The sequence below is a fragment of the Pezoporus wallicus genome, unplaced genomic scaffold, assembly GCF_028554395.1.
Source record: "Pezoporus wallicus isolate ANWC-B61680 ecotype Strahan unplaced genomic scaffold, APGP_CSIRO_Pwel_v1 contig_14356, whole genome shotgun sequence".
Lineage (NCBI taxonomy): Eukaryota > Metazoa > Chordata > Aves > Psittaciformes > Psittacidae > Pezoporus > Pezoporus wallicus.
In genome coordinates, this window is record NW_026635511.1 from 22,410 (window position 1) to 83,357 (window position 60,948).

General features: G+C 49.3%; 3 protein-coding genes across 3 annotated transcripts; 1 reads left to right on the forward strand and 2 right to left on the reverse strand.

Annotated features, from left to right (window-relative positions):
• The first annotated feature begins 33,094 nt into the window (after positions 1–33,094).
• LOC130592412 (forkhead box protein E1-like) lies at positions 33,095–34,375 on the forward strand. The gene has a single exon (XM_057396680.1). It carries the CDS (start codon positions 33,095–33,097, stop codon positions 33,983–33,985), a length of 891 nt encoding a protein of 296 aa, XP_057252663.1. The 3' UTR covers positions 33,986–34,375.
• A 13,417-nt stretch (positions 34,376–47,792) lies between these two features.
• LOC130592414 (uncharacterized) lies at positions 47,793–53,004 on the reverse strand. The gene is made up of 4 exons (XM_057396682.1): positions 51,769–53,004; positions 49,671–49,764; positions 48,886–49,232; positions 47,793–48,147 (listed from the first exon to the last, which is right to left on the reverse strand). The coding sequence occupies exons 1-4, from the start codon at positions 51,848–51,850 to the stop codon at positions 48,041–48,043; spliced, it is 630 nt and encodes a 209-aa protein (XP_057252665.1). The 5' UTR covers positions 51,851–53,004; the 3' UTR covers positions 47,793–48,040.
• Positions 53,005–57,899: 4,895 nt separating this feature from the next.
• Positions 57,900–60,723, reverse strand: SPINK4 (serine peptidase inhibitor Kazal type 4). Its single transcript, XM_057396681.1, has 4 exons — positions 60,637–60,723; positions 59,637–59,671; positions 59,234–59,346; positions 57,900–58,060 (listed from the first exon to the last, which is right to left on the reverse strand). The coding sequence occupies exons 1-4, from the start codon at positions 60,704–60,706 to the stop codon at positions 58,006–58,008; spliced, it is 273 nt and encodes a 90-aa protein (XP_057252664.1). The 5' UTR covers positions 60,707–60,723; the 3' UTR covers positions 57,900–58,005.
• Between the last annotated feature and the right edge of the window lie 225 nt (positions 60,724–60,948).

Consider the following 60,948-nt stretch of genomic DNA (forward strand, 5'->3'; position numbering starts at 1 on the left):
ATTTATTAGGCAGAAAAAGCATGGAGGAGTAAAATTCCTACACTCACAGACCATATTAGCATCCTGTCCTGAAGACTGTCCAAGGGAAAACACCATTTCAGCTCAAACTTTGTTCACTTGAAGAATAGGTTTAGTTACTCCAGGGTGGGTTGTTTGTTTTTTAAATGCATATCTAGCATAAATATCTGTTATTTTATGCATCTCTTAATAGAAGTGGGTCACAGGTACACTAGAAAGGCACTAACACATTTTTCATCATTGTTAATCCTGTTACAGAGTAAGATTGGCTACCTGCTGTTCCAGACTCACCAGGAGTGCAGGGCAAGTTGTAAGTGCCTGTCTGCCTAAGTAATCCTCTCTATTCTGGTATTTGATTGTTATGTTCTGGGCTGTTTTGTTTATGAGACATATATAGTATCGTAAATACAAAAGGATGTCAAGAGGGAGTGGTAAAATTGCCATGGAATTACAGTCCTTCAAAATTCTAATAGTTAATGTGACTGCTCAATGCTTTGGAAATGGCTTGGGCATGATAAAACTTTATGTGCACATGTTAAGTGCATATAAAAGGTAGAATCTGGATGAGGGGTAAAGGGTGTAGCTCCCTCATTTTTGGCGTCGGGTGTCCAGGACATGACAGGGCATGTCCTGCTATTTTCTGTTCTGATAGATGTGAACTTGAAACCAAAGCCTTCAAGCTGGGGGGAGGGTGGGCAGGGGGAGGAGGAGGAGGAGAAAGAGGAATGCTTCCAAAGATAAGCAAAAGAGATATTTCCACTACAACAATTAAACCTGGTGAATGTGGTAAGCTTAATGTACCCTTAAAAGTCATCACAGCCCAAGTGCAGGGTCTGGCTGGGATGTGAACTTCTCTGTGATCTCTGACCGCTTTTGTGGCCACAAATTACTTTCCTTATAGAACCTCACACACACAGGATCACTAAAGCCAGTAAGCTTTGCCTTTTATATCTTAAGCTCTTGAATGTCTGAGGTGGGATTCCTTGCTTCTAGTCACCAGGCACATGGGAGAGCCCACACCTCACCTGAAACTAGCAGGAGCTGCAGCCCATTGGTCTGCAAGGGGCCAACAACTGAATGACTTGTCTGTCCTTGGGCAGAGGAGCTGCCTACCTGTTTACCGGCAGCACCAAGCAGCACCACGGCTGCCAAGCACAGGGACAGCAGGTCAGTGCTCTTCCCTGCAATAGGGTTGAGCTTGGGGCCTGGAAGAGAGAAACAAGTCGATGTTGTTAGTTGTTAGTCTGGGATGTTGGCTGGTTCCTGGAAGATGGGGATAACAATCTGCTTTGTAGCCAAAGGGTGTCTGCCTTTGCAGCTGCAGCTCTCTCCACGTGAAGGAGCTAGGTTCCTTGTAGCTCCTGGAGGACTGAGTAGCAGGGAGTCTGGAGGGACTTTCTTCTCCTTCCTGCTGGCCAGCCAGCACATAGTAACCACAGCTTTTAGGTGCTTACATGGCTTTTCATCAACAGTGTGGTTATCACCTGGAGATTCAACATCACAGTCACTCCACATGAGCTCCACCTTAAATCAGCACAGAAGTTTAAGTTGGGACAGGATATGGCAGCTCCTTGCTAAGCTGGGTATTTTCCTTTATGCGCATGACAGCATAGCGTGCTTCTGGTTTCAGGGTGGAGTTGGAAATGTGGCTTCTGATCAGCAAAGCCTTTGCACCCTCCCGTCTCAGATCTATTAAGTAAGTGTTCAACAGAGAGGCAGGTCTTTTTGTTTGGTAGGGGTAAGCTGCGCAAGGTCTGTGTCCTGCAAACAGCTCTTGACTTCACACCTCTCACAGCTCTGGGATCTGAATCAGCAGAGCTCAAATCTGTGACCCCCAAAGCATGATACAGAATTGGGGTTGTGATGGCCCCACTGAAATGTGGGGTTGGCTGTGGAGCAAAGCAAGTCAGGAAGGCCCATCCACTGGCAGGTGCAATGTTCCTGCCGAATCCTTTCACCAAAATGTTTTGCGCTGGGATAGCATATACACTGCATTGATTTGATAGTGAAATGGACTCCATTTAAAACACATGCCTGAGCACTCCAGATTCTGTCCTGTACATGACTGTAAGTGAATGATCCAAGCAATCCAGGTCCTGCCACTCCAGGCAGTGGAAGAAGCAGAGATCCAAAGTTGACTTTGCCCTAGAATTACTTCTTTTCTGAGAGCAATTGCAAGGAAGTTCCCCATTTGCTATCAAGTGGATTTGAAATGTGTTCTACCCAAGCAGTGACTGAGCCAATGGTTTCATTTTATCAGTCTGTGAGCACTTTTTCAAAATTAGAATGTGCTTCTTTTCTGAGCTGCGAGGATGGTATGACAGCACCGTATCTATGGTGACATAACTCGTTAAGTTCCCACAGGCAGGAGCTTACATTTGCCGTTTAGCTTGCAGTGGAGTCATTCTAGGTATGATTAAATGTGTTTGTCTTTTAAAATAGGTGAAATTCACAGCCTTTAGCTACTAGCAGAGATTCCTAGCTATTAATGTAGCTCACACAACGCTAACAGCTTGTTAAGGGAACAGAAGTGAGAAACTGGTAGGAAAAACCCAGCAGAAGGGCCCTCCAGGAGGGATGTGGTGCTGGATATTCTTAAGATCTCTTGCAAAGGATTCTCTGAATGCTGATGGGGAGGGTCCTGTGCCCAGTAGGCACCAGTATGCACCAGTAAGTACCTACAGAAAGAACCAGCTGCAGAGGTAACCTCTTCTCCTAACCTTTATTGTGCTGTAAGAACAATTCTGGGTACATTTCCTTTAAAGCTAAAGTAAAGTTTTCATATATCTCAACTGGAAAAGCATTTCTTGGTCCACATCTAGTAACTTACAGTGCTCACTAGTTATTTGAGGTACAAAGGGATTTGCCAGTATAATGCTTTTTGCTTAGAAAACAGCAAAACACTGAAACCTGAGCTTTTAAAGAAATGTGCACAGAAACAGTGTCTGAATTTCCCCCTTAATACTTCATCAGGGCAAAAAACCCCTCTTAGTAATACGTGGAGGTGTGGGGTCATTCTGAGGAAGATGAGTCAGTTTCTGTTCTGAAACTCCATGGTGGGCAGTGAACTGCAAGTGCCCCGGGAGTTTAAGCATGTTAGTTTCTATATCAGATCTTTAGCTAATCCCAAGCAAAGAGCAGCCACCTCTTTGTCTGCGTGTGTGTGAGCTCCACACCTGTAGTAATAGGGAAGGAAGCACCAACTGCTCCCGACTGTAGCAGCCAGATGCAGCAGGCTGTGTGGTGCCCTAGGGATTAGTGTCCTGCTATTCATTTGGGCCTCTTTGGAGTGACAGGTAGAGTTGTGCTTTGGCTGCAGAGCTTTGGCAGGCATACTCCAGGTATTACTCACCATACGGCTTTGTTAGGATGTCAGATTAAAGCACACCCAGACTAAGCACAAAACCAGGTTTCTTTGCTGCATGTAACTCATTCCAGCAGCTCACTTTTTGTCCCAAGATAAGAGCATCAACGGTCCTTTTTTCTAATTAGTAAGACTATGTTTACAAGACACTGTCAGTCCATTTCCTTCATGCTATCTGTTTTATTGTCTGATCAACAATACATGAACTTTCTAACTCTAGGGGTTTACAAAAGATGGATTTCCCTACTAGTTTTTACATATGACAAAACCTTTTTGCTGGTGCCAGTATGAAATTACAAGTGGATGTTCTTTCTTGCAATAACAGGGTATTCAGAACTACAGGCACAATACCAACATGCTGATTCCCAGGTTGGGCCAACAGCAAAGCACCAAATCGGTAAAAAAGAAAAGTTCCTGTCTGCAAATTGTGATGTTTTAGGAAGGGACATCATTTTGCAAGAGTTATTTTTGTGTTTTCAAGAATTACTTTTGTGGCTAAACTGAAATTATGGATTTCAAAGATGAACTGCAAAGTGGGTGGAGAACTGGATGGACCAACAGGTTCAATGGTAGTGGTCCATCAGCCACAGAGTAGCTGGCCTACAGTTACAATTGCCATTTCTCAGTGGTCAATACCAGGCCATATCAAGGATGTAGAAGATGGGATGTAGAGCACCAAGGATGGTACCACACAGGGGGAGCAGCTGGAGGGGAGCACAGTCCTTCAGAGGGGCCTCAGCAGGTTGCAGAAATGGGCTGCCAGGAGCCTCCCAGAGCACAGCCCAGGCAAATGAGCCCAGCAATGGTGCAGGATGAGACCCCAGTCTGGACAGCAGCTCTGCAGACACAGAGGGACAGCAAGGGGCACAGGCATCAGCTAGAACCCTGTGGCTTCAGTAGCTGACCAGGGCCTGGGTGGTCCTTGGAAGCCAGTGGAGGGAAGGGCTTCCCCACTGCTACATGGCACTCACGAGGCAGCATCCAGAATTAAGACCAATTTTGGGACATCCGGTCCAAGAGAAGCTTTGAGAAAATAGAGACAGAACTTCCCCACAAGCATGATGCAGCCCTGGGACAGACCTTTTACTGTGAGGGTGGTGAGGCACTGGGATGGGTTGCCCAAAGAAGTGGTAAAATGCTCCATCCCTGGCAGTGTTCAGGGGCAGGTTGGACAGAGCCTTGAGTGACATGGTCTAGTGTGAGGTGTCCCTGCCCACGGCAGGGGGGTGGAACTGGATGATCTTAAGGTCCTTTCCAATCCTAACTATTCTATTCTATGATTCTATGACAGAGCCTAGAGAGGGGATAGCATCTCCATCCTTAGAGACAACCCAATACAGCTTTGTGGTAAGCCCTAGGTCGTTGAACAAGGGACCTCCAGAGATGCCTTCCATTCTGCATTTTTCTGAGCTCCTTTAATTACATTTCACAAGACTTTTGTAGCAGAACTGAAGTTGGGATGGAGAATTTGTTTTGACTGAATGCAGCTTCTTATGCCCTACCCAGGAAGCCTGTGCTTATACTAGATGGTGACTTACCAACAAGAGATTGTATGCTCTAAAACCAGAAGGATGGCAACAAGGTCCCACAACACACCTGTGCCTTTCCTCTTTCTGATACATTAAGAATCCCAAACCAAGGAGAAGCGCTGAAGTAAGCAGAGTTCTGAGGCAAAACTATCACCCTGTGTAATCCCCGGATCCCAGAGAGTACACAAGACCTGCCCAGAAACCAGCTTACCATCAGCAATCAAGAGGGGCCCAGGAGGCTCAGTGGGAATTTGGTAGCTCGTGTCCCTCATTCACTGTGTCACCCCAAGTTATCCTCGCCAGCTGACACCTCTCTGTGCCTGTGAGCACATAGGTGTGAGGGGATAGGGGAAATCTGTGAATGAGTAAGAGGAAGTGAAATCAGCTTTGCTTAAAATTAAAATGACTTTCCTGCTCCTTAAGACCTGCACAGATCAACCAGTTGCAGAGATGCTGAGAAGACCCACTCCCAAGAAATTGCAGAGCTGAACTGAGGATTCCATATCTTGATAATACAGGGATCTGCAGGAGGTTCCTGGTGTGAAACTTAATTTCTAGCCCTCCTCTAACCTGGAAGAAGTTAAATGAAACTGAAATACACACTGCAAATAGACCTGAAGACCTTTCTTCCTACAGAAACACATGGATAATTGCCTCCTAATTGAATCATTCTCCTACATAGCTACATGGTGTTGGAGAAAGTGCTGTTTCAGAGCAACATCTGAGAAGGAATGGATGGAAAGCATGCATGCACATCTGCCAGATATTGTTACAATCTGAATAATCCAGCTGGGCTGCTGACTTACTTTAGCTCTTCTGTCATGGGCAAGTCCTACACTTGGTACTCATGTAAGTAAGCCCCAGGGTCACATAAATAATCTTCAGGATTACTCAGAAATTAATTTTTAAGACGCAATTAACACATGACTGGGAGCTGCAGGCTTTGTGCACAGGATCACGGGAACACTCAAGTGGGAAGGCACGTAGAATCATAGAATAGTTAGGGTTGGAAAGGACCTTAAGATCATCAAGTTCCAACCCCCTGCCAGGGGCAGGGACACCTCACACTAAACCATGTCACCCAAGGCTCTGTCCAGCCTGGCCTTGAACACTGTCAAGGAGGGAGCATTCACAACTTCTTTGGGCAGCCCATTCCAGTGCCTCACCACCCTCACAGTAAAGAGCTTCTTCCTTATATCTAACCTGAGCTTCCCCTGTTTAAATTTAAACACAATGCCCCTTGTCCTATCACTATAGTCCTGGATGAAGAGTCCCTCTCTATCTGGAGGTCTTTGCTCGAACACCCCTCTACAGGCAAACCTGACTTCAAAGCAGGATCAGCTTGGGCAGGGCCTTGTTTTGGACAAGTCCAGCAGTGGAGATCCAACCACCTCTCTTGTTCCCGTCCCAGGGCTGCCCTGCTCTCATGGGAAGGAGTTTTTCTCCTTATGTGCAACTGGAATTTCCCATGCTGCCATGTGTCCTTTTTGTCCCTTATGACAAGGGACTAAACAAGACGTTTTAAGACAAGGTGTCTCTGTGCACATCCAAGAGGAGGTTGGTAGCCACCTGTGAGGCAGTGGATATCTGCAATTAGATCTACCCTGAGACATCTCTCCTGCAGGCCAACAAAGCATGGTTCCCTCCATCTCTCCTCAGTACATCAGGTGCTCTAGCCTCACCAGCCATCTCCATGGCTTCACACTGGGCTCTCTCCAATCTGCCAGCAAGTGATGTTTACTTCTACGCCCTGACATACACACAGGAACTGTGGCTGCCCTGAGAAGACAAATGCTCCTCTGATATTTTAACGCTTATATGGCTGTACCACTCTGTTCCCTGCAATGATGCCGCAGCCTGTGTCCTCTCCCATGTGAAATGGAAAGAGGGAACAGCGTGAGACCACATGGGAAAGAGGTGCTGTTTGCCATGCAAGGTGTTAAGCAACACAGTGTTGGCAGTGCAGGACCTTTTGGTCAGCTGGTGATGGCCCTCTGGACTCTGGCTAGGTTAGAGGACGCTTAGAGGCAGGATTTCACCCAGCACTTTGTTATTATCTTTGGCTGAGAGCCAAGGCTTTTTCCACGTCAGTACTGAACAAATGTGTAAATAAAGCATGTTACATTTCTGTTACGCATGTCCTGATATCTCCTTTATTTGGCTTTTTATCTTTTTGCTTTACTTTCTTTTTCCTTACAAAATGTCTTGTCTTTTTCTTTAGTAAGCATTGACTATTGGGGTCATGATACTCTGGCTACAAATACTGCTCAGCCACACAGAGACCTGCCTGGCTCAGACAAGTGGCTATTTGCCTGCAGTGTTGCTGTGTGTCTGGGACTTTCCAGTATAGGTACAAGCTCCAGACAATGACTGTTGAGCAATGCTGCAAAATCCATGGGCCAGATCTCTCCCAGGGCCTACTCCAGCCACGCCAACAGCACAGTCATCGTATCAGAGATGAATCCACATTACCATCTGAGCAAGAGTACACTGTGACACTCTGAAATACGTTAATACCACTTAGTGTCTGAGGGATGAAATACACTGAATTGCTAAGGGAGAAAACCATTTAGCATCAGCCTTTGAAATGCCACATAAACTCTTGACTATTCATGAAGCTCTTTGTGCTCATCACAGCGCATTCACTGCTTGGGGGTTCACTAGCTGGGGGTATGGACAGTGTTAACCCTAACGTGCTGGTTTCAGTTCTCACTCAATATCACAGTTTAAGTTCACCACACTGCAGCTGTGCTCTCCACACAGCACATAACTGCAAGTTATTTACTCCTGCTCAATGCTGCATCTTCAAGCCTTTTTGTTAGGCTCAGGGCATTGTGACTGGAGCTCTGCAGACCACCCTGGGGTTACGTTCTTTGCCCTGAGGCTCTGACAGGAGCAGTCCAGCCTGCAGGGGAAATGATTTGCACTTCACAGCACCGTTGTGACTTCCCACTTAACCCAGTGGCCTCTCGGAGAGGTGCAGCTGAAGTTCTTCGGCCTTAAATACCTGATCTTAAAGACCCGGGAGTCCACACAGACTGATGTGGGGTTACAAACAGGTCTTCGCAGTACTCAGCTGTGCTTTACGTAAAAGGACAAGCCTGAAGCAGGGTGTTAAGGGTAAGGTGAAGTACATGTTAAAAAACACACCAGCATTTCTGATTTCGACGTGAGGTGCTGGGGAGCATGCAGGTGTTGGTGGTTAACCCAGAGTTTACAGGAATCAAACAGAAATGTGCTTCCAAAAACCAGGGCTAGCATGGCTGAACCCTCAGGAATGCTCCGGCATTTGTTTCTCAGCCGTACTTGTTTAGGCAAACCAGACAAAAAGTACCTGGTTTAGTCTGAAGAGGGAAGCTGGAGTCCAAGGTAAACGTGTATGGGCAGCGCTTCTGAGTAGCTTGACTTTCAAGTTTCCTGAGAGCAGTCATGGCCACGGAGTCAGTAATGAGAAGGAATGTTTGCTGAAGGATCTCTGGGGCTCGGTGCTTCTTTTCCAGGTGGGAACAGACAATTCAGACAATTGATGAATGAAGCGTTTTCTGTTTGGGACAGCAAATATTTAACTGGAAAGTTTAGAAAGATCTGTGCTTCTGTGTTTTTAGGCCTCCTATAGAAGGTGTCTTCCCTGCAGTCACAAAACAAAAAATACCAACAGGAGGACAGAGGCTGGGAAATGCAGGGAACTCAGAAAAGCTGTGCCCCTCTGTAGTGCACTGAAGTCCTGCGTCACATTCTCTGCAGCATGTGCAAGAAACCTGCTGCATATGCTCCTCTCAGAAGTCTGCAGCATGCTGCAGAGCATTTCTGACTCCCTATTCGTTTTATTTAAGCACCCCCAAATCCCATTCATCATATTATATCTAATCACTCACTGTTCAGTGCTTTTCTTTCCTTGAACACAAAACGTGACCTGCCTAGAAATCCCAAAGTGATGAGAAAAATTTTTACATGGAAGTGTCTTTCTCAGGTTTTTCCAGTGTCATGTTTGGCAGCTTTTGGACATGAGAGTGGCATCAGCAAGTACTCAGAATTTTTTGGCACGCAACCTTTAGTGGCAATGTAGCCAGGCATCTTAGCATGGACAATGGCAGTCTGTGTGTGGAGGCCTGATCCAGATGACAGCACAGTTCCAATGATTTCAGCAGAAGCTGGAGTTGGTCTCCAACATCAAACCCACCTAAATCTTCCCATTTGTTACCAGGTTAATATTTTGTGGTTCACCCTGGAAATATTGCTCCAGACAAAGGGTTTTGAGGGTTGTTCTGTGACTGACTTCACTGACTCAGAAAGAGCTGGGTCTGCCATTTCATTCTAAGATGTCACAGATGTGAGCTGTGTGCTCTTGAGGCTGTGGCACGTTTGGTAGTCAAGCCCAGCGTAAAAGAGTGATCCCTGAGCTCTGCATGCTCCAGAGCTTCAACCGACTCAAGGGCTTCTCTTCTCCAGCAGGATGCACACAATGTGGCAGGTGAAATGCCTGCCCAGCAGAGCTATGACAAGGAGGCTTGAACCCACACTTAACCACTCCATGGCTCACCCAGGTGGAGCCTGCAAAGAGCGTCTGCTGGGGACAAAGTGTTCTTAGCCTGCAACTCATCCAGCTGCCTTGAGAGCAGCACGTCTCATCAGAGCTAGGCACCGGCAAGAAGAGTGTGGGCAGGGCAGGAATAAAGGAGCAGAGAAGAGTCTAACAGGGAAGTGAAATGGGCTTTCTCTTGCAATTAGCACTTCTCTGGAGCACATCTCTGCCAGTCTTGATGGCAGGATGTTAGCTGGTTCTCTGAGCTGCTTCTGCAAGGTGATACACTTTCTCATTGAAAGTGGTCAGAAGTGATTTTCTTGAGTGGCCCATGGTGGGAGACACGTTTAGGAGAAAGCTGTACAAGGAAGTGGTGGCAAAAAAAGAGAGTACTTTGGTGTAACAGAGGGTATGCCCAACTCAGTAAACAGTAAGGGGCAGAAGAAAAGGATGCTGGGCTTATTCAGCCTGGGGATAAGAAGGTTGAAGGGGCACCTAGCTGCTGTCATCCACTGCCGCACAGAGTTACAGGGGGAGAGTCTCGGACTCTTCTCACATGTCCACAGGGAAAAGACAAGAGGCAATGAGCACAAGTTGCAGTAGGGAAAATTTTGATTGGATCTATGGAAAAATTCCTTCCACAAAAGTGATGCAAGTAATGCACCAGAAAGGTGGTGAGATCTTTGTCCTTGGGGAGTCTCCAGACTGACAGAACAAGGCTCTGAGCAACATGGCCTAGCTTTGGTGAGCCTTGCTTTGAGTAAGGAATTGGGCTGAAGACCATCAGATGTAAATCTTTCCGTGATTCATGGAATCACAGAATCATAGAACAGTTAGGGTTGGAAAGGACCTTAAGATCATCTAGTTCCAACCCCCCTGCCGTGGGCAGGGACACCTCACACTAAATCATGTCACCCAAGGCTCTGTCCAGCCTGGCCTTGAACACCACCAGAGATGGAGCATTCACAGCTTCCCTGGGCAACCCATTCCAGTGCCTCACCACCCTTACTGTAAAGAACTTCTTCCTTATATCCAGTCTAAACTTCCCCTGTTTAAGGTTAAACCCATTACCCCTTGTCTTATCACTACAGTCCCTAATGAAGAGTCCCTCCCCAGCATCCCTATAGCCCCCCTTCAGATACTGGAAGGCTGCTATGAGGTCTCCACACAACCTTCTCTTCTCCAGGCTGAACAGCCCCAACTTTCTCAGCCTGTCTTCATACGGGAGGTGCTCCAGGCCCCTTTCTTCAGGAAGCTCCACAGTCATCCTTCTGACACAAAATTGTGTCATGTATGCTAATGGTGTTTGATTTCTGTAGGGTGAAGCCTGTCACATCTCTGATCTTTGGAGGAACAGCCATGTCATTGCTAAAGTAGCCCTAGATCTGAGCTGCTGGCAATTTCCCCATGCCCTGCAGCGGGTGGGAAGAGGCATGAAGGACACAGGTAAAGCAGGCACAGACAGGGGCTCAGCAGAGTGGGAAAGGCAGTAATGAAGTTGGAGAGTATGGAGTGGCTGGAGGTGCCCACAGACTTGGGAAGTATCTGCTGAGCTATCAGTGGGATGCTGCACTAAGAGCTGCATGGAGATGACAATGGAAAAGCTCAGGAAGCCTAGGCAGGTTTTGGCTCTACTCGAAGACCCCGGGGGGAAGTTCTTCTCTGAGCTAACTGGCTAAATGGGAAACCTGGTGGTAGGCATGTGCTTGTGGCCCTCCACTCTCTGAAAAGGCCTTGAGTCCACAGACTGCTTCTGAGCAGAGGTGAGCCCCTCCTGGGCTCATGTGGTGTGAGAGGAGCCGGTGGAGGGGCCAAGCTTGTCCCTCCTCAAGAGGGAACTGTGTGAAGTGCTCTTTCCTGGAAGGACCCTTGGGGACCAGATGTTTAAGGGATGGGGCTTTAGTAGCAGACGGGGCAGCAGGGCCTGGAAGGATGGAGGCAAGCAGAGAAGTGGAAGTAAGAGATCTCAAGCATGGCTGGGAGCACAGGTGAGCTCTGGAGGCCTAAGAAGATGGTCTGGAGGAGAAAGGGGCTACCAACGGCAGAGTATTCCTCAATACTTCTGCCCCTGTGGCTGTGAGTCACCAGTAACCTGGAGAAACAGCTCCTGCAGGAATCCCCCCAAGCAGCAGTGTGCGAGCAGTCCCTGTGCAGCGCAGAGCGCAGCTCCATCAGGATGTCATTGGCAGTACCTGGTTGCAGCTAGCTCTGCCCACCGGGAAGCAGCTCTCTGTGGGTGTGTGAGCCTGCATCCAAGTTCCATGTTTTTCAGTAGAAAATTGCTTCCTTTTTTCTTAGTCTTTATACATTTGTCTTTCAGCCATAAATGGCTTTAACAAATCCTTCACAAAATATCTCCATTATTTTTCAACAAAAAAAAACAACCCATGTCTCCAAATTTTCTCACCTTTTAACAAAGGATTTGCTGGTTTTGAAAGGAGCTCCCCTCCTACCAAAGTGACAGGTTTTTCTCCCTCCCCCTGAGCTTTTCCTAGACCTATCTGAATCTCTGTTCCTCCCCTTTCCTAATGAGGGAAGCCAGGCAAAGCTGTAGGATGTTAATCTGAAACATGTTATGATCTCAGCCTTATGAGACAAAAAGGGAAAGCAGTTTTGGGGGTCATTTTGTGGTGTCCTGATACAGCAGAAAAATGGGATACAGCACCACTAGTAATGGAGAATGGGATACGTGGAGACCTTGCCAGGGAGGCCCAGCATGTACAGCAGAGCCTGTGCCTTGCCCAAGTGAGCTAGTACCCCCATCCGTTATGCATGGAGGACTCTGCACTTACTTTCGGTGCGCTGCAGTGATGCCAGCAAAGGTCAGATTTTAGGACTGGTGATGTATGCTGGCTTCAGTATCCACTCAGAGGCTCAGGGGAATCAAACTCAAAAGTTTTTATGGCACCGTGTCCCAGAAAGCACAAAGGAATAGGACAGCAGAGAGACAAGGCAAAATGTGTAACCGCTAGTCCTGGGATCAGCTGTAACAGTTACTTTTCTCCTTCCTAGTATCTGGCACATTACTGTGTTTTTGCTTCAGTGTGAAAATATTGCTGATTACACACGGATGTTTTGGTTGTTGCTGAGTGATGTTTACTCTGACCAAGGACCTTTCAGTCTCTCATGCTTTGCCAGTGGGGAGGAGCACAAGAAGCCGGGAGGGAGCAGAGATAGGATCCCTGACCCAAACTAGCCAAAGGGGTATTCCATCATGCCCAGTATATAAACTGGGGGGAGTTACCTGGAAGGCCCAGATCATTGCTTGGGTCAGCCTGGGTGTCTGGTGGCAGGTGGTGAGCAACTGTATTGTGCAGAACTGCTGTTTATTGTTTGCTTTTCCTTTTCCCCTTTAGGTTTATATTCTCTCCCCTTGTAATTTCTCTTATCACCATAATTATTATTATTATTAGTAGTAGCAGCAGTAGTCTTGTGTTATATTTTAGTTACTGAACTGTTGTTACCTCAACTTGAGGTTTCTACATTTTTTTGATTCTCCTCCATGTCCCACTGGGAGCTGGGGAGGGGAAGGAGAAGGTGAGCGAGTGGCTGCATGATGTTGAGTTACTGGCTGCACTTCAACCACGACACCAATCCTCTCCTGAAGTTTAATAACTCCAAGTTCTCCTCACCTGCTTCTCCCGACTCCTTGGGGCAGGGTGCTGTTGCATCCCCAGTTGCTGCTCTGGCTGGTCATTGCAGATTTGCTGCTGGTTTCTTTTCTGCAGCTCTCTGGCACAGGGCACACGCAGTAGTCAGTACCACTACAAAGGGTGCATTGAATAGATTATTTCGCTTATTTTATTTTTTAAATGTAGGGAGTTTGCACCCAAGGCAAAGGTTAGGGGGGTGACCCACCGAGAAGGGCTTCAGTATATCTAGGAGGCTTTCTCTTCTACATGTTATCACAAGCACAAGCTGCCTTCTGCTTCCCAAGATATCCCCCCTCGTAACAGAAATGCCCCAGAAATTACGATCGGAAGCTAAATATACTGCATGTGTTTGAGGCCTGCCCACCAGCTCCTTTCTCTTCATCTTCAACGTCTGAGCTTTTGAGCCTCTCTCTTTTTAAAGCCTAGAGAGCTTTTGCCAACAGTCCTTATGTAAATGGAAAATTTATGCACACACCCCCATGCATGTGCAGTCAGTCCTTCTGCTTGCTCACATACCCTCGCCCTCTCAAAAAGGCTGTCAGGCATCTCAGTTTTTCCAGTCAAGGCCTCTCTTTCCAGATGCAGACTTTACTGGGCAAATTCTGAGGACTCAAACATCTATCTGCTAAATCCACCTCTAACAAGGCCCAGGTGGAGCTTGGCACCAGTCTTGTGCTGTTCTTATCCCTGCTGTATGTTCACTCATTTTAAGAACTGACTCCCAGACTATATCCCATTGCTGTGCACCCAAACAGTACCCTTAGGATGGTAGAATGGGGACTACATCCATGCACACCAACCCCATCTCCTTTTAAGCTGAATTATGTCTTAGTATAAAAGATTTTGGAAGCTCAGTGTACTATTTTCCATCTTGTCACCCTGTCATATCATCTGACGTCTTTGTTAGAGTGGGCTGACTCTGAAGAAAATTGTATTCGATATCTCTTATACCATGATGAGTGATGTTTTACTCGTGTAGATTGAGCCAAGCAAGTGCTACTTGAGGTTATTCCCATAGCACACTCCTCAGTGGGGTATGAGATCCCCATCCTTTGAAAAGAAACTGCAGCTTTCATACTGCAGTGAAGGCAGCCAGCAGGTCACATTTGAAGACTGGCAACAACCTCAATGACATTATAAGCTGCCCCGAAAGTGCTGAAACGTCTTGTCTATATAAGAGATGCTGGGTTGGAGGAAGCAGTGCTAAGATTCCTCCCCTTTCTGCCTGGCTTCCATGTGAGACCTGCAGCAGCCATACAGGAAACCAGGGAAATACGACTAACCCTAATTTACACCTGTGAGTGATCCTGGATTCTCACCAGTCCTGCCCAAACTCCAGCTAAAGGCACAGTGTAAACAGGAGAATGGTAATTATAGCAGTCAGATGGCTTTGCCAGCATCTTCCGCTTAATCTCAGTTTAGGTGCCTAATTAGTATCCCTTGAAGATCTGTGATGTACTTGTCACGTGGATTAAACAGCAAGCAACTGATAAAAAATAGCTCTCTGTGGAAAAGTCCTATTTCTGACTATTCCTGACACGGATCCAGCAGGCATCTGTTCTCATCACATCACTCCGAAGCAAAGCAGAATCACAGAATCAAGTAGGTTGGAAAAGACCTTTAAGATGATTAAGTCCAACCTGATGGATAACCCAGGATTGCCAAGACCATCACTAAATCATATCACTAAGGGCCTCATATACATGTTTTTTAAACACTTTGAGGGATGGTGACTCCACCACTTCCCTGGGCAGCCTGTTCCAATGCCTGAGCACTCTCTCTGTGAAGAAATTGTTCCTAATATCTAATCTAAACCTCCCCTGGTGGAGCTTGAGGCCATTACCTCTTGTCCTATCACTTGTTACCTGTGAGAAGAGACGCACCATACCTCACTATAACCTCGTTTCAGGTAGCTGTAGAGCAATAAGTAGCCGAAGATCTAGAAGATGTCCCAAAGATCTACAAGATGCCATTTCTTGTGAGGTTTACAGCCAATAGAGGCACAAGTGAAGCGGTACCTCTCCAAGCACACAGTGCTGTGCCACATCTCCTGCCTGCACATGGGGCATGCATGGCTGCCAGCAATTTTTGGAGACTGGAGACTCACTGAAATGCATAAGAAAGACTCAGTGAAATTACCTGAGCACCCCACAGGGGATCAGTGCCTGGGAGAGTTAATCACCACAGGCAGCCATGGGAATGGGTGATCCTCTCTGTGCAGCTGCAGTTAAGAAAGCATCATAGTTTTCCTCTTTAGTGCAGATAGGCCAGCCCACTTGTAACAAGAAGGGATTGCAACCAGAAACTGCATCCCTCCACGCCTTAAAGAAATTAGCAGTTAAATGGGTTTTAAAGAACCATTTCTACAAGCCCCTGCCTGAGAGGTGGTGTGCCCATCACCCTGCTTCTCTGGAGCTCCATCCTCACTGTGAAGACCCGTTCACAGTATGCAAATACCCAGCGAGGCCCATTTTATGGTCATGCATAGTAGCTGACAAGCCAGAGCATTCGTTCCACTTCAGGTGGGCCAGAGGGAAACCACCTTCTTTCTTCTTTTTAGAGAGTTTTCACCCAAACTGAAAGCTCCTCATGAAACAAGAAAGCAAAGGAATTTACTTGGAAAATGTGAAAACACGTTGTTTCTGCTTTCAGGAACTTCTGCTACCCTCTTGTCAATTAAAGCTACTTGTCAGTTTGGATCAAATTAAAGAAATAATTTAGTTTGCTACCAAAGCAGACCTTTACTGGCCAAAGTGTGCATCTGGGAACTCCAGCCACAGTACTAACCCTGTTTGTCTGCCACCATGGTGTTCCTGTGTGCTGCAAAGGGGTTTGTGTAGGAGCATCACTGTATGTGAAACTGTACGGTACAGTACTACCTCTACCAAACCCATCCACTTCATCTAGAGCAGACCTTTCAGAAGAATCTTAAGGCTGCATAATGACATTACTGATGAACTAGTAACCAAGTCATCCATGGCATGATTTGTTGCTGACAGGCTTCTGTCTCAAAAATGCAAGAAATCCCCAACTAAACAGTGCAGAGCTGTCATGAAATTTGGAGATGTGTAACTTTGAAAGTTACAAGGAATTCTTTTGCTTGTGTGCAAAGGCTGTAACAAGTCACTTAAGCCTCCAGTGTGAAAGCCAAATCTGGATAGCACTTACCAGCAAAGCAGAGGTCCCACCAACACTGGTATTCGTGTTTATCACCAACTGGGCTTAGTGTGGGTGCATGAATTCAAAAATCCTGGGGTCCTTTATGCAGTCTGTTGAGCTGAGAGCATGGATCCCACCCACTGGGCCTCCCCTGCATGCATCCTTTCCCCTGTGGCTGGGGATCCTGAGAGGTGCCCTGCTCCATATAAGGTTGGTTTAGTGCAGTACCAGATTCATCACTATTATCTTCTCCATCCCCAGAAAAATAAACTGGTTTCTTGGCAGAGTCATATCATATAAACATCAGCCTGTTTTTTACTTTCTGCTTTTATAATGCTCTCAGTGTTTGCCTTCTCAAGAGATAGCTGACTGCCAGCACAGGCAGCAGGTATTTTGTATTCATTCCAATCAAATCACAACAGATGTGTTTTGCCCTTCTGGGTAGGAAGGAGAAGCCCTGAATGGTGTCAGCGCTCAGGTACAAGTGCTGCACTTGCTGGTGAGCCCTCCCAGGCTGTTTCTGGGGACACCCTTCTGCGATAAGTGTTCCTGCTGGAATTATGTGCATGCAAAACCAAGGTAACTAGAAAGGACATGGCAGTCAGTAGCTTTCTGGATGGAAGTGGGGAAAAGGAACAGCCCTGCTTCCCTTCTAAGGCACTGTTTCACTTTTGTTTGCTGTGTTCAGCTCCTGTATAGAGATGTTGACAATACTGATGAGACCTGTGATTAATTATTAATACAACACTTACGAGGCAGAGCTGAGAGGTCTGTCCAGGGAACAGACACAGAAGAGAAAGGTGGAACAAGCACTGAGCACAAGGAGAAAGCAGCCAGAGAGCTTTGCTGAATTGATAACTCTCAACTATTGTTTATGGATTTTCACAGGTACTTCACACAGCAAAGCTCTAAAGAGAAATCAGGAGGAGAATGATAACCTGTGAATAAAGCATTGAAAAGGGAGAATGACGCTTAGCCAGTAGAACAGAGGGAGATGTGGAAAATGTGTGTTTCCTTTTCTCAAGTGTATCTCCTAAAAGGAAATTCAGCTTGATAGAGTCAGACATTTTAGAGTTTGTATAGGAAAACTACCTCTGCAGCCCTGGACATGTCTGCAGAAAGATCCTGCAAAGTTGGCTGGGCTGCTTTTAAAAGTTTGGTCTTTAATGTTGTACTTTGTGGAAATCATGAAGTTGAGTGAAGCCAAAATTCACAGACGGGACTGAAAATGACAGCAGTCTGTTCTTCAGGGAGGATTACTCTCATGCAGGACACAATAGAGACCTCTTCTTTTACTACTTTTAACAAGTTTTGCTTCATGCTGGCATTCCTGCTTCAGAAAGGCACTGCCATGGGAAATGGATTCTGGCCAGAGACCAGACATTGTTCAGGATATCCCTTCCACCTCCGTGTGCTATTCAGTGTTAAAAACCCTGAGACTATTGAAATTTCTTTCTTCATCCGCCCCTTTCTCTTTGACAAATGTGTGACAAGGATGCAATTGTTTGAGAGCCCACTGATGGAGAAAACAGAGCGTGAAGCCTTCAGACGGTAATTTAGAATCCTGCCCCCAAGACTTGTGAAAAAGGTCACCAGAGGTCTTCCACAGGGTTCAGCTTCCCAGCAGGTCTCTGGATACCAATGTAAAGGCACTGAAATGCCTCTAACAGCTGACCCTTTTGTGGATGTTTCCACCTAGGATTATCCTGGCTCTTGGGCTTAAGAATAGCCCTTAGCCAACTAATGGATCACAGGCTCTTCTCTTTGAATATCTGTAGCTTGTGTTGGGCAATTGCACATCCAGCCAGCAGGAAGTTGTTTCTTCGTTAAAATTGCTAAAGCTTTTGAAACATGAAGATAAGGGCTCTTCTGATGAATCACTGCAGGGCCACGTTTGGGGAACAGTATTTCTTGTTACCCAGAAGTTACTCAGCAGCTGGCTGGTAATGGAGCATGAAGACAGCGATGACGCTCAGGCGTTGATCGGTGAATACATTCCCCTGTCAGAGTGCAGCCTAGCCCCAAAGACAGGCCTTTTTTCCTGCAGCTGCTAGGTCACATTGTGCTCAATGTGCATGCTGGACCTTTGGCCCTTCTTGGTGTGAGCAGACATGCGTGGATCCAGCCTCTGGGGAGCACTGGGAGCATATCCCAAGTGGAAACATGCATTACCCTGCCACATGGACACCATGCCCCTCTATCCTGAGGGCACTTTTGCTCTGCCTCCCAAACACAGAGCACTCTGGCTCCTGATGTCAGCTCTCAGTGAACTGGGCTGGCCATGCCAACCCCTTCTCTGTCTGAGGTGTCACTCCTCCTCCCTCTACTGAGTCACTCCTGCTCCTCTAGGCTACATGCTTGCCCCGTGATTGGGAGGATATGGGGAGAAGGTGTCTGAGTCCATTCTGCTGTTATTTAAAGATCAGTAGGGCAGAAAGAGGCATCGAGGGTCAGCATCTCTTGTGCTCCGGCTCAGGGGAGTTTTAATATGTTCACATATTTTACGCACTGGCTGTTCCATGTAACAGCCCTCCAGAAGCCCATGGAGCAGGACAGGCACAAAGGACTCCTTCCATCAGGTGATCTTCTCGGAGTCCTGTCCTCTTTTGGCTGGCACCTGGAGCTCCTCCAGGCCTGGAGCCACAGGCAGCACAGCACATGATGGGGTGGCCTGGCTCTTGCGCCTCTGCGAACACTTGCACCACTCAGGAAGATGCTGCTGGCCCATCCAGGAGAGTCACGGGTGTACCCCACCAGCCCTGCAAGGGACCTAGCACCTCCCAGCAGTGCCACCATGGTCAATGAGTGCACAGAGCAGTGCTGCCTGCTGTCCTCATGCCTGCTTAATGCCAACAGCTGAACGTGTTGCTGGGCTCATCTTTATGCATATGTCTTTCTGCTGCCTCTCTCCCTAAGTGACCCCTCCTGAAAGCTTTCCAGGCTTCCAGAACAAACAAACAAACAGACAAACAATATCGAAGAAGTGGAGTAAGATGAGAACCAAAAAAAAAATTAAGAACCTCAGGCATCACTTGGGAAATGCACACTGTCTTGCGCCATCTATGCTCAGTGCCTAGGAGGCTGGGAAAGGTTCTGGGAGAGAAGTCCACTGCACTGGAACACTTTAAGGGCCTGGGTGGTAAGGAGTCAGTGCTAAGGCTTGGATTCAAGTGTTTCCCACCTAGTACTTGCCAATGTGCCTCACCTTGCTGGGGAAGGATACAGAATACCATTATCCCTGGTTCGCAGAGAGGAAACAGGAGGTGAACAGAGGGATAATCCCAGGAATCAACTGAGGGTCTGGGATGAAAACCATATGGGTTTGGGGCTCCCTGGGGCATAAGATGCAGGAGATAGAAGACAATTCATCTCAACCCCATAGCTGTTGCTGTTCTGTTGGTTTGCAGAGAGGCAAGGTAGGGTGAAGAAGGGAAGGTGACAGCATGCTTCTGATGCAGAACCATTTCCTAATGGTGAAGGAATGAGGTCAGGGCAAAAGAGCAATGCTGGGCCCCTGAGGTCAGTCCACACCCCTGGGGACCATCGTTGTCCCTCGCCCAGGCTCTCTGTGCCTTTGCCCTAGCCCTACCAGGCTTTCTTCTGCGCGTCAGTATGAATCAGCCTGTCTTTGGCAGTGCTTGTCAGGCTCGAGAGCCACGGACTTCAGGGGGCAGTTCAGTCCAACCGCTTCTGTCACCAACAGGTCTCACAGACACCTCTGATGGTGGGTGCTTCAAATTAGGGCAACAGCAGTTGTCCTGTGTTACCAGGAAGGGAGAAGGACTGCACAGTGTTCCTCCTATCAACATACAATGGGAATGGCAGTCCCTGGTCTGCTGTGGCTTTTCTGTGGTGCCTTCAGACTATCCTTCCTTCTTTTCCCAGCTCCTTCTCAACAGTTTCCCCTGCCCCAAATGAACTCTTTGTGGTGAGCAAAGAGCTGGTGATGGTCTCAGCCAGATCATGAGCCACATGTGTGGGTTTCCATCTCACAGGGTCTCCAGGCTATTAGCTGAGACTCTGCTTTGGTGTTCAGCCACCCAGACAGGAGCTGGGCAACTGAGCCAGATCTCATCTGGCCCCATCAAGCAGAAGGACAAGTAAGCTGAAAGCCTCTGGTTTCCAGAACATTTAATGCTGGACTAACTCCTGTGTCTCTGCTTTATATAAGCTGCAGGTCAAGCTATAAACTGGGTTAGCCCCATGCAAAGCTGGGTGCTGCCAGGAATACACCTGCTGAATGGCCAGCAATAAGGGGAGAGCATCTCTGGTCATTGTAGTTTTGTCTGGCTGCCCTTCCAGACAAGGAGCAGGAGCAAACCCCAAAGAGCTGCTGATCGAGAAAGCATTGTCTGGTAGCTGGACTGGGACAAACACCTTCACCTGCCACTACAAGGAGGCTGCCCCTACAAGGAGGTTGAGCAATAATCCAACAGGAATTTGATCAGAAGCTAAATCCCAGTTACTGCATATGGGTTGCATCGGGCCAGCGTGTGGGCGCAAACCTTTTTTTACGCTCCGTTTGCCCTTGTTCTGGCGCTGACCCCACCGTGAGCTCATCGGAAAACAGCTTTGTGCACGGCAGCCCCACGGGATGCGCTTCCCTCCACACCCAGGCACAAACCTGGAGGCTCACGCAGTGCCGAAACACCCGTCACTCAGCGGGGAGGTGAGGCAGCACCTCTGACTGTCATGCGAGCTGCACGGTGCCTGCGGCTAGCCAAAGGTTTGGGATCAGAAAGTTGGCTGTGGTCACTCCCCTGAGCCAGCACCATGGGAAGAGAATGAACTCTGTGATGGAAGAAGTAAGGACAAGCACCAGAGCTTGACCGAGTTTTACTCTGGACTCCCTAGCAGTGACATGAACTAACATTGCTTTCCTGGCCATGGTGATGGCCCTGTTTGCACAAGGGGTATCGTAGGAAAGGGCACACGGCAGACACACCTTTTGATGCCACACGCTGGTGGCTTCAGAGCTTGGTCTGCATCTACAGTGACAGCTGTGCCAAGCAGCTGGATGTAAGAGGGAGTGAGAAGGGCCCTCAAGCACAGGATGCCGGAATGAAAACCCATTTCCCCATAACCAACTCTCCAGCTCACTCTGCAGAGGCAGTGAGCCTTGGTGACACAGACATACCAGGAGATGAACCCAAGCCTGCCAGCAGTGCCCTCACTTGGGATCCCTCACCACTGGGGGATGTTCCCTCCAGCCCAGCCACACAGCAGTGCAAGGCCACCACTATGGTCCTGGTCCCTTGGAGTCTGGACACCCAGACAGCATCCCCCTGTGACACAGCCCCATCCCACAGCACCAAGGGGTCATGGTGCTGCTGGAGCTGTCACCATGACACACCCAGTTTTTCAGGCTGCAGCAGACCATAGGTTTCAGGCTGTGCTGGATGGACATTCACCTGGCACCATGCTCCTTGCACAGCTAATCTGCTGGGGAATGTGCCAGCACGCACGGCAGCCCTATGCTGTGCCAGTCTGGATGGAGGTGGCAGCAGCTGCAGCCCACACCAGCCTCACCTGGACTGGGTCACATAAGGGACCGGATGAGGTGCCCACTAAATTTCCTCTTGTCAAGTCTTGTCCTGTTTGGTGCTGCTGGAGACCCTTTTGCAGGTCAAATCTGCCCATAGTGAAGTCTAAAGAGTGGTGAGACACCAATTGTGTCTGCCGAAGCCCTGCTGCCCTGCTGCAGGGACTCCAGCATTCCACTGCCTGTCACGTGTATGCACCAAGAGATGTATGAGGTCTCAGCTCATCCATAAAGGCTGGCTGGTTTTCACTTTCCTGGCTTACAGAACACAACCTGCATCTACTGAAAGGCTGCAGCGCTTCTGCTATTGTTCTGGTCATTTAGAATCACAGAACTGTTTGGGTTGGAAAGGACCTTAAGATCATCAAGTTCCAGCCCCCTGCCATGGACAGGGACACCTCACACTAAACCATCTCACCCAAGGCTCTCTCCAACCTGGCCTTGAACACCATCAGAGATGGAGCATTCACAACTTCCTTGGGCAACCCGTTCCAGTGCCTCACCACCTTTACTGTAAAGAACTTCTTCCTTATATCCAGTCTAAACTTCCCCTATTTAAGTTTGAACCTGTTACCCCTTGTCCTGTTGCTACAGTCCCTAATGAATAGTCCCTCCCCAGCATCCTTATAGGCCCCCTTCAGATACTGGAAGGCTCTTATGAGGTCTCCACGCAGCCTTCTCTTCTCCAGGCTGAACAGCCCCAACTTCCTCAGCCTGTCTTCATATGGGAAGTGCTCCAGTCCCCTGATCATCCTCATGGCCCTCCTCTGGACTTGTTATTTGGAAATAACTTACTTTAAAACTTCTTAATGTTTTATGCCTCATAGCATATGACCTTTTTTAAGTGATCACTTCATCTGAGCACAACTTCTCAGCGAGTGCCACATCTCTTTTAACAAACAGGTGTGGGAAAGGCTGGGATGGAGAAGTGTCCTCTTCTCCGTGACTCCATGATGCTTTTGCTTTTTGCTGTTACCACACCAATGTCCTTATCTTACAATGTGAAATGTTTTAAATCATAATAACATAATGACCTTTAATCCACACTCTGGAGGCGAGCTCTCTTTAGCTACTCTGCAGCCAGCTGTGTGTCTTTGCAAACATTTCAGGTGAAGAAAGCAAGATAATTGGTTAAAAGATCTCCCAAAAGATGCAGAGAAAAATTGTTTTTAAGTCTTCAACAGCTGCCACAAATCCAGCCTCCCTTTCCCCAGCCCAGATATTCAGGCTGGGCTTGTGCTTTCCCCCAACTACCAGGTTGTCACCACTGGTTGCAAATAGCCTTAAACCCTTGTGAGAGCTCCAGTGCTGCTCTGTTTAGACTTGGTCAGTGTAATCCCTGCTAAAAAATGCAGTGAATATATTTCAAAGTCAAAATTTAAAGGGACAGCCATTGTTTTATTTCTGTTTAATTAAAAATAATAATAATTGTTTTCCAGTCCCATGGTAATTAGCAACCCAATCTGCAGCTCCCATGGGAAAGAGCCTCTGCTTCTGGAGCCAGTATGCTCGAACATTGACTTGCTGGAGACATTGCCAAGGTTTTGAGTACAGCAATTTTTTGGGAGGGGGTTTCCAACTTTGACTCCATAGCAGTTAAACTGTCATTCTCCAAACCACAGAGTTTTACTATGGCCTCCATTTCCCTTTGTTTTACCTGAACTTCTCATCCCGCTCTGCAAATCCTATGCCAGAATGAGTCATTCCTGCAGGATTAGCTCTCATTTTTCAACTCCTGTGTCAGTGTTGCCCGGACTAGTTCTGAAGAAAAAAAATTGACACTCCCCATTCAATAAAGCTGTGTAACAAGTGACTGAAAGAAATTACTTCCAGTGCTCAGCTATTTACACTGAACTGGCAAGGACCACCCCATCTTACTGGGGTAACCAAGCCCTCTACACAGCACAGTGTTGCTGGCAGTGAAGGGGATGCACCAGCACCCCACTTCTGTGAGCCATCCCTCTTGCTGCTAATGGTCCATGCAGGGATTGTTGGCTTGCTTCTCACCCCAGAGGGAGGATCACCTGCAAGGACCACCAAGGAGGATCAGGGCTATCACGTTGGCTGGGCTGAGCCCATCTCTGGTCCTCCTGCCTTTGGGGTAGACATACCTCCTGGAGGCACCCTCTCTCTAGTGATTGCCAAGGTCGGTCCTGTGCCTCTTGTATTATCATGTACCTCAGGCCAGAGTGTCTTCTGCTCTGTGACTTACTTGCTGGAAGCAGATCTTGGCCTGTCCATGTCCTATGGACCTTTTCTTGTGTTCACATCCAAATAAACACTTGTTACAGGAAAAAGCAACCTTTTTTTTTTAAAAAAAAAAATATTATTTTTACAGCTCATTTTCCACCTTTCCCTTGTTCTCTATTTTTAAAGCAATAAAGACACTCTCTGCCATGGTTTAACTCCAGCCAGCAACTGAGAACCTCACTGAGCCACTTGCTCACTCCCCTTGCAGTGGGATGGGGGGAGAGAACTGGAAGAGTATAAGTGAGAAAACTCACGGGTTAAGACAAAGACAGTTCAAAGGGCAGAGCAAAAGCCATGTGCACAAGCACAGCAGAACAAGGAATTCATTCACCACTTCCCATGGCCAGGCAGGTGTCCAGCTATCTCCAGGACAGCAGGGATCTATCACACTTACTGGTGACTTGGGAAGACAAATGCCATCACTCCCTATGTCCCCCTTCCTTCCTCTTCCCCAGCTTCTTATTCTGAGCATGATGCTGTATGCTGTGAGATATCCTTTGGTCAGTTGGGGTCAGCTGTCCTGTCTGTGTCTCCCCCAACATCTTGTGCACTCCCAGCCTGCTCGCTGGTGGGGTGAGGAGCAGAACAGACCCTGGCTCTGTGTAAGCACTGCTCAGCAATAAGGAAAACACGCCTGTACCATCAGCACTGTTTCCAGCACAAATCCAGAACCCCATACTAGCTACTGTGAAGAAAATTAACTTAATCCCAGTCAAAACCAGCACACTTTCATACAGCTAAATTGCATTCTCTTGCAGCAGAATAAAGAGGAGGGACACTTGAAGGTCTCAAAAAGATGCCTCTCTCCTTCCCTTTTCCTGTCCAAAACATGTTCCCAGAAGTGATTGTTTAAATAACCTCCAGAAGATCTGTTTTCTGGTAATGGCCCAGCATGGTGGCAAATCTCTGATTTGCATATGAAGACCCGAACTGCATAAGCAAAACTATCAGATCCAGCTGGGATAAACAAGATCTGAGCACCTGGCATTTTGAGAAGGCATTTTGCTTGTTGTCCATGGGTCATTTTCCTATAGTTATCAACAGGACTTGAGCTGACTTGACAGAAACTCCTGGAAATCATGTTTCCCACACAATACCAGAGAAAAGTGCAGAAATTACAAGGTTTCTGGCCCAGCAAAAGCTCAAAGCAGGGTGCTGTCACAAGTTAGATCAGCTCGCTCAGGACAACAAGCAGCCCAGTTTTAAAACGCCCAAAGGAAAGAGACCCCACTATCCCTTTGGGAAACCTGTCCCATAGCACAGATTCGCACTTGAAATGCACACTGGTCACAGCACAATTAAAACCAGTCCAAAATGAAAAGAGATTACTGAAACTTTCTGCTGCCCCTAGAAATACAAACAGCACCTTGTGTAGTTTTAATAGCACTGTGGAACTTAAAACCAGTTCTTTCTATCCAGACTACCATGAGCTACATGCTTCTGGGAACATGTATGACCTCAGGTAAACACTGGGCAGATGCTTGCCTAGTGTAAATCCCCACAAGTCTGTTAACTTCAGCAGGACTCCAGCTATTCACAGCCTTTGCAGTCTTGTTAAAGAAAAGTTCTGAATTTAGAGAAATAACCTTTTCTTCATGTGGGCCTAGACATTTTGCTATGGGATGTCAAGCAAAACTCCAATAGATTTCTGTATGCACTTCTAAATAGGGCACTATGTGGTAATTATCATGGTGATTGCTAAAGGATCTGAGAGAACAATGAGCAATGAGAACAAAAAGGCCAAGGGAAAAAAATGGGAGCTTTCTGTGAAAGCATTCAGATTTTATCTGCCAGTGTAAATAAGCTTAAACTACCCTCACCTTTCATTTTGTTTTTAAATAAAGGCTATTTACACCCTTCACACATGGTGTTAACAGCAGCTGGTTGCGCTGGGTATCACCAGTCCCTCATCAGTGTCCACCCAACAGCTGAATTCACCGGCAACAGTGGTGCTCTCAATCCACCCTATGCCCCTCCTCACAACCCCTGCTGTGGACCCTGATCTGCTTCATCACTGAGGACTTCCCCAGGAAACCTCAAAGCATCAGAAATTACACAAAAGTGCTGGGTGCCTGGACCTACCTGCTATAAGAAACACCTTATTTTTGTTAATCAAGTTGTGCAAAGTGTTCTGAAAGCTACAGATTCCAGGGAAGGAAAGGCAACATCAGCTGTGTTTAATAATGCCTAGTAATGCAGCCTAATCAGTGATTTTCCTTGGTTTAAAGAAAAAAAACAAAACAACAAAAAGAACCCAGCAGAGCAGCTCACAGCACTAAACTGCTTTCATGACATCCCTTCAAGATCTCCTGCACAAAGCAAACCTCCCAACCAGCCTTCCAGAAAGCCTCTTCATCTCCTTCCAGCTCCAGCCCCAATCCTTCCTCTCCACATTCCCTGCTTTTCTGTGGTGCTTTTCCTCCTCTTTCTTCTCCTGCTTCACATGTTCCCAATCTCCCTCTGCTGCTCCCATCTACTTGCTTCCATAACCTTTTCTTTCCTTGGCCTCCCTCCTTGGCTGACCTACTCTCCGTAACCATGGGGAAAGTCCTCTGCACGAGCTACAGTGCAGAGCATGTAATGGGACAGGAAATTGGTTAATAAATTATAGGACAACTCCACTGCAATTTGTTGAAGGACTTTGCAATATCCATATTTGTGTGTAGCAACATGAAGAACATTACCAACATGAACACCACCGAGAAATTTCTGTGGCTGTGTTGAGAAATTAGTCTCCTAACACTAAGGTTTGGCCAAAATGACCTGTCACCTCTCCCTTCCATGCTGAAGTGCTGGTTAGAAAAAGCCAGCATCTAGGACAATGTGGTTGTGTCTGCAACAAAGGAAAAAGAAAACAAACAACATTTCTTTCAAATAACTTACTGAATTAAAGCAGGATATTTGCAAAGGCATTTTGTTCACAGTAAGGCAATTAATTAACTTAAATAATTCTTCTTGGATTGAATTCCCAGCTTCCAAAGCAAGCAAGAAACAATTCTCCCTAAACTTAATGCTGCACCGTTCTGTTTTCCATCAAGCCTCAATTTCACCACTAGCTGCAGAGGGATAAACTAGTGCTGCAGCAAGCAAAATCTGGCTTCAGATGACAAATGCTCCCCTTCCAGAAGCCTCAGGGTCTTTATGGCCCCGTGGGCTCCTGTCAGACACCAGTGACATCAGTTGTGAGCCAGCAGAATAGACAGATCCTAGCAGGGCACCTGAGAGGCACTGAGTAGATGATGCTTATCCTGCAAGTCCTGAGCCACCACTATCTCCTGCATGCTTGTCTTTCACCTGCTCTACCAAAGTTAGGGCATGGACCCACACTGATGACAGTGGCCCTGCTTGCGGAAGTTCTTGCAGCTGGCTGGCTTCCCTACCCCTGCCTTCTGAAACAGCCTTGCTTCTGCTACCAACCAGGACACAAATATTGGAAACTAGACCCAAAGCTGCCTGCTGCAACCACGGGAGGCTGTGAGTGGCAGGGAAGACTCAGAGGGGAAAAGCGAACCTCACTACAGGGAATGTGAACACCAAAGACCTAGGCCACCCCTACAGGGGATTAAACCTCTTGAAACTGTTGACTGAGTGGCCAAATAGGGCATTTGATAGGCAAAACAGAAAGAACTTATTTCCATGCCAACAGAGCCTGATGGCTATTCAAAGATACCCATCCGGAAGATTTTCACAAGCTCCTGAAATGCACAGGCTTTGGGGGAACAAGAGCTATGCAAACCTCGCAACACCTGCAAAAGAAAAAAAGGCATAGGAAGTGATTTTTGGCTTACAGAAGACAGCCTGACTCTGCTTTGCATGTTCCCAGAAAAAGCCAGCTCCTCCTTTTACAGCATCTGACAGATCTGCTCAACTCCCAGTGATTTCTTGGCAGTGCAAAGGCAAGCATGAGCAGCTTATTCTCTTGCAAACCACCTCTAAAAACTGCCTGAGCAGGAGGACAAATTAATGTGTCATGGCCCATCCAGCTCAGGCTGGATCCGCTCCACTTCCACTGCGGAGGTGTCTGCTCCTTGCTGCCTACATCACATGCAGTGTTTTCTACTGCTTTGGCTTGTGGCGCTGTATCTTAGTTAAATGAGTCTCCCATTGCCAGTTTGCACAGCAAGGTTGCATGTCTAACCTGCTGTTTAGGCAGTGCTGGCACAGACCTAGGTGTGCATGACAAGCTGTGCTCCTCCTCATGAAACACAGGACAGAGCGTGCCTTACCCACAGCAAGAGTCACTCCTGGCACATGTTCAGTCTCATGCACACTGTGCCCCAGCTCCACTGCAGCAAGGCCCTGGCTCTGCTGGTTTCTTCCCAGATGGGACCAATCATATGGTTATCCTGCCCCATGTCCTGCCCCACCAACACATTTGCTGGGCTTTGTGAGCTTCCTGCAGTCCAGTGCTCCCATTTCTGGGGTCCCTCCAGGCTGGGGCTCTGCCTCTTCTTATGTGAGCTACTCCCTCAGTTCATCACCCTACGCACCAAAACTACATCTACAATACCTACATCCCCCATCCTGTATGCCAGTCCCTCTGCTACTGCCCTCATACCAAATTCCCCGCCATGGGGCAGGGGATCCCAAGAGAGCAGGCAGAGGTGATGCCCTGCTCCGAGAAAGCCTGTCACAGAATGCCCTTTGCAGATGCTGCTCACCCTCCATCAGTCAGGGGACACGCTGGGCTGTCAGACAAGCATGCTGTGTGGCCTCTCTTGCTGCCCTCCAGACAAGCCCACATGAAGCCATGCTGGATGGAGAATGAGGCTCCCAAACCTTACTCCCCAGTTACATTTTGCCTCCCAAAGCCCGTGGTCATGGCCTATTTTAAAACCACCATGGGTTTTCTTTTGATCTACAGAAGAATGACCACAACAGCTAACTCAAACCTCTCTCATGAACCTGGCTATATCCTGGCAATTCTTTCTGTCTTGCACCCCAAGTTCCCATAGAAAACTCAACCAGGGGATGAAAAGCAGCATCAATTTGGAAAACCAGGATGGATGATAAACAACCATCCTGTTGATTAGGTGAAACGTTGCTCTCACAAGACAAGGCATGTGAACATCTGATGCAAATATGCAATGGACACATCCACTAGTCTGTTGCTTTCCAGCTCCTCTTCTGCCACATGACAGGACTCCATGTGGCAGCAGCACACCATTTCTCCCTCAGAAGTTTCATCTGGGTCCCCATGCCACACTCTGGGTATAAAGTGTTTCCAAAATCCATGCAATCACCTCTCTGCTTTTGCCTCCCAGTAACTCCAGTCAGGTGTGAGTTGTCTTAAGTTAAGTGACTTGGGATATTTTTTTTGCAGACACATGATGTGAAAGTGAATAAAGGATGTTCTCATCATCTGTTTTGTTCCAAGACTCAGGCTTGTGGTCCCCTCCCAGATCTCAATCATGAGCTGCAGGTAGGGCTCCTTTGTCACAAAGCAGCATGATGGTGTGGAGACCATCTGACACATGAACAGCAAGCTCCTTGCACTAAACACAGAGCCAATAAAAATAGTAAACAAACAAACAAAATAAACAAAGCCCCAAACAAACAAAAAAAACCCCTTTCTATCCCACTGCAGGGGCAATGAGCCTGCAGTGAAGGCTATGCTATGGGTGTGTGCTCTCACTTCATTTGCATTCACCCAATCTCATTTGGGATTTTGGCTCTACTTAGCCCTTGCCTTGGAGCACATTAAAGGCAGCTCTGTTCTTCCTGGGACACAGAGGTAAAGCAAAATGTTTCCTCTGCTCAGAGAGGAGAGGAGTCCTGCTGGTGGAACCAAAACTATGAGTGTGCTACAGTTACTGTGCAGTGTGATGTGTCCACACATTTAATGTCTGCTTCCCTCTGCTTGACGTGGGAGAAGCAACTCGGGTCACAGGGCCAAAGGAGAAAAGAGCTTTCGAGTAGTTTACTCTCAAGGAATCTCAATGGTGCAGTTTGTAATATGGGAACAACTGTGCAGGGGATGAAGCCTAAAGGACTGGATTTTTTTCCATGAGTGGAAATTGCTCTTGGAGATCCAAGCAGATGGGATTTTGGCTGGGCTAACTCTCTAGCATCTACTGGTGCTCACTCCAGTCTTGAGAGGCCAAGGGTTAATGCCCTTATGCAGGGTACATTCTGCAGTGCCTGGTCTCAGAATCAGTGACCATTCTGGTCAGCTGAAGGCTGCAGAGCTCAGTGAAGGCAGCATCTGAGCTGTGAAATTTACACAGGAAAAAATGCTGCCTCTGGACTTCATCCCAGAGACCAAAAGAAAGTCCAGCTATAAAAGAAGTAGCTTTTACATTTTTAACACTCCTGTAGATACCATACATTTTCTATTGCATTATGACCTCAAAATATTTAGTCAATGCATGGCATTTTCTGTTTTACATACCTTTGCTCCCCCTCCACTGTAACTGAATCAAAAGAGAAAACAAAATGTTCACAAACATTAAAAGCACCAACTCTTCTGCTCCAGCAGCAGGCAACGCTTTGATTTACAAGTGGAAGAGATGTGCAGTCTAAGATTCACCTGGATGAGTCTGAGTTTCACATTTCCCATAGTGTTTTCCCCATAGGAGATGGTATTCAAGAGAAACATGAGTGCTTAAAAAGGGACGTATTCCTGCTCCCAGAGTGCAGAGCTGAGAATGTTTTTAAACAGGCTGATGATAATGTCAGTTTGAGGACTGTCTCCAGGCCACCACAGTATACAACTCCCACTTCACTCGCAAACACTGGCATTACAGTTTTACAGTTTAACCTGTCTGATGAGGAAATGAGAAGGCACAAGAGCCAGCACATGCTGTTTGGGTATCCGCTTCACTCTGCTTACACGCTGGGGTCTGCCAAGGAAAGCGTTTTCCGGGAAAAGGATTCTCATCCCCAGCAGGGAGGGCAAATGCAGCTTCTCGGCACACCGTCCCGCTCCAGCGCGCACCTCGCTCGTTCTCATCCTTCTGCAAGCGCGAAGTGAAGCACGATCTGACTTTGCCCTCTGGAGGCACGGAACTGGCATGGCGCAGGCACACACAGCGCCGGAGGCGACTGAACCACCGCGCTGCCTCTTGGAAAATCTGATAGGAAAACCCATCTCCGGCTGCCGCGTCCCGGGAGCCAGAGGACAGAGCACCGCCTCCGAGGCAGCTCCGCTGCTCACCTTTCCCGCTGAAGGAGTCGGTTTCTTAGTTCCTCCAGGGTAACGCTATCCTAGTGTTGTGTATACTTCAGGAGCAGCAGCGTCAGAACAGAAGGCTGATTCTCCTTTCGGTACAAACTGTGCAGCGTGGGATCTGAAATCTGCATCCAGCTACTGGGACTGCAAGCACGGGTCCTCAAGAGTGCTGTTTCATGGCTTGTTCTACTAGCTCCACGGTTTGCTGGGTCGCTGGGAAGTTGCACAAATAAGCAAGTGGCAAAAACAGTTCTGCAGCCCTTATTTAGGTAGAAACCGGGGCTGGGGGTTGTTTGCTGCATACAAATAGATCCTCACCCCACACCCCCCAATTTTTCTCCAAGCAGAGAGAAAACTTTGTTGGGAACCCTAAGGGAGCCCTTCACTTGGAGAAACATTTCCCGCTTCCCTTTACTCCCTTAAACACCCTTTGTGCGATGGGCAAGGGGGCTTTGGGAAAGCTTTGCCCACAGAGAGACTCAGACCGAAGCTCTGGGAGAACTGACAGAAGGCACTAAGACAGTGGCAGGACTGGCTGTACAGCCACGCACAGAAGCTGCACACGTATGCACATCCACCTTGCGCACACAGCTGCCCACAGCCGTTCCTGCATACCTGTGGACACTCATGCCGTGGATCCAGCACACTGGCACATGTTTGACCGCACACTCACGTGTCAATGCACAGCCACAAGCTCTAATGCACATCCTCAACCCCACACTGCCCTTGCACACACATGTACCTGTGCGTGCTCACCCTGCCTGCATGCTCACCCTGCCATGCCCACGCATCCCTGTGCACACCTGCACGCACTGACCGTTTTCATCCCACTTCTAGGACCTCCTGCCGTTCCCTTTATCCCGGGGCTCCCAAGGATGACCATGACAGCAAGCAAGGAGGCTGTGCTGCCTCCAGCCCCGCGGGTGGGTGCTGCAGGGGTACAAACCCTGGCCAAGCGTTCCTCACCAACTGTGTGCACTTACAGCACTTGTTCTAACCCACAGACCGAGGATCTGAACCTCAGCCCCAACTATCTGAGCAAGCAGGAGAAAGCTGACAGGCAGGTAATATCTCAGACACAGCCGGTGGAAAGACCCTTCCTAGTTGGAAGGACCATGTACCTGGAAATCCTGCGACACAAGGATCAAGGACAAGCAGGTCTGACCAGGGTAAAACAAGGCACGAGAGTCCAGCTCTCGTGTGCCGAATTGCTGTAGGGGACCGCAGGTGAGAGCCCCATTCTGACCGTATCTTACATAGCAACTCGGCACTCCAATTGTGCTGTGTAAGCCCACACTTACTATCTCTCCCCACACACATCTGTCACCGGGTTGAGGGGGTAGCAACGTTTATTTCGTTTCTGCCTCTTCACTACTGTGAAGAAGCGTAGGGCTGAGAGGGCGACCCTTCCCAGTGCCGCGGACAGCTAGCATCCCCGCGGACAGCGGCGGCCGCGCACCGCACCGCACCTCGCCTCTCCTCAGTCGCCGGCAGAACCGTCTCGGAGCCGCTCAGGAGGGAATCTGGGAAAGTCCATGCCGGGACACCGCACCGTAACACCGGAGACCCTCCCGCTGCCTGCCGCTCCGCCAGAGCTGAGCGCTCCTAACGACAGCGAGAGGGATAGCGGCGCCCCGATGGCGCTGGGGTTGGGGACCGCGGGAGGGGAACGGGGACCGCGGGAGGGGGGCTGGCGCTGCCCCTGCCCGTGCCCGCGGCGGCGCGGCACGCCCGGCCCTGCCTGCGCCTCCCGGGCTGCGGGGCGTTGCAGGGGGAGTGCCGGCCGTCCGGGCGCGGAGCAGCCGGACACCGCCGCATAAAAGCCGCAGCGGCGCAGAGCTGCGCCTCTTCGGCTCGGCCTAGCGCGGGGCCGCCCCGACGGCCGCATGACCGCCGAGAGCCGGCTGCCGCCTGGCCCCCCGCCGCTGCCGCCGCTGCCCCCGCCGCTGAAGGCGGACGCTGCGCCGCCGGGGCAGGAGGCGGCGGCGGAGTTAGGGGCGCGGGGCGGCCGACGGCGGCGCAAGCGCCCTGCGGAGCGGGGCAAACCGCCCTACAGCTACATCGCCCTCATCGCTATGGCCATCGGGCAAGCGCCCGAGCGGCGACTGACGCTGGGAGGCATCTACCGCTTCATCACCGAGCGCTTCCCTTTCTACCGCGACAGCCCCCGCAAGTGGCAGAACAGCATCCGTCACAACCTCACCCTCAACGACTGCTTCGTCAAGGTGCCACGGGAGCCCGGCCGCCCTGGCAAGGGCAACTACTGGACGCTGGACCCTCACGCCCGCGACATGTTCGAGAGCGGCTCCTTCCTCCGTCGCAGGAAGCGCTTCAAGCGCAGCGATCTCTCCACCTACCCGGCCTTCCTCGCCGAGCGCCCCGACGAGCCCTGCCGCCTCTTCCCTCTGCCCGCCCCGCCGCCCACCGCCGACCTGCCGCCGGCACCCGCCGCTGCCTCCTGTTCCTTCGCCGCCGCCGCCTTTGCATTCCCCGCGCAGAGCTGCGCCTCCGCCCTGCCGCACGGATACGCACCGCTGCCCCCCGGCCCCGCGCCCTATGCGCCGGGAGGCCCCGGCCAGGTGTACGCGCCGTCGGGGCGCATCGTGCTGCCCGCCTCGCCGCCAGCCCCCGCTGGGCTCTACGGCCGCCGCTCTCCCGTGCCGTACCCGCCGCTGCCACACGTCTACGGAACAGGCGGACAGCTGGGCGCCGCCGATCCCGGGCCGCTGCACGGAGCCTACCCCGGCGGCCACGACAGGTTCGTCCCGCCGCTCTGACGCAGCGCCGGAGAGGCCGGGCGGCCCGACAGCGGGGACCGGAGCCCAGCAGAGAGCCGGTTGCGGGGTTCGCCCGGCGCTGCTGGACCGCGGCCGTCCGGGAAGATGCTGGAGGACTTTGTTCTGCGGCTCTGCGTCATGCCACCTGCCCCAGACTCCCGGCGAGGAGCGCTACCGCCAGCTGTGCGGACCTGCGGGACCCTGCTCAGCCCTGTCTGCTCTCTCTAGAGAAGCCCTAGGGGCTCCCAAGTGCCTGGATGGGGCAAACAGCCCTTTCCTTTTCTACTGCCTTTTCTGGGACAGGTGCCCACTGCTTCCTGACAGGTGCTCATCCTTCCAGCCCACTCAGCTGGGCTCCCTAGTCTGTCCAAGAAGATCTCACTTCTAACAATCTCCTCGCTGTTAATGATTTTATTTACAGAACTAAATGTCTGCTGTGGTGGGGGACGAGGGGGGCAGAAGGAAGCATTTTGCAGCCTCGCATAGCCAGAGTTGTAAAAGCGGGACGTGTGACACTAACGTGGTGGTTTGTCCCTGATGGTGCGCAGGGCTATTGTGGTAATGCCGGGCTTTGCACCAACAACCAACAGGACCAGGGCTGGGAAAGATTTGGGTGCTGGGATTGCAGCCAAACACAGGAAGTAAAATCCTGACGGGAGTCATGCTCTGTGCTGCAGTGGTGGGACAATGTGGGATTGGAAGTATAAACACTTTTACCATGAGCACATTCAGCCGCTGGAAAAGGGACCCAGTGAGGTCCTGGGCTCTCTGTCCTTCAGGGTCTTCCCAACTTGATTGCACAGAGCCTGAGCGACCTGACCTGTCTTTGGGTTGGATCCAGCATTGAACTTGGAACTGCTTTGAGTGGAGACCTGGTCCAGAGATCTGTGGAGGTCCATATATCCCAAATTACTTTGATCTTAAGGTCAGCCTAGCTCTGTCTGTAACCTAGAGAAATCAGCACCCGGGGGAAACTCCTGAAATGAGTGAGAGGCAGGACGTGGTGACTTTTTATCTTTGATTGCTCCCTTGTCAAGGGATAGCTGGAAAAAAGGCTAGAGGAAAACACAGAGAGGGGACAACTGATAGCAACAGCCGTTAAGGGCTTGAAAATAGATCCATGGGGAAACTCGTGAAAATCCCTCTCAACAGATCCTGCCACCCCTGAAAGGTTCCCGGTGAGATGGTGGATGCCGCGGGGCTCTGTCAGGGGCTGTGAGCGGAGAGGGGCAGATATAGTGCTGCTACCGTCCAAATCTCTTTAGACAGCTACTTTTTACTGTGGAGGTGGGACCATGTGTGATCGGAGCGAGGAGGAGGTTGGTGAGGGGTGCTGCAGAGTGGTGGGAGCAGGAATGAAGAGAGGTAGGTGGAAAGTGCAGTCAGAGCCTCAGCAGGGGCTTTGGAAGAGCAGTGGGGGTGTACATACACCAGGGTCTCTTCCCACCACAAAAGGGTACAGATCATACTATAACTCAGGTTGGGAGAGGTGTGTTGGGTATTTTCTGCTCCACAGTTGTGTTCAAAGGACAGTCAGCTATAACCTGTACAGTTTGCTCAAGCCTACCAAGGTGCGTCCTGAAAACCTCCAGGGATGGAGACAGTGCTGTTTCTTCAGGCAACCTGTCTGCCCTCATGGGGGAGAAGTTTTATCCACTCAGCACCTCTCTAGTCTCTTTTCATGTCCACTGTCTCTTGTCCTGCTGCTATGCACTGCTACAAAGAGCTCCGATCCCATGAAGACACCTGTACTTTCTGCTCCATGGAGAATTTTTCACGTGAGCTCATCAGCAGGATGAAATCTGTGTAGACACAGGTTCTTCTCTGCATGCGATACTCCAGGTATCCAAGCAGGACATGAGAGGGAGGAAACGGAGTGGGGTGGGAAGGTGCTTGGGTTGTCCCCGCAGAACAGTTTGGGGTGGGGGAGGCTAAAGCTCTCTGCAGTAGGTGCACAGGAAGAGTTGTCTCTCTGCCTTCCCTGGGGTTCTGAAGTAGGAAATGAGTTTTGGATTCAGGGCACCTACCCCTCTCTCAGAGAGATAGGGACGGCACATTCTGGGTGAGCTACCTCATGGGCTGGGAGGCTGGGGCTGGGCTGGTGCTGCTGACCCTGGTCCATCTGGACCTCTTCTGTAGTACTGCAGGAAACTGCCGCCTGTACACAGAGCTGGGGAGGTTACATTGCATTACATTGCTGCCGCGGGGGGCACAAAGCAGCAAGTGCAGGCATCATTCCCATCTTCGGTGAGGTGAATCAGATGTTTTCCATCCTTGCTTTCCCTCCTGAAGAGCTGTATTGTCTCTTTCAATGTCCTTCCTGGTCTTAACATGTCTATAAGCTGCTTCCATCCTGGGTACAGCAGAGTCCCACCTCTGCAGCTTGGCTACCTCAGCGTGGGGCAGGTCTCCTCGGCTGCTGTGCCAGCTCCTCTCCCAGCTTCCCCTTTCACCAGCTGGAAGAGAAGCGGCTCTGCCAGCTCTTAGTTTTGTGACAGCTGCCTGCTGGCTCTCTGCCTGTATCTCCTGCAAGGATTGCACTGCATCCCTTTGTTGGCAGGTTTGCTAGCTGCTTTGGGGGGTAGCTGGGAGAGGGATTGTCCTGCCTTAATGCCTTCCGTTCTTCCTTCCTGTCAGAGCAATTGTCAGTGTGGACTGAATCGTTTCCCTGAGTCTAGAGGTCTTCTGGCCCTTGTTCCCCGTTACTTCAACCTGGTTTTACTCTTTGCACCAGCCCTGGTGCCAGTCTAAGTTTCAGTTTAAAAAAAAGGCACCACTGGTGATACAGGTCTTGTGCAAGCTGCTCCTGAACTTAGCATCTGCAGCAACTTCAGGGAGCAAAACTCAGTGTCTGGAGGACATGCATGATAGAACTTGATGACTCAGAAGGCACAAATTGGGTAGGTTTGGTTGTGTATTGTTTGTGGATAAGGTTTAGATGCTTGTTATTTCTCTTCAGACCTTTTATTACCTACAAGCTAGGGAAACCAGACATACACAGAAAGCATGCTTTCTGCAGCAGGTACAGTGGTGAGCCTGTTGCACAAGGACCTGAGACACATGGCCACAGACGGCTTAAACTTGATCCACAATCAGCTGGAGACCATGGATAAGAGCTTTGTGCTTAGTAATGAGCTATATGGACCCTTTGAGGGACTCTACATCCTAGCGAGGTCTCCCCTTTGGGGTTTTCGATGCAAAAATTGACCGTGCTATACCTGCCCTGTGCTAGTGCTGGCAATGCTCCAATCTCCTGCTTGCAGCAAGCGTGGAGGCTCCAGAGATCCATTCCCACCAGCGCCGCTGTGGTTTTGTGCCTACTGCAACCTCCCCAGGCTGCCGTGCAGGCTCAGGCGCAGCGGGTGCATTGAACATCACGTGTCTGTCCAGGCTCTACCCTGTGTCAGCAGGGTTCGCTGACCCTGTGCTGGTGCATGTGGCTGTGTGTCTCCTGCGTGACCACTGACAGAGGAAGATACAAGTTGTTGTGTCCTTGGGGAGCCATGGGGCTGAGCCTGCCTGTGAGGCTATGGGGATATGCCGTGGGGGATATGTTAGACAATTACATCTCAATGTATGCTTGTGCCATGGGGATATGTTCAACATTTGGATCTCTTTTTTTTTTTTATTTTGCCTGGCACTTTGCTTGTAATTTTCAGGCACTGTCCAAAATTAGGAAAATTGTGATTTCTGGAAGCCTTATTATAAATATCTGAGGGCCTTCCTTTTAGCACAGTTAGTCTAAGTTTCAAACTAATCTTTTGATTTTTGGAGTAAGGGTCTAGTAGGTTTGGGTTATAACCCTGTAGGAAACACTAAGTGTAAGCACTGATGAGAAGAGAGAAGGTCCTTGAAAGTGCTCCGTCCTTGAACGACAGAGTCTCTTGGTTCCTGTTCTGCCTGAGGAGCTCTGGTGTGGTCAGGCCCTTTGCTGACTTTAAGAAAGGGGTGGATGGTTACAGCCTAGGAGAACATTTTATTATGTATCAGAGTTGTTTTTTTTTTTTTTTTATATTTACTCTTCTACTTGCAATGGAAATAAATCTTTTTATCCTGTTGTTTGTAATAAAGTGTCTCTGGGAGTTTTTTCCCTGCACTCCTAAGACCAAGAGAGTGATGATACAAAGCAAGATGCATGCCACATGTTGCTCCTTGCATTTTGCTGGGTCTGCTTCGCCTTGGCTTTTCTTGGTCTGCTGGCATTGCTGAAGACATTGGAGGGAGGGGATGGCAATGCCAGGCCGGAGGTGGCTTACCAAGCTCCTGCAACCACTCAAGTCACCAGTCTGCTTTCGGGTCTCCCATCAGGCCGTAAGTGTGCCCCAGACATCAATGCATGAAGTTGCAGCCCAGCTGTGTTCCTCTGCTAAAAAGGGGCAGGTGTAGAAGCTAAGGTTGTTACCTGCATAAGGAACACAAGCTGAGAGGTTGGTGAGAGAATTGTGGCTGCTGTTACTGACTTTCTGATTGCTCCAGCTTGGAGCCTGGCCAGCTGGAAAACATTTACTGCTGGAAACAACATTGTGTTACCTGTCCTGTGGCAGCAGCACCAAAAATGCTTGGTCTTCCTCCCTGCACCCCAGGACAGTGAGGTTTATTGGCTATAGGCGTGCAGCTCCTGCAGCTCCAGGCTGACACCATGTTTACCTTGTGCAGCAGCAGCAGCATCTGTAGGAACAATTCACCAAGCAATGACTGTAGCTAATGCAGGGTGTAACAGGAGCAACTCCACACCTTGGGGGGATGATCTGGCTTGCACATGGCTAAGATACTGGCAGATGCTGCCCCTTCTCCAGCTGAAAAGGTGGTGACCTGCTTCCCAAGGGGTTTTGGGGAAAGCGAGCTCTGCAGCTGGTGCTCTGTCAGTAGCCCGAGCTGCCTGAAGGGTTATGAATGAGACAGAAACAAGTAGTTTAATCTGCTAAGTGATCAAAAAGCAGATAGGAGTATCTTCTTCAGTAGCTGTAGGACTCCCAGGTATGATTTATCTACCTTTGGGGGAAGCCAAGAAATGCATCAAATTTATGAGAAGGAGTGTGCAGGGAAGGCAGCTGCCATTTGTCCAGGAGGGAGTATCTTGGAGGGAGTCCAAAACTCTGTAAGTTGTAGTTGGAGGTCAGTCTGTGTGGCTGGAGATGAGCTTTAGCTGCATGCTTTAGCTGCATCTGTTACCGAGGACTGCGATGCCAGAATTAGTGGTGGCATAGAGACAATGTCCCACTGGTGCAGTGCCTGGATATGAACTCATGTGAGCCCAGGAAGGCTGATGCTCTCTGGGAGACTGAATGTGCAGAGTTTTGCTGTATGGGGGTACAGTAGCCCAGGTTGGCACAGAGAATAGCTTCACACTCTTGTCTTGACATATGCCTGGAGCCCAGATTCATAGGAGGCACCATCTAGACAGCAAAGCTGATTTCTCAGCTCACTTTTCCTGTTTGTATTTCTGTCTTCTCCCTGTCTGAGGCCAAGAAGTCAAGGTGGGAGACGGTGGAATCAGCTATACTTGGAAGCCGGGGTTATTTCTGGGAGCTACTTGAAGATCTAGAGCAGTCACCTCAATGTATGTGTGAGCACACTGAGAGGGAAGGAAAAGGCACCTTCTATTCCTCCTTCAGGAAGAAGGAACATGCAGTTTAGCATCCTTCATCCGTGGAAGAAGAAGGGCATCCACAAAAGGGACAGGACCCACTTCCAGTGGGATACGGGTCTCAGGGCCTTTTAAAATCCAACACCAACATTATCACCAGAGATGCTAAACAGCTCTGGACCAGGCTGAAACACTGATTCAACATGAATCTTGGTCTTGGAGTTCACTCAGGTTTGTTTCTCTATGTATGTTGTTTCTCAGTGGTTCCCAAATTGGTTTGGTTTTTTGCTTGTTTGTTTGTTTGGTTGGCTTGGGGGTTTGTTTTTGGTTTTTTTTCCTGTTCTTGTTTTCAATAAAATTGCCTTTACTTGAATAACATGAGTTTGCACTCTTACAGCAACAAGTGACTGACTGCTGCAATAGGCTGGGACCCATGCAATTGCCATGGAGTCACAGGCAGTTCAAGCCATGAAGAATAAATAATTGTTATCAGTATAAAAGAAAGCAGATATAAGTGATAGTTATCTGGTCACTGACTGCTGTCATAGCCAAGCAAGCTAAAATCAGCTTGGGCCAAGACAAGACCAGTTAAGTCCCAGTCCTCTGCACTGTGAGGTCAACACAAAGCCATAGCCTGAAAAACAATATATTTGGAAGCTGCATTCAAGACCAGGTCCTGTGTACAATGACAACCAAAGACCCCACACCAGTGGGCTGGGAGAGGACTGTCTCTTACGATGGGTCAAGTTTATTCTTCTTTCTGTTGTGTCTCAGGGCTCTACATCTGTGTCGCCTGATCTGCTATGCTGCAAGCAGCAGAGCTTGGGGGTCTAAGTGAGACAGATACAGCCCAGGGACAGTGCTTCTCTGCTGGGGTTGTGTCCGTTGGCACCAACCCAGACTCCCTGCTGTGAGATGTAGGCTGGGAGCTGGGCTGGAGGCAGGGAAACATGGAGAGGCAATGGACATCTCATCACCTCAACTGTTACTGTATGTTTTCTGCTAACCAGCAATCAGCTACATATGATTTTGCCAAAGAAAGGGTGGGAGAAATCTCAGTGCAGCCCTGTATGTGAGAGCTCGCACCAGTGTGGGATCCTGACAGCCTTAAACACCAATGCAGTGGGAAAGAAAAGCAGAGGGGAGACACGAAAGTTCTCTGAAAGACCTGCCTGATATTGTGGTTGCTGGGGTTTAATCACAGAAAGGGCAGACTGGCCTTTTCTTTCACTAAGTGAGCTGCAGCTAATGTAAATTCTTTGCCTGAGCACAGTCAGTGGCACAGCACAGCATGAATTGTGCACTTGAGCACTTGAGCAAAAATGCTTTTTAGCAAATGCACTTTATATTGACTGGGGTAATTATTCTAAATGCAAGAAAAATTGCAGCAGCAAGTTATCCAAGCCTTGGCCTTTGCCATGCACGTAGCACCTCAAGATACTCTGAGGGCTTTAGGAGGTGACATTTGGCTGCATGAAAGGGAAGTAGACTGGTGGTCACATGAAAATCCCCTGTTCTCCAGGTGTCCTCTCATAAAGGCTGACCTCACCATGGCTCTGCTCTCTAGGCAATAGCAGAAATGACTGAGTTGGCCACAGATGCCTAGTGAGTGGTCCCACTCTGTGTGAGAGGCTGTGCCTGGAGTGCTACTGTTAATACTGGTGGCTTTATTCAAGAACAAAGCAGAGGAATATTCACGGCTTGGACTTTTTATGCAGGGAATCATAGAATCACAGAAAGGTTTGGATTGGAAAGGACTTTAAACTTCATCCAGTTCCAACCCCCTGCCACAGGCAGGGACACCTTCCACTAGACGAGGTTGCTCCAAGCCCCGTCCACCCTGGTCTTGAACACTGCCAGGGATGAGGCAGCCACAGCTTCTCTGGGCAACCTGTGCCAGCGCTTCACCACCCTCACAGTGAAGAGCTTCTTCCTTATATCTAATCTAAATCTACCCTCTTTGAACTTAAAGCCATTCCCCCTTGTCTGGTCACTACATTCCCTTGTAAAAAGTCACTCTCCAGCTTTCTTATAGGCTCCCTTTAGGCACTGGAAACTGCTCTAAGGTCTTGCCAGAGCCTTCTCTTCTCCAGGCTGAACAAGGCCAACTCTGTCAACCTGTTTCAATAGCAGAGGTGCTCCAGCCTTCTGATAATTTTCATGGTGCTCCTCTGGACTTGCTCCAACAGCTCCATGTCCTTCCTATGCAGGGGTCACAGAGCTTATCACATTCATTTAAATTTAAAAAAAAAAAAAAAGAAGTCATGTTGTGAAGAACAGTTTTCCCTCTTGGGTCACCTCTTTCCTATTTCATCTCCATGGAGGATGAAGATGCCTTCTCTTCTAAATTAAAGACAGAAGAAAGCCTCACTTAAAGCAACCGAATCATAGAATCATAGAATGGCCTAGCTTTGGTGAGCCTTGCTTTGAGCAAGGAATTGGGCTGAAGACCATCAGATATAAGTCTTTCTGTGATTCATAGAATCACAGAATCACAGAACAGTTAGGGTTGGAAAAGACCTTAAGATCATTTAGTTCCAACCCCCCTGCCTTGGGCAGGGACGCCTCACACTAAACCATCTCACCCAAGGCTCTCTCCAACCTGGCCTTCAACACCACCAGGGATGGAGCATTCACAGCTTCCTTGAGCAACCTGTTCCAGTGCCTCACCGCCCTCACAGTAAAGAACTTCTTCCTTATTTCCAGGCTAAACTTCCCCTGTTTTATTCCGAACCCATTACCCCTTGTCCTATCACCACAGTCCCTAATGAAGAGTCCCTCCCCAGCATCCCTATAGGCCCCCTTCAGATACTGGAAGGCTGCTATGAGGTCTCCACACAGCCTTCTCTTCTCCAGGCTGAACAGCCCCAACTTTCTCAGCCTATCTTCATACAGAAGGTGCTCCAGTCCCCTGATCATCATCGTGGCCCTTCTCTGGACTTCTTCCAGCAGTTCCATGTCCATTTCATGTTGAGGACACCAGAACTGCACACAATACTCCAGGTGAGGTCTCACAAGAGCAGAGTAGAGGGGCAGGATCACCTCCTTTGACCTGCTGGTCACACTCCTTTTGATGCAGCCCAGGATACGATTGGCTTTCTGGGCTGCAAGCACACACTGAAGCCGGCTCATGTTCATTTTCTCATCAACCAACACCCCCAAGTCCTTCTCCACAGGCCTGCTCTGAATCTCTTCTCTGCCCAGCCTGTAGCTGTGCCTGGGATTGCTCTGACCCAGGTGTAGGACCTTGCACTTGGCATGGTTAAACTTCATGAGGTTGGCATCAGCCCACCTCACAAGCGTGTCAAGGTCCCTCTGGATGGCATTCCTTCCCTCCAGTGTATCAACTGAACCACACAGCTTGGTGTCATCGGCAAACTTGCTGAGGGCGCACTCAATCCCACTGTCCATGTCAGCGATAAAGATGTTGAACAAGACCGGTCCCAACACTGATCCCTGAGGGACACCACTCGTTACTGGTCTCCAGCCGGACATTGAGCCACTGACCACAACTCTTTGCGTGCAGCCATCCAGCCAGTTCTTTATCCACCAAGTGGTCCATCCATCAAATTGATGTCTCTCCAATTTAGAGACAAGGATGTCGTGTGGGACAGTGTCGAACACTTTGCACAAGTCCAGGTAGATGACATCAGCTGCTCTACCCCTGTCCATCAGTTCTGTAGCCCCATCACAGAAGGCCACCAGATTGGTCAGGCAGGATTTCCCCTCAGTGAAGCCATGCTGGCTGTCACCAAGCACCTTGTTGTTTTTCATGTGCCTCAGCATGCCTTCCAGGAGAATCTGCTCCAAGATTTTGCCAGGCCCAGAGGTGAGACTGACTGGTCTGTAGTTCTCTGGATCATCCATTTTCCCCTTCTTGAAAATGGGGGTTATATTTCCATTTTTCCAGTCATCGGGAACTTCACCTGGCTGCCATGATTTTTCAGATATGATGGACAGTGGCATCAATCAATAATGGCTCAATAATCAAACCAAGGCAAACGGTTTCAAGCCTTCCCACATGTGTGGGTACAAGATAAGCCACCTCTCTGTCACATCAGGTCTAGACTCCGGCACATAAACACTACCAAAAGCGCAGCGATTACAGCTGTTAGGAAGGGAATCCTCCCTTCCGCACGTCCCACGCCGCCCGGTACCTGTCGTGCGGCGCTGCCGCTAGAGAGCACTGCCGGGCCGCGCTGGGCCCGGGGCTGAGGCCGGGGCGCAGCCTCTCGTTCCGCGCTGCAGCTTTGGCGCTCGGTAATGCTGTCACAGACCGCGAGGCTGAGCTGTGGAAACGCGGCGCTGGAGCTGCGCCTCCTGTCTGCAGTTAAACACGCTGGCAAACGAGGGGTGATTTCCCGGGGCGTGCAATTCCGCGGTCAAGCCACGTTCCGTGGTTTTGCAGCTGACGTGGAAGATGGTGTGTACAGAAGAGAGTTGAAAGTAGAATAAAAGAATCACAGGATCAAGTAGGTAGGTTGGAAAAGAGCTTTAAGATCATCAAGTCCAACGGTCCACCAACCCGCACTGGAATTAGACCACCACTAAACCGTGTCACTAGGGGTCTCACCCACACCGGTTTTGAACACTTCCAGGGATGATGACTTTCCTGGGCAGCTCTTCCAACCACCTTTTGGTGAAGAGATTGTTCGTTCTAGTCAATCTAAACCTCCCCTGGTGCAGCTTGAGGCCGTTACCTCTTGTCCTATCGCTTATTACTTGGGAGACCGACCCCCCCCCGACCCCTCCCTTGCTACAACCTCTTTTCAGAGTCATTATTAAGGCTACAAAGATCAGATCACACTGTTTACCACACGGGCCATGTCTTGGTTTCTTCGTTCTGCATTTTCTGTGTTTTTTTAGTGAAAACCTCAGGCATCCTGGTGGTGACAACGGCACAATCATGCTCAAAGCCCCAGATCCCGACAGATGGATTGAGTTTCAAGCCAGTGGGCTGAGGTAAGTGGCTGTTCACCCTGCTTGATGCGTACAAGCCCACACCTGGAATACTGGATCCAGTTAGGGTAACCCAGTACAAGAAAGACATTGTTATTCGGGAGCCCAGCTGAGGCCATGAGATACAGATCTGGAGCATAGTATAGGCTGAGGGAATCAGATTTATTCACCTGGAGAAGGCAAGTGTGAAGTCTACCTTGCAGTCCCAGAGAGTTATAGGGAAGATGGAGCTGGTGGGGTCTTCTCTGAAGTGCACCATGGTGGGACAAGAAGCAAAGAGCAAAAACTGTGATGAGGGAAAGTCTGGCTGTACATAAAGGAAAACTTTTTTCCCTTGCAGTGCCTGGGATGGGCACTTGGGGATAGTGGTGTCTCTAATGTTGGAAATGGTAGGACTTAGTTGGAAAACCCTCTGAGCAGTCTGGTCAGAGCTGGATGTGCTTTGAGCAGGGGTTGGGTTCAAGATCTCCAGGTACCTCTTCACGCTTTTCCTATAGTTGTATGGTTTCCTGGTGAAACAGGAGAGCCAGGCCGGCAAGAGGAGCACTGCTGAGCCCAGAGGGCACATAGCTACAATCCTGGCAGTAATAGAGAGGTATTTATTCAAATGGTGAACACCAAACAGGAAGGATCAGAGCTTGCACACTCTGAGGAAGAAATGATGCCCAAAGAGGGAGTGGGTATTTGCTGTCACCAGGATTTACTACCTGAAGTCAATATTGGTAAATCAACCAGCAAGTTTTCTTATCTCTGCAGGAGCAGGTTCTTGTGGGGTGAAATGGCTTTTCATTGACCTCTGTCTCTAAGTTACTGGCTCACTTTTTTCTGCTCAGGCTTACCCATGACTTCACTTCTGCTAAGGGCCAGAAAACGATCCCAGCTGGAAACACCACCCACGAACAACAGCCTGCCACAAATCACTGACTCTCTGTGAATGTGGGGGACGCCATTTCATAAGAGCAGTTTGAGAAGCAGGAGGCAGATTGCACAAACCAAACAACTTCTCCCAAGGAGCTGGAAGCATGTTTCCTGGGAGGATATCAAAGGGTAATTAGCTTTGGACAGAGAAGAGTCTGGTTCTCCTGAGTGTGATGTGAACTTCCTTCTGCTTAGATGTCCTGTCAGCCCCCAGGATGGCAGAGCATGGGGACAGGATCTGCAGCCCGGGGATGACCTCACAGCAGCGTGGGCAGCCCAGCCCATTGACAACACCAAGCTGTGTGTCATGAATAAGGAGACCATCACAGTTGTCATACCCACTGCATATCACAGCATGCCTGCTTTGGTCTGTGTGGCTCAGGTAGCAGGTCAGAGCATCCTGGAAAAACCTCATGCAGCTCTCTTATGCTGCAGTACAGCACAGCAAGGAGGAGAGCATTGTGTCAGGCACTGACCCAGCTCTCTGTGCTTGCCCCACAGCTCAGAAGCCATCTCCCTGCACTTACTTTTCATCATCAAGAAGGCTATAGTCCCAGCCTTCACCTTCAAGTCAGACCCACGCCCTGTTTGTCATCCCAAAGGAAGAAATATTCCCTTATTGGACAGGTAACGACATCTGTCTGGGGCTCAGGAAGGAGGGAAGAGAGGGATAAAGTAATGCACTGTTTGTGAGAAGCAGCAGCCTCCCTCTCTATACGCAGATCTATTCAGAGAGCAGGACCTACCTCAAGGATGGATGCACATGGATCTCTTTGTGTCCAGCTTTGCACCTGCACCCCATCTGTATACCAAGAGCTCTTTTACCTGCCCTCTTATCAGAGAAAGAAATGAGAAATGGTGTGTTGGGAGTGAAAGTGCTGTTAAGGATTGCTTTATCTTTCCCTTGTTTATTTTGTGATAAGGTTTGTTGCTTGCAGGCACATCCTTCTCACTGGTTGCCAAAGAAGTCAGTTAGAGTGAGAGAGAGCAGCTCTAAGTCAGGGCACACAGGACCTGGGGTGACTGCCATCTCTGTTGAGGTGCTTTCTCTGGTTCCCGGGAGCCTATGCTCACAGGGAGCTCCCCAGCCTTTGTAGCGCAGGACCATGTGTGTTTCAGCAATGATCATTGCCCCGTGTTCACCCTGCCTGACTCTGCCAGGCCTTTGCCACCTCCTGCACCTCCACTTAAACACTGGAGAAGGAAGGCTGTGGTTGTTTTGTGCCCTCCATGACTGACAGGAGGGTTAATTTTCTTCCTAGTAGCTGGCACAGTGCTATATTTCAGCTTTAGTCTGAGAACAATGCTGGTAACACACTGCTAGTTTAGTTATTACTCAGTAGCACTTACCTTGATCAAGGGCTTTTCAATCTTTCATGTTCTGCCAGGGGAAGTGGAAGGAGAGGGTGTGTGAGTGACTGTGTGGTGCTGAGTTACCAGCTGGGCTTAAACTATGATAGTAAGAGATCTTGCTCTTTTCCTAGAGGTACAAGTCACTCAAGCTTGCGTTAGCTGAGATGTCTGTCGAGTCTGAAACATCACCAGGACACCTGTATAGAGAGATCCATCCCTCCAGGAGCTGCCTGTGGGGAAGAGGCTGCATTTGCTTTGTTATGGCACTGCTGGATGCTTTCTGTTTTGACACCCACCAAGTGCTTTAGAGCTTCTGGTGATGTAACATCCCAGGGTTTCAGACTGGGGAGACTGTTCCCCTTGGTGTGACGTCCCTGGGACCAAAGCAGGGGCATGAGTCAGTAATGTCCATCCTGTCACTGGAGAGGCAGTGTTACTGGTGTCACTGGTGACATGTCACATCTGCTGAGACACAGAGACTTGCAGGGCTCTGGGACAGCAGCAGTGACACCACTGGAGCCACAAAAATATCCTTAAATCTCCCAAATGGAGGCCTGGCCACCATGGGAGACAGGCCCTTCGTAAGTCAGATAATGGCAAGAGACCTCCATCTCAACTCAGGAGAAGAAAGACCCCCGATGTCAGGATATTACAAGAACATAAGAAAGCCATCTCCCCAGCCAAGCACAGAAGACCATAAGACCTGAAATGTGGGCAGAGAGGCATCCCATTCCTTCCTGGCTTTAGGAGAAACCCTGGGTGTCAGGCTGGGGAGCCAGGGGCACAGAAAGGCTCCTGTCTTTGCCCCAGATGCCATTTCCCAAGCTGTTGCACTCAGATGTTTTCAACCATCTTTTGTTTGCTGAATGCAGTGGCCAAGGTTGCAGTGAGGCTGCCCAGAAACTGAAACCAAAATGGTTTCCAGGCTTTAGGAAACCAAGCTGTTTACCAGGAGGGTAAGAGACCATAAGAAAGACTTCAGACTGAAGGTGATGAAACACGTGCCTGTTTTATTGTGTTCAGGAAAAAGCCCAAGCTGAGCAGCTCCAGCTAGCTAAGAGTGCAGTGAGTACATTTGCCCTAATTCTAACTTGAAAGAAGAATGAAAAGAAGAGTGACCAGGAGCATATGGGCTTTGTTACAAGGAAAGAGCAGGTCAAAATCACTCTGCAGTACCTACTGGAGTTTTCTAGGCAGGAGTCAAAATGTTCTGAACAGGAAAAACCCTGATCAGAAAACTAAAAGAGAAAGGGAATGTGTTCATTATCCTGGCAGAGACTATCCAGAGGAGCATTCAGATCCTCAGGTATCTCTGCTTCGGTCAGATTCAGCAGCTCCTCATCACCTGTAAGACGTGTAAGAAACAGATTATTTCATACTGCGGTGTTCTCGTGTGTTACCCCTCTGTGCTGTGCTAAAGCCCCCATGGACAGGCTCCTGAGATTGCCTGTGGTGTTAGGCAGCTCCTGGTGGCCTGCTTGCTTTTCAAAAGACACAGCAGCCCAGGGGTAGCGGAGGGGAGTTGGAGAAGGTAAAGCCCCAGTGGGTTTCAAAGGGGTTTCTGCAGGAACCTGTTGCCCTAGTGACAACTTTCCCCCTGTCCCAGTGTCAGCCCTGAAACTGGGTGGACTGTGGACAGAGTGTGCCTGGGTTTTGGCCCTCTCTCGCTGACCAGCTCTGGCCTGAAGAGACTGCATCTTCTCTGCACAGCATCTCTGCCCTAAGCTGGCTTTTGGCAGAGCCACAGAGGTGTCTGTAGAACAAGCAGCCATTTAGGACCAGGGACCACAGGCCCCATGCCAGAAGCTCTACTGACAGTAGTGGGCTTTTTGTCACTCCCCATGACTTGGAGAGTGGTATCTGCCCCTACAGCCCCAGTATTCCCCCACCCATTCACAGTGTTGTGGTTTAAGTCCACACAGAGCTACCCAGGTCATCACATTTGATGGGGCAGGGACCTGTGCCCTAGTGGTGCTGCAGGGTGGCTGTTGATAAGGTAGGTAACCTTGGCGGATAGTCCTCAAGAGGTGGCTCTGCACTGTTCCTGAACCCTCACAGAGCCAGCAGCTCGGCAGCAGCTCACCCACAGCATCCTGGCTACTGGTTGACAGCTCCCCATCCATACCTCCCATTGGTATCGCAGCACCCAGCCCCTGGGTTGTCAGCACAGGCGACTGCTCCTGTTGCACTGGCTCAGGTGGCGCTGGCTTGGGTGCCACTGGCTCAGCCTTCTCCTGCAGCTTGGGCTTGGGCTGGACATCTTCCAGTTCTTCCACCAGTTGTTCCACTGGTTCTTTCGATGATCCTGCCTGCGATTCCACCTCCAGTTCCACCTTCAGTTCTGCCACTGGTTTGAGCTCCACCACCAGCTGGTTGCTCCTTCCTTTCTTGTCTTCTCTGGCTTTCCTCTGCTTTTTGATCCTTGGCTCCCTCCAAGGGGATTTCACATGAATGAAAGTTGGGCTTGGGGAGGAGGACTTTGCCTCCTGCCCCAAAGCTTCTTGCCTTTACTGTAATTGTGCCCCAGTCCATCCCAGCAGAAGCTGCCCTTCCCCAGCCTTCCTCCCCAGTTCTGCACAGCAGCATCCTGTAGCTGCACTGGCAGGTGGGAGCCTGGCACCAAAATCTCCCCCAGCTCCACTCTGTGGTTGAGGATTGCTTGCCACTCAACCGAGCACCTACATAACCACCCCCATCTGTCTCTGCCCCGCAGCGCCTGCCTAGACCTTCTTCAGCTTTCCCCACTGAAGACTGATGGGACCCAGCTCGTCCCTGTCCCTGTACAAAGATCAAGTGGCTAGGATGCCATGCCTGGGCTCAGGTTAAGTGCACCAAAAAAACAACCCCACAGCATAAGCAGGTTTTTACCTATAAATCCAGTAAGCTGAGTTCTTCTCCTGGGCTTTTTCCTTTCTTTTCCGGAGCATCTCACGGTCTCTCAAGCGGCGGGAGATGGGGATTTCTGCATGGAAAAATTAAGTGGTAACATGACAATTCAACACCTCCCTGCCTGGTGACAAACACTGGTGCAAGAAGCCATGCTCTTTTTGTCATGAAGCAGGTCTTGCTGTGAAACTGCTTGGGTGCTGTACCTCCAGCTCAGCCTCAGTGGGTAGGATCTCATGACAAACACCCCCAAAGCTCCTGTGCTCCTGTGCTGAAAGTTACTCTAAACTTCTAGTTGCGGTTTTCCTGCTGTTGCTGCAGCTCTGGGGTGAGGAGAGAGTGAGCCAGAGGGCACAGGCTTTCCTGTAAACAGATGCTTGTGTGTATTAGGATGAGACATTGTGGGTGATGCTGACCCAGCCAGAGACGAGGACAGGGCTAGTACACATTGCTGTGAGTGAGGAGACTGGTGCCTAAAAACACAACAGCTGCCCCAAGCTTGTCTGCAGCTCTGAAGACGACCATGTCAGGGCTGAAGACAGACTGTTGTCAGACTGGGTCCAATGCTGACTTTACCATTTAGTCAAGATGTGCAGGTTACCTACAGCCACCAGGAGAAAGGGGCACCTCCCTACATCTCCATCACCCCGTGCAGGGCCAACTTTAAAATTACATCAAGCAATCCAGGCCCTTGTCCAGGGAAGTAGGAATACCTTAAAGCCCACATATCTGATCTCTGCACCACTCTCAACCCTCATGTTTTTTCTGCTTTTCTATCCAGCCATATTTGCAATGTGGACCAGGTGCCTCTTGCCTTTTGCTGTGCACCCCTAAAAGGAGTGTGGCTCTCGCTTCTCTTAGCCCCTGTTAGACAGAGGATGACTGCAATGAGCTCTCCTCAGTTATGTTTTAATTCTTAGGAGCCTGTTCAGGGCTATGTTTGGTTTCAGTCTCAGGAAAGTGCTGATAACACACTGATGTTTTTGTTAGTGCTTACGTAGCGCTTGTACTTCTCAAGGACTTGTCAGGTCTTCTGCTTTGCCAGTGAGCGAGGGAATTAGCCATTCTAGAGATGATTTACCACCTTTTGCTTTGAGCACAGTAGTGCCATACAGGAAAAGAGGGCTCCTCTCCTAAAAAATTCCAGCCTAACAAGAGAAAGGACACAGCAGTATACACAATTCTGAAGGCAACATGCAATGATAGTGCCAGAGTCTCTTAGTGATGGCAGGGTCACCTCAGCATCACCCAAAAGAGTGTCAGCCTCCGAGGGCAGTCCACCACTGAACTTGGTCTGCACAATGCGAGCAGATGTTCCGCAGTCGTGAGGCTGTTCCCAGACTCGAAGCAGTGTAAGAAGCAGTAGGGCACAGCCAGCATGAGATGACCCTGCCATCCACATAGCAAAAGGCAGAAAGGAGCCTGGAAAGAGGAGGTTACAAGGTGCAATAGCAGGATCTGCATCAGTTTAACTACTAAAGTACTTAATCCCTTGCACACCCCTTGCACAGCCAAGGTAACTAACTTTCCGTTTCGATAGGTCCTGTGAGCCATAAAAGCACTTCTAGCTGCTTGCAATCAGTTTCCTTCCCTACCCATCCTTAGCAAATTGTTTTGCATGAGTAGAAAACACCTCTCACTCCTTTCTCACTCCAAGAGAGCACTCCCACAGATGCTCCAGAGATGTCAGCTGTTAACACTAAGCAGGAAAGATCACAGTAAAACATCTGTGCCCTGGTGAAAAAAAATCTAGGTAAGAACACAAAGGTAGAGTTGAAATTAAAAGAAAAAAAATCCATCAAGCTAAAAGAGCAATGAGACAGTATTGCAAAGTCTGCAGATAGGCATTATATTGATGCCGCCAGAGGGATTTTGAGTTAGAAATTGTTTCTAGGTGCTTCTGCCTTTGTGATCTGAAACATGACACAGAAAAAAACACTTACCTTTGTAGTTAAGTGTGCATCCTCCATCCCCCAAGCATAAACTGTTAATTATTAACTCCTTTTTTAGAAACCGCTGGTGACAAAGATCATCCTCTCTCCTCCCCAAAAACTCAAGTTAGGAGTGTTCTCAACCTTACCTTCCTCTCCATGCTGTTTATGAGCCACAGCGGGTGGATCAGAAGGATCAAAATTACTATTGCGTTGTTGGGGACTAGTCATTGCTCTTCACAGTGTTGAATAGGAAGCAGCCTAACTCCCTCAGAAGAGCATCTGGAGATACTGGTGCAGCATAATGAGGGCTTGAAAAAAATGCAGACTGCCCGCCCAAAACCTCTTATCTGGCCTGGCCACTAGTAGGGTAATAATGTTCTCCTTATCAGAGTGCAAAGGTATAGAGAGTCTCTGCCCAGGATCTACTGTGGATTGCAAAAGATCCACACAAAGTTAGAGCAAAAGTTAGTGCTTTTATACAGAAAATAATTATAGTTCAGATAAATTTACACTCATTGCTGCTAAACTGTAACTCAAATGCCCTCCTTTATAGTACAAAGGAGCTGCATGGCAGGGCAGGATGCAGCACTGCCTTTCTGCTGGTTTCCAGCCTGGGGTGCAGGGAACTGTTGTTAGTCCTTAAGGACCCCTTGTGAGGTCTGAAATGGGATGTATGCTATTTGAAAGGTGTTTGCACAGGACCCTGGTAGTGGTGGTGGGAAAGGACCTTTGTCTGCGCTGCAGCCCTTCTCTCAGCAGGAGTTTCTGCTGCACAAGGTTAGAGCCCTTGTGGCATCGTACACTTTGGAAACCCCTACAGATGGAAACTGCCAAATTCGTGTGACCTGTCCAAGGGCTGCATCACCTTCCTGGGAAATCCAGACAGAATAATGAATCCAGATGGGCACTCCAGCCAAATGCCTGTGTGTGTTGAGGACTACCCTGTGACTTGTTGGTCCAGGCTATGAGCAAAGCACTTCTCTCAGGAAGCAGGATGGCAATGGGTAGCCCCAGTAAAACCAGTGGGAAGACCCAGCTGTCGCCTTGTCCACTGCAGATTACAGGTTACCTCCAGAGAGGTGGGGCATGTTAAGCAGCCCCAAAAGGAGCAGCAGGGTGGTGGCAGCAGAGCAGATACAGGAAGGCTCTGATATGGACGGGTGGGCCAGGATGGCATAAAGAGATGTGAGGCTTCCAAGTCAATTCACAGGGAAGTTTCTTGTTTCTCAGTCGCAAGCGAAGGTGTCCTGTGCTGGTGATGATGTCCATGTTCTAGTACTGCATGATGGTGCAGCACAGCACCGGAGTCATGCAGACTTCTTGAAAACTGTCTTAGAAGGTGCTCTACCATGAAAAGACAGAGCCTGGGGAGGAAGAAAACACATCACATCTCAAATGCTGTATTAAGTTCTGGGCCTCTCACTACAAGACAGACCTTGAGGTGTTGGTGCGGTTCCAGAGAAGGGCAACAAAGCTGGTGCAGGGTCTGGAGCACAAGTCTGATGAGGAACAGCTGAGGGAACTGCGGGGATTCAGTCTGGAGAAGAGAAGGGTCAGGGGGGACATTACTGTTCTCTACGACTACCTGTGGTGAGGTGGGGTTGGTCTCTTCTTCCAAGTAACAAGCAATAGGACAAGAGGTAACAGCCTCAAGCTGCAGTGGAAGAGGTTTAGATTGGACAGTAGGAACAATTTCTTCACAGAGGAGGTGGTCAGGCATTGGAACAGGCTGCCCAGGGCAGTGGTGGAGTCATAGTCCCTGGAGGTATTTAAAAGATGTGTGGTTTAGTGGTGAACTTGGCAGTGCTGGGTTAACAGTTGGGCTTCATGATTTTATGGGTCTTCTGCAACCTAAATCAGAGAGTCGTAGAATCATAGAATGGTTTAGTTTGCAAAGGACCTTAAGATCATCCAGTTCCAAACCCCACCATGGGCCTCACACTAGACCATGTCACCCAAGGCTCTGTCCAACCTGTCTTTGAACACTGCCAGGGGTGGAGCATTTGCCACTTCTTTGAGCAACCTGTGCTAGTGCCTCACCACCCTCATAGTAAAGAACTTCTTCCTTATATCTAACCTGAACTTCCCCTGAATAAGTTTAAACCCATTACCTCTTGTCCTATTGCTACAGTCCCTGATGAAGAGTCTGTCTCTGGCATCCTTGTAGGCCCCCTTCAGATACTGGAAGGCTGCTATGAGGTCTCCACACAGCCTTCTCTTCTCCAGGCTGAGCAGCCCCAGTGTTCTCAGCCTGTCTTTGTACGGGTGCTGCTCAAGCCCCCTGATCATCCTCATGGCCCTCCTCTGGATTTGCTCCTACAGCTCCATGTCCTTCTTATGTTGAGGACACCAGAACTGCGATTCCATATGCCTGGCCATAGCAAAACTTCACATCTAGAAGCATTCTTACAAAAAGCTTGATATTTTCTGGGCTGCTTGAAGATGATATGAAACATAGAAGACAGGATGGAAATCTCTGGGTGTTTCAGTGGTCCATGGGAACTTGCTGCATGCTCAGTCTGTGGCTAACTCAGCTTCTCACACCCTCCATCTACTCAGTCACTCCAAAGCCTGGTGGGGTCCGATAAGTGACTCTTGACTCAGCAAAACATTGCCATATGACACTGCAGAGATGTTACTGTCAATATTTCTCCATTCCAGCAATCTTCTGCTGGGTAGAAATGAATAGATTTGTAAAGAACATTTGTAAAAGAAAGAGTTGGTGTGCCTTTAGTGTCTTTAGAGGTGCTTAATGGAATAGATGGGCTTTAAAATCTTACACAGCCTGCACTTACATGTTTTCAGAACTGAAATCTCTAGAGAGGCTCTTAGGTGCAAATTTCCAAAGAAAGTGATTTTATTATCCTATGGGGAAGCTTCAGTGATTGATGACTGGAAATTACAGATGCAGCTGCCTAGTTTTAAGTTGCCTCTGCTCTGAAGTGGAGGTGAGAGGCAGAGACTCGCCTGCAACACCAGTGACACTGGGCTCATTTTAAAGCCCAGATTACCTCCCTGTCCACCATCAGCACCAGTAACACAGAAGACTCCTCTTTTCCAGCAAAGCTCTCTAGCTCATGTGGCCAAAGCTGCATCCCTTTTGCTATAGAGATGGATTTGTGCAAGTAGATTAAACTTTCCTGCCAGTCTCAGTTGCATGAGCTATTACAGCTGGATACTTTACATATGCCAGGTGCTGCTTCCCTCCGTTCCTCTCCACATTTTGGTTCAGGTAGCCCTAGGATACCTTCACTGATGCTTTGCAGGTGAGGAACTGGAGGAGCTTAACCAGGTGTCTAGCCCCCTGAGCAGCACCAGTGTCACAGAACCCTTTAGTGTCAGTAGAGCTGACCCAACCTTGGGTACATCTCACTGTGCTGGTCCCCCACATGGCTTTTACTACCCAAAAGCTCTGAGAATGCTTTGTCCAAAGGACAGCTGGACCTAGGGCAGGACCCTCTGCCCTAGGCCCATCTCCTAACACTGTTGGGACTGTCACTGCAGATGCCAGGCTTTGGGCCTATGCATAAGACAAAGTTCTTTATGAGGCTTGGTGTATCTCTCTTTACCCCTATCTGTCATTTCTACTGCAAAGCAATATCCAGAGACTTGCATATCCCTCCCTGCAGTCAGTGGATGCAGCCATGAACCCAAGATTGTCACATTGAACATGAGCAGCTGGGGAGCTGGTCTGCTGTTACTCTAACAGCATGTCAGGGCACTTCTCCAGTTTTGTCTCACATGACAACAATAGAGAAGTGATTTTTCAGGCTTGAACTTCACTCCCTGAATTGAAACATGTTTGGGGGCAACTTTCCTGGTTGCAGCACACTTCTCTGGGAGCTGGGCTACCAGTGAGTATCTCTGTGTGATGAACTATGGTGCCTGTGAAAGCAGATAATCCCTTCCTCCCCCTGCCCTGACTGAAGCATGAAAAGATGGGAAACAGGTGGATAAATTCAACAGGCAAAACTGCATGCAAAAGTACAAATCTATGTTTATAGCCCCTGCCACTGACCAGTGCAGTGCACGTCTTGCTGCCCACCAGCTGCCTCCTTAGTCTTGCCTGATCTTGCTAGACACAGATCTGCTAGGCTTCAGGGTTAGGCTTTCTGCCCAAGGTCTGTGGTGGTGTTAAATCAGCACCCCCCAGGGTGTGCCTCTTGCTCTTGAGCCATATTGAAATAAGCAGGTGAATCCAGCAGTCCCTGGGGGAGGATGAGTGTCTCGAAATCTGCTGCGTGTAGCATCAATACTAACAGGGTCCCAAGGCTGCTCAAGCTTTGACCTTGCACGTCTGGTGCACAAGTATGTGCTTTAGCTCTGTAGTTTCTAAATAAACAATCCACGGTGTGATTGGAGGCATGCAGCTTTCCCCTCCAGAACAACCCCTAGATTGTCTGTGTTGTTTTTTTCTAGCCTCTGCAAATAAATAGATGGGGCTCTTCGGGTATACAGAATGAAGGGCTGCAGCCACTCTGTGTGTGCAGGGGAAAATGGGTTCCAGTTATGCACCATGTTATGCTGGATCTTCCCTCAGCCCTCCCAGAAAGCTGGGACAGAGCTGTCCTAATACACCCTGCGTGTGGCTGGGCTGGCAGCAGGAGGAACAGAAAACCCCATGGGGAAGATGCATTTGTGTTCTTCACTATGGAAGTGTTTTAGGGATGATAACCCCACCAAAATCCATCCCTATGGTGCATCTGAAGGTCTGCACAGAAAGACTGGCAATACAGAGAACAACATGCAGCCAGACCACCCCTCCCTTGCTACCTGAGAGCTGGAAGGGAGCAAACGGGCTTGCAGATCCCTGGGACAAATGAGCAGATGGTAGAGTAGCAGTAGCTGTGGGTAGGTGGGCAAGCTGTCTCCCCTACTCTGCAGAAGTGGAAAGAGTCCAGGCATGGAAAACAGAGATGATAGAAGCTATGGACAACTCCGAGCAACTAGCTAGCTAGGACTTTCCAGCCTGGGGAAGAGGTTTGAATGAGAGAAAAGCTTTCAATGATAGCGAAGAAGCAGTGGACATCAGGTCAGATGCATCTCTCATCAGACCAAGCATGGCTGTTATATGCTGTCAGTACTATTTCCAGCTGCAGCATTAAATCTACCAGCAATGGCTTTGCTGTGCATTGTGGTGCTGCCATGTCCCATGTCATGATTCCAGGAAGGTGCAGAGCTGGAGGAGGTGTGTAGGGATGACTTACATGACTAGCTGGCCAAGCACGACAGTAGCCATGACATTGGCACAGCTCCTGGACTCTTAGGGTGGTCACTGACTTCAGGGAGCTCGCTTGACCATGTCATGTGCCCTGGACTCTTACCCAGGTGCCTGCAAGTGAGTTGTATGAGTATAGCACTAAGTCAGAGCAACGTGATTCCATATGGGTGAGCACAGATGTGTCCTGGAAGGATTTCAGCTCACACTGAAGTTCTTTTAAAGGCTGATCAGAAATATCAACCAGTCATTCTGGAGAAACACAACATTTGGTGCAGAACTGAAATGAATTCAGCAGGCAAGTCCTGGATTAGCTAGCGCCTGCTGATATCTGCCACTGCAAGGAAAGGGATCCCCTTGCATACCCAAGTTGTACAGTCTTGTTACAGCTATCTCATGAAAGGTCAGTTGTGTCCCATCTGGGAGACAAAAGAGCAGAGGAAGCCCCAAGGACTGCCAATACACACTTAAACTGTTACCTTGGTTGGACTGTGCCAGTCCCAGAGATGGCCCTGACACCAGGAGCAACCTAGACCTGAAATTCCCAGAGAGTAGTTCTGGGTAATAGTGAAGTTTGGTGGCTACTTTCAGGAATCAGGAATCCTTGATGGAGCAAGAATCAGGGGTCCCTTGTGTGCAGGGTCTCCCCTTGGGCTCTTTCCACACTGCTGTCGTGAAAGGCTCTTTGGTAAGAAGCTGAATAAAATCTGCACTTCTCAGTGCAGATGTTATTATTTTCAACTTACATCAGCTCTGGAAGCTGTGGTGTTTGCTAGGGAGCCAGGGAGATGTTTTCTCACACGCTGGAGAAACTTCCCTTTTGCTAAATGGCCATCCTACAGAAAAAAACATCTGCACCTTCTTCACTGGAATCTGTGTGCTTCTTGCTACTCCCACAGGGCCTTTGCCACAGGAATGTGCAAGAGATAATACAGTGCAGAGCATCACTTTACAATGGATTTGAAATGAACGTTTTGACTGTACGCTTTTAGTAGCCCTTCGTAGGAACCACCTTATGCTGTTTTCCCTCAGCCTTGCATAAAAGAATTTCTGTTGAAATAAGACTGTGCCCATCATTTTATTATTAACCTTTGCTAACTTTAACGCGCAATCAGTACAGAGCATACAGGATCAATTAATCACCTGTTTCTGGGCTCAGGAAAGCTCAGATGTCTTGACAGTCCCCATCTTTCAAAATCCAGATGTCTTGCCTGGTTCTCCTAGAATAACAGAGGAAAAAAAGCATAAGTGCTCAAAAAATACTCACCACATCATACTTTGGCTCCTGTCCAGCCCATGGAACAGAGCTGACTGGTATAAAATTGGCTTACTTTCCTGTCTAGAAAGCTGCTGTGGCTGCATGCCATCCTGGCCCACAGTGTCTCCTCCTCTGTGAGTGATGCTTGTGGTTGCTGCCCTGTTTTGCATCACCCACTACCACCAAGAAGAGTGTGGCACCATCCCATTTGCAACCATAGGCTGCGGCTAGATCCCCCAAGCCTCCCATGCCCCAGACTAGCTGGACACAGCTACCCTGTACCTCCCTGCAGCTTTCCTTGACAAGCTGGGCATCCCTGTCCTCCTACAGCCTAGCACACAGTTTGTGTTATCTGCTGTGCAAGTGCACTCCTGACCTGTGCTCAACCTCATTTTCACCCTCTGTCCCTTTCTAGTGAGATCTCCTGCTCAGTCACTCCCCAGTCTGGATAAAATCAGTGCCCCAAAATAATTTGTGCTTCTCTTAGGGTCCCTGCTGCCCTAGTCCTAAAGTTTATGGTGGTACCTTTTGTTTGAAGTTATGCCAAAACAGGCATGAGGCACATAATCGGACATCTGCATTCGCAAAAGTCCCTTTGAAGGACTTAGTGGTGCTATTTGACTCTCCAGGCTAGATACTTAGTCAACTTTCTGCCCAAGTTCAGCTCTGCCTTCTCTGATTGCAGGCAGCACGAACGGTGGGACTTTCTCCCATCCTTGACAGTGTCTGGTTTGTTGCCAGCTTGCCAGCACCCATGTCAGAGGCCTTCTGGCCATGGGCTCCTGACCTCACCTTTTTCATCTGCTGATCATGCAGCCACAGATGGTCTGACTTAGCAAGCTGATCCAATGGATGAATAGTCAGCTTTTCTGTGGGATTAGTCCCCTGCCAACACAATAACCTAAATCCCCCAGCCTGCAGCTGAGCTGTAGCTACTGAACATCGTGCTAAGAATGGGGCAGGAACCTTCAGGCAAGGGCTGGGGACATGCCTGCACCTTTTTTCAGGCACTACCAGCGCAGGACGGTGAAGCTCCCAGGCACAGGGGAGCTTGAGTAACAGTATTTCACAAGCACCCAGTTTCAGACGGCCAAAATTAGGCACCTGGAGGTCTCTGCCAAGGGCATGAGCTTACATTTGCTGCACACAGAGCTGGCATTCATTGGCATAGGTGTTCCCATCAGTCCCACAGACAGGCAAGTGCAGGAGGGGGCAGGCCTGCAGCTCCACCATCTCTCTACACACCGGCTGAAAAGGAGAATCCACAGCACCCATTTCAGTACCAGAAGCACCCACTTCTTCCTCCCACAGCACCTGGGAAGGAGCAAGTCCCACCAGTGACCTGGCTCCCCCTGCTCTGGGCAGAGCACACAGAGCAGGAAAGCAGAGGGCAGGGGCCACCACGTCTCTCAGTGGGACTCATAACTTGTCCTCTGATGTGGGCTTGATGCTGGAGCACCAGCACACATGAGGCTGAGGATGGTTGCTGGGAACAGCTTTTCTCCCAGGCATGCTAGGCACTGAATCTAATCTCTTACCTTTCTCAGGCCATTCCCTTTGTTCACCTCTGCCCCTGAAACAGAGAAGAGACACATGAACATGGCAAACCAGTGACTGGTGGCAGGAGCATGAGACATCAACAGGGGTCACATCCAGACCAAAGGAAAGGCAGGGTTGTACAGGACCCACTCAGGATCCAGATCAGCTGTGTGGGTTTCGTGAGTGGGAGACCAGTTTCCTGCATGCCACCCTCCCAACAGCACAGTGCACAGCCTCCATCCACAGCTGAGCTGGCTGGGACAAAGCTGGCAATGCCTGTTCCTGCTCCCTAATCCCTCTACTGACAGCCTTCTCTCCCAGTGTCTGGACCAGGAGCTCCACAGTGCCTCCAGCACATTCCAGGAAATGTGAATCCGTGGAGTGCAGTGCAAGGGGTGTCTTCAGAGGGCTGAGGCTGGGTGACTCTGTACAGCCAGACAACAGCCATTCCAGAGAGAGCTGCATTCTGTGGGTTCTTCTTCTGCAGTCCGGAAGAGCAGTAGCAACAGTTCACAGCCCACCTGTGCAGTGAATGAATATCCTGGGAGCAAGAGGGCTTATACACAGGCTGCTGCGGGACCACCGTTATGAGCACCTAGGTAGCGTTGATTTTCCAGAGTCTACAAATAGCTGCCTCCCACATGAATATGCTGAGCACACAGTGTTCTTGCAAAGACTTGCAGCTTTTCATGGAAGCAGGAAGAACAGTAGCTGCCAGCACAGTGTATGTGCTGTCCCCACATATCCTGGTTCCTGCCTGCATTGTGGGCTGTCCCCTGTCCCACCACTCTCCCGAGGGCAATGCAGTTGATGAACTGGCACAGTCTGTTTGCCCCAATCCTTCCTCCCCACCCTGCTGCCCCTATGTGTGCTTGCCCTCCCCACCTCTGCTCCAAACCAGAGATCCTGGTTCTTTCTGCCCTCCCACCCATTTCTGGTCCATCCGTTGCTCCCAATCCTCCACCACAGAGCCATGTGCCAGCAGCAGAGCGGGCTTACCACTGGCAGTGATGAAAGCAACCAGTGCCGCTGCCACCACCAACACCACCGGCAGCTGTTGCGTGGGCATGGCTGGTGTGGACGCATGCACTCATGCACCTCACTCTGAGCATGGCTGCCTTTATAGGAAGGGCATCGGCTTATCTCAGCAGTGCTGGGAAAAGCAGCACTTTGATCTGCACTGGGAGCAGCTGCTCTGTGCGCCCAGAGGGATCACTTGGGTGTTCTCACAACACTGATAATCCCCGCCAGTGCCACTTGCCAGCCTCAGGCACTGGAGGCTGCTTTACAAGGCCTTGCACTGTTGTCTGG

Bases quoted from the DNA above. Each gene is read 5' to 3' on its own strand.
- LOC130592412 (XM_057396680.1), top strand. From the start codon at position 33,095: ATGACCGCCGAGAGCCGGCTGCCGCCTGGCCCCCCGCCGCTGCCGCCG.
- LOC130592414 (XM_057396682.1), bottom strand. From the start codon at position 51,850: ATGACTAGTCCCCAACAACGCAATAGTAATTTTGATCCTTCTGATCCA. The intron at 49,233-49,670 runs GTAAAAACCTGC...ATCCCCTTGGAG, and splicing joins TCAGCTTACTGGATTTATAG to GGAGCCAAGGATCAAAAAGC. The intron at 48,148-48,885 runs GTGAGCTGCTGC...CACGTCTTACAG, and splicing joins CAGTAGCCAGGATGCTGTGG to GTGATGAGGAGCTGCTGAAT.
- SPINK4 (XM_057396681.1), bottom strand. From the start codon at position 60,706: ATGCCCACGCAACAGCTGCCGGTGGTGTTGGTGGTGGCAGCGGCACTG. The intron at 59,347-59,636 runs GTAAGAGATTAG...TCTCCTTTTCAG, and splicing joins AAGGGAATGGCCTGAGAAAG to CCGGTGTGTAGAGAGATGGT. The intron at 58,061-59,233 runs GTAAGCTCATGC...CTGTTATTCTAG, and splicing joins CAGCTCTGTGTGCAGCAAAT to GAGAACCAGGCAAGACATCT.